The sequence below is a fragment of the Chaetodon trifascialis genome, chromosome 12 (genome assembly GCF_039877785.1).
Source record: "Chaetodon trifascialis isolate fChaTrf1 chromosome 12, fChaTrf1.hap1, whole genome shotgun sequence".
Lineage (NCBI taxonomy): Eukaryota > Metazoa > Chordata > Actinopteri > Chaetodontiformes > Chaetodontidae > Chaetodon > Chaetodon trifascialis.
This window is the reverse complement of record NC_092067.1, coordinates 12,356,928-12,426,703: the sequence shown is the minus strand read 5'-3', so window position 1 is coordinate 12,426,703 and position 69,776 is coordinate 12,356,928. Positions and strand designations below refer to the sequence as shown.

General features: G+C 42.2%; 6 protein-coding genes across 6 annotated transcripts in view; 5 read left to right on the top strand and 1 right to left on the bottom strand.

Annotated features, from left to right (window-relative positions):
- slc5a3b (solute carrier family 5 member 3b) overlaps positions 1-7,252 on the bottom strand; it is a 7,293-nt gene extending 41 nt beyond the window's left edge. The window contains exons 1-2 of the mRNA XM_070976775.1: positions 6,771-7,252; positions 1-3,994 (exon numbers count right to left, since the gene is read on the bottom strand). The exon at positions 1-3,994 is cut by the window's left edge and continues 41 nt beyond it. Coding sequence (XP_070832876.1) covers positions 1,573-3,708 — 2,136 coding nt within the window. The 5' untranslated portion in view covers positions 3,709-3,994; positions 6,771-7,252 and the 3' untranslated portion in view covers positions 1-1,572. The remainder of the gene's footprint in view (positions 3,995-6,770) is intronic.
- A 6,870-nt stretch (positions 7,253-14,122) lies between these two features.
- dop1b (DOP1 leucine zipper like protein B) lies at positions 14,123-35,638 on the top strand. Its single transcript, XM_070975365.1, has 38 exons — positions 14,123-14,570; positions 18,796-18,973; positions 19,450-19,631; positions 19,744-19,914; positions 20,563-20,752; positions 20,916-21,014; positions 21,316-21,439; positions 21,533-21,639; positions 22,266-22,377; positions 22,504-22,624; positions 22,764-22,883; positions 23,042-23,150; positions 23,477-23,713; positions 23,813-24,117; positions 24,206-24,606; positions 24,883-25,154; positions 25,247-25,399; positions 25,560-25,660; positions 26,458-26,648; positions 26,746-28,348; positions 28,563-28,662; positions 28,754-28,945; positions 29,511-29,633; positions 29,747-29,881; positions 29,979-30,034; positions 30,129-30,233; positions 30,403-30,469; positions 30,564-30,723; positions 31,009-31,091; positions 31,175-31,284; positions 31,366-31,515; positions 33,021-33,082; positions 33,249-33,377; positions 33,482-33,618; positions 33,739-33,794; positions 33,890-34,033; positions 34,152-34,284; positions 34,381-35,638. Exons 2-38 carry the CDS (start codon positions 18,836-18,838, stop codon positions 34,639-34,641), a joined length of 6,939 nt encoding a protein of 2,312 aa, XP_070831466.1. The 5' UTR covers positions 14,123-14,570; positions 18,796-18,835; the 3' UTR covers positions 34,642-35,638.
- A 1,640-nt stretch (positions 35,639-37,278) lies between these two features.
- Positions 37,279-49,083, top strand: LOC139340549 (MORC family CW-type zinc finger protein 3-like). Its single transcript, XM_070976438.1, has 19 exons — positions 37,279-37,333; positions 38,424-38,496; positions 39,969-40,101; positions 40,413-40,639; positions 40,813-40,981; positions 41,117-41,261; positions 42,239-42,367; positions 42,500-42,619; positions 42,708-42,805; positions 42,977-43,081; positions 43,178-43,306; positions 43,815-43,892; positions 44,009-44,051; positions 44,823-44,933; positions 45,102-45,213; positions 45,463-45,535; positions 45,612-46,692; positions 47,245-47,420; positions 47,557-49,083. The coding sequence occupies exons 1-19, from the start codon at positions 37,295-37,297 to the stop codon at positions 47,729-47,731; spliced, it is 3,216 nt and encodes a 1,071-aa protein (XP_070832539.1). The 5' UTR covers positions 37,279-37,294; the 3' UTR covers positions 47,732-49,083.
- A 662-nt stretch (positions 49,084-49,745) lies between these two features.
- Positions 49,746-53,267, top strand: LOC139340282 (myosin-9-like). Its single transcript, XM_070976036.1, has 5 exons — positions 49,746-50,242; positions 50,684-50,855; positions 50,975-51,047; positions 51,124-52,168; positions 52,721-53,267. Exons 1-5 carry the CDS (start codon positions 49,781-49,783, stop codon positions 52,907-52,909), a joined length of 1,941 nt encoding a protein of 646 aa, XP_070832137.1. The 5' UTR covers positions 49,746-49,780; the 3' UTR covers positions 52,910-53,267.
- A 944-nt stretch (positions 53,268-54,211) lies between these two features.
- On the top strand, positions 54,212-62,857 carry chaf1b (chromatin assembly factor 1, subunit B). Its single transcript, XM_070976017.1, has 14 exons — positions 54,212-54,250; positions 54,618-54,763; positions 55,401-55,533; positions 55,610-55,730; positions 56,412-56,515; positions 56,686-56,782; positions 56,931-57,015; positions 57,361-57,454; positions 58,232-58,301; positions 58,383-58,474; positions 58,602-58,761; positions 59,230-59,805; positions 61,351-61,439; positions 62,218-62,857. The coding sequence occupies exons 2-14, from the start codon at positions 54,638-54,640 to the stop codon at positions 62,322-62,324; spliced, it is 1,854 nt and encodes a 617-aa protein (XP_070832118.1). The 5' UTR covers positions 54,212-54,250; positions 54,618-54,637; the 3' UTR covers positions 62,325-62,857.
- Positions 62,858-64,743: 1,886 nt separating this feature from the next.
- LOC139340466 (uncharacterized) overlaps positions 64,744-69,776 on the top strand; it is a 9,035-nt gene continuing 4,002 nt past the window's right edge. The window contains exons 1-4 of the mRNA XM_070976305.1: positions 64,744-66,139; positions 66,416-66,489; positions 66,762-66,990; positions 69,766-69,776. The exon at positions 69,766-69,776 is cut by the window's right edge and continues 1,947 nt beyond it. Coding sequence (XP_070832406.1) covers positions 65,806-66,139; positions 66,416-66,489; positions 66,762-66,990; positions 69,766-69,776 — 648 coding nt within the window. The 5' untranslated portion in view covers positions 64,744-65,805. The remainder of the gene's footprint in view (positions 66,140-66,415; positions 66,490-66,761; positions 66,991-69,765) is intronic.

Sequence of the window (69,776 nt, the reverse complement as noted above, 5' to 3'; positions counted from 1 at the left end):
CAAGAAAGTAGTCTGTCACAAAATAAAGAATGGGTACACATTTGTCTTTTTGTCTCCACGGAAACTTTATTTTCAGTCTCTAAAAATAAAATCCATAAAAAACAACGTATATTCTCTCAGAAAGAAAAGGTTTTTAAAGCTCTTTGCCATAGAGCAATCACCACTTATCAACCCTCTATATGTTATGCATCATTTGTGCCTGACATTAGGATTAGCCTGTCACATTATGACCCTGACGTTTTACACTGAGGTTGTTCAAAGCTGTTGTCAAATTCCAAAATACATAAACACAAAGTTTGTCTTCATGTTTTTGTATTCTGGGAGAGAGGGTGTTGAACAAACGTCTGAAATGTCATTTCTGCTTTGCATTATCATTCCCTGCTGATATGCGGCTAAATGAAAATGTACTACATGACAAAGCTGATTTATCAAATGGCTTTAAACAGATGTGGTATTCACTGCACAACATTTTCAGGACGTGAGCTCTTATTTTTTGTTTTCTTTGACTTTTTTTCTTTTTTTTCATTTTAGCATTGCACACTAAGACACATTTGGTAAGAGGTTTATAAAAGATGCACTTCAAACGACTAAATGACATTTCAGCTCTGCAGTGCACTAAATGTACATTGACACACAAGAGATAGTCTACTATCGAAGAAATGTATATAGTGGGTGATCCAATGAGCCCTGAATTATGTTGTACATATGATGAAATAACATTAAAAAACTTGACACACTTTTGAACAAACAAAGTGAGATATGCATAAAATATAAATTGATACAGTATGATGAGCATTGGTACTTGTGGCTTTTTGTTACAACAGTAGTGCATAAAAAGCTGCATGTTGGTTTTGAGATTAAACACAGAATACAGCCACAAAAACTAACCAAACAAAAACACAGTAAACACAACATATAAAATCCCTTACCGTGACAACAAATTGAACAGTCAAAATGAATTAGTACCATACTATTTTGAGTTTGGCTATTTTCTCTTTTAGGATGTAAAACAATTTTGAATCTTGTGCTTCTTTTCTTCACTTCCGGGGCTGCAAAACACGTACATATTCTAAATACCAAATATTTGCTGGAAGCTTGACAAAATGTTTTTTTAATGCAGTACCTTCACAAGGCTAAACCAAACTTTCAACAAGAGTGTGGGGAAAAAGCTTAAATCACAGAATACATATTCACCATACAAAAAAGGACAACTGCATATATAAGGCAAATATTAAATAAACTTTGAGAACAATTCTAAAAATCCCAGTAGATATTCTAAATGCTTAGCTAACAAGGATTAGCTAACAAGCGCTGTACAAAATGGCCACACCAGTGCCAAATAAGCTTCGTAGTCATAAAAGAGTATAATTTTTCTCATATGGAGAAGCTTTAATCATTTCAAAAATGATTAGAATAAGCTTAGATCCCTGTTAGAGGGCTACAAAAGACAACTGTAAATATTACAGACAGAGCTTTTCAAATCTCTGAAGATTCCACTGTAACAGCCCGAACCCCCTTCCAACTTAATAAAAGCTGTAACTCCAGTCCCCGATAGTTCAATGCACAGTTCAGCTACAGTGAGAAATAAACAAACATGAAGATGCCCACAGCGCAGACGAATACCAGACCCAAGTTGAGAAGAAGTTTCACTCTAGGTGGCTCGTACAGCATCTCTGCAATGACTCTTTCATCCTCCTGTGCTACTTTCTGCTGTGCACTCTGCGGTCCCTCCTTACATCCACAGAACCATTCCATTAAACGCAGACATCTGCCAGTCTCCCCGTTACCATGGTAGCCGTCCTCGGCTCTGATCATCTCCATCCTTCCATTGCCGAACTGTTCTGCAGGGCTGGTGGCAGGGGTTGTCTCTGTACTAGGGGTGGCTGGGTCATGGTCAGTGGATGGGACCAGGAGTCTGACTTCCACCCCATCCAAACACCTCTCCTTTCTGACATCTGGGGGCATTTCTTTATGAAGGCTTCCATCGCCATTACTATGGCTCTTCTCAGTCAGCCTGTGCATTTCCTCTTGGTCCTTCATGGGAGTCATTTCAATGCTGCGGAGTCCCCAGACTGTGGTGGTGCGAACCTGCTCCTCGTCTGGTGGAGAGGTGCAAAGGCTGACCACTACCGCCACAAATCCTGAAATCCAGAACAGCCCAGCAGCAAAATACATGTAGTGGACGTCAGCGATGAAGCCAGGCCTATCATCTGGCTGGTCACAGCGAGGCTGGCGGTAAATGAAAGCTAGGATCAGTCGTACTGTACCGAGTGTGAAACCTGTCATGCCTCCCCAGAATGCACCTCTCTCATTACACCGTTTCCAGAACACACCTAGCAGGAAGAGGGCAGCAATTGGTGGAGTGAGGTAGCCAGCAACTTCCTGGATGTAGAGGTACGTCTGTCCACCTTGCATTTCAATTATTACAGGGACCCAGGCAATGCTGATTCCCACCATCAACACAACAAATATGCGACCCACAATCAGCAGCTCACGCTGAGATGCCTCTCTTCGAAAAGTTTGATAGATGTCTAGTGTGAAGATGGTGCTTGAACTGTTGAAGATCGAGTCTAGATCGCTCATCAGGGCAGCGATCATAACTGCCATCATCAGACCCCTGAGTCCCACAGGCATCACTGCCATGACCAGCCGTGGGTAGGCAATGTTTGAGCAGCCAGCCTGAGAACCACACACAGCCATACAGTGCTCTGGCCCAATGCAGGCAATCTCGTCTGCAAACAAGATGCGGGAGATCATTCCTGGAATGACAATTAGAAACATGGGCAGGATCTTGAGAAATCCAGCCATAAGTGTAGAGCACTTAGCGTGAGCAATGTTTTTGGCTGCTAGTACTCTTTGAACAATGACCTGGTCTGCACACCAGTACCAAATTGATGCAGGGGTCTGGCCAAGAATGAAGCCTGGCCATGGGATGTCTTCATCCAGGGGACCTCGAAGGATGCGTAGTGAGTCTGGTTTAGGCTCAATGCGGCAGGAAGGAGAATAGGTGAAGTTTCCAGAGGCAGTAATAGCAGAAACATTGGGAACTGCCTGCATGTACTTAGTTCGGACACCCTCTAGCCCACCAACTTTGACTAGGCTGATGGTGGTTAAGGTTAGGGCTCCACCAATCATCAACACCGCCTGAAGTGCATCCGTGTACATTACTGCCACCAATCCACCAGTGACAGTAAGCAGTGCAGTCATACTGATAAGCAGGACGATGGACAGATAAAGGTTCCACCCCAGGGACTCCTGAATAAAGAGAGCTCCAGCATATAAGTCCACCGACAGCTTGGTAAAAATGTAAAGTAACACAGACAAGAAAGCAAAGTACACCTTTAGCCTGTTGCCACCATAGCGTTTCGACAGATACTCAGGCATGGTGTAGACTCCCGAGTGGATATACACTGGGACAAACACCCAGCCAAGCAGCTGCAGAAGAAGAAGTGCATTAAATTCCCATGCTCCAACAGCAAAGCCACTTGCTGCTCCTGACCCAGCCAGGCCTATGAAATGTTCACTGCCAATGTTGCTGACGAAGAGTGATGCACCTATCACAATCCATGTCATGGAGCGCCCAGCCAGGAAGTAGCCACTCACAGTGCTGCGATTGGCTTTCCACATGGCAAGAAACCCAATGACTAGCACCAGGATAAAATACAGTGCTACCACAGCTATGTCCGCTGCTTCCATTCCAGGACCCATTTTAACAGAATACTTAAAAAAGAAAAAATCTCACAGCTCTGACAGTCTCACAGTCCTTGCAAAAAGGTAACACAAATAGTCAAAGATATGGATTTAATTATTCAAAAAGGAGCAATGGAAATGCTCTGCTTTGGTTTGCTGTCTGGATGGAAGCTGTAGTATCCACCGTCAGGTCAAATTCACTAGTCGTGCTTCGGAGGGGGTTATCCACCCACACTGAGGTCGTTCTAGTTTTAGAGGAGGATGCTGTAGGCCCTTGGTCTAGAAAAGCCTAGAGTTAATATTCCTGCAAGACAGCAAAGACAAAGAAAAACACCTCATTAGACCCTTAATTTGAGAGGGGAAAAACACCGAACACAAATGCTTGAAAGTTTACAACAGCCTCCCAGAAAACTGGACAGAAATGCAAAGTTTGAAAATTACTACAGTCAAACTGATTATTTTACAGTCCAGAACATAAAAATGATTAAATCACTAATGAAAGAAATCGTCAAATATGGCATAGCACTCTATAAACCACGGGAAGATTAATACATGTTAATTCAATTTTGCACCTACAGTGTTTTTCCAGCACCAGCCCTTGGGTTTAGCCCACATAGGACTTTCCTCCTTAATCTTTTTAACACAAAGAACTCAAACAACACCACTATGAACATTATGTAAGAAATCAAGAAGAGTCAAGATGGAACAAAAACATCAAGCCAGTGATTGTACCTAACATGTGACCTGACTAATGCTATTTTCACATGTCTTTATGATAACAGATATTTGTGCATATAGGGCAGTCTGCAGTCAGCATTTTTGTGAAAATGCTAAAGACACCTCTAACAAAACTGTGGCATTGCATTTTATGGTTTTGGTCATGAATAAATAAAGAATAGAAGGACACAACACAACACGACACAACAGGACATTACCTGTTCACACAAAATTAGGAAAAATTTTTAAATTTTACCTTACAGACTGTAACCCATACACACACCTAAATCTGCAACAATTTATAGTGATTCTATGCTATATACACATGCTAAGTCATTCCAATTCAACAGATGATTAGAGATTACAGTGAGATGAATCAACTCAAATTCCAGTGTCAGCAAAGAGTAATATGCTTGACGATAAGTGAGCACATCTGTTTTCTCTCTCTCTCTCTCTCTCTCTCTCTCTCTCTCTCTCTCTCTAACACATACACGTCTGGCCTCCCTTGAGGTTTCAGCCTGCCATGCATGGTAGAAAATAACCCCACGCATTCATCTTCACAACCAGGCTTTATGCATAACCACCCCTCCCAATAAAAGAAGTCTTTGTTTTCATTTTACCATCTCATCATCAAGGGCTACAATCCATGTGTTCGCCATAAACTGCCCAAGAGACTCTGGCTCTGAAATACAGCAAAGTCATTCAATAGGTTAATATATTTTTATTTGCAAAGTTATATAATGGGGAATTGAAACATAATCACTACCAACCCAGTATGCCAGGACCTACCGCTTGAGCTCTCACTTTGGCCTCTACCAAAATAATGAAAAAAGTATGGTGCTGCCAGTGCCCTTGACTTTTGGCCAAGCTGATTCATAGCAGTATTAGTTTCATCCTTACATCTTCTGAACTGAAGTTCCTCTCTTTTAAAAACAAAGACCAGCTTGATTGCCTTGTAAACACACTTCATTAAAACTCGACAGAAACAAAATAAAACTCACCAGAACCATCTTGTTTAGTCTTTCCACTATTCCAACAATAATTACCTCTGGTTTTCTTGAAATAAACCCTTAATTCACAGTGTTAGATGTGAAAATATCCTGACTCTACACGCTTTTGTTCCCCACTGCCTTGCTGCCTTTGCTGGCCTCTGTGCCACTGGGTTAGCTCACTGAACAAGTCGGTCTGTGAGTACAAAAGGAACAAGTTAACGAAGTTAACCTGGCTGTTACGTGCAACAATGTAGAAATGGGATTTTGGATTCACTTCCATGTGCAAATGGAGTTAACCTGTTCCTCTTTGGAGAGTCATTCAAAAACAACAATTCATTCACAAATCTAACATCACTCATGTAATTCCTCTATTCTTCCCATTTCCAAACTAACTTTGGTTGTTGTTTTTGTTTTTGTTTTTGTTTTTTTCAGCAAAGCTCCACCAATGGTGATGAAATTGGAATTCTGCTATAATAAAAGTTTAATACTAGAGTGTGTGCTAGGTAATCAAAAGCCAGGAGACATCAAGGCAAACCAGCCCTGACATGCATGAAGCCCATGGAGGCTTCTTAACTAATCCCTTAAGAATAGCAAACTCCATACCACAACACTTCAAATGCCCGAAACAATTAAAGCCACAACTTAAGATAATCAACTTCCTTTATACAACTGAAAGACATTTCAGATTAATGGTACACTTGTTTAGGTCCACACAGCTTAAATGGAGACGCTGAATGCTTCACCTTTGCGTTCCATCATAATAATGAACAGTCAAAAAAAAAAAAAAAAAATCCAGGCTGAACTGGGCTGCAGGTAAGGCCAGCTGTCGCCATGATGAATCAGTGGCGTATAATGGATAGTTGGTATACTGAACAATGCCGCTTTAATGAATGGCCAGATGTGGCTGTCAGCCTGAGACTCCCTTTGTGAATACAAAGACGAAGCGACAGCAGTCCACCGCCGTGCACGCGGCGCACAGATGCACCTATCAGGCGGAAGGAAATTTCTAGAACAGTCACTCATTCATTCGCCTGCAAAAACTGCGCATCTTCAAGGAGCTTGTATTTCTCGTTATTATCCGTCTTAGATACAGTACAGGATTCATATCTAGATATTCAACACCACAAACAAGTCTGACTTAAACGTAACTCAGGTGTTTAACGCATTTCTGGCTGATGTCTCAGCGGACAGTTGACTCATTGACAAAATCAGAAATGATATTACCGAAAGCACAGCTTCACAGGCTCGACACTCACATATGACCACATATTTTTAAAAGATTAAGAAAGGCACTTAAGTACTTAAGTTGGTCGTTATGCACTTGACTCACCGGCCCCATTGTTTAAATACAGATGGACACTAAGCAAGTACCTTGTTAGCTAGTGTTAGCAGACACGCTAAAGATGCTAAAAGCACACTGTGCGCCCCAGAGGAGAGATGAGGGTGAAGAAGAGGAGAAAGAAGAAGCGACTCCCTCTCGATGACCCGTACCCCTCAGGACAGCTGCTTCCTCGTACCACGCAGTGCTCCTTGTCAGTGTGTTTATTTGGTATTTGCAGCCCGTTATTTTCTCTCTTCGTCAGGTTTCAGAGGAGCTGTGACACCCGTCAGACAATTTCGCCTCCTCCTCTTATAAGCGCCTATTCGGCTCCACGCCCCGCACGCGTAAAACACTCGTGACGTTTGGGTGGAAAACGCCTTCTAGAAATTGCTTCAGCTAATTATCAATATCCCCTCTGCTGGCCTGCATGTTTTCGCAAACTGAAGAATAAAAAGAGGTGCGTTTGAAGCAATCCTCATTCAGCTCAGGGAGCCGCTGAACACACCCACATTCCACAGCGTGTTTTAACTGCGGAAGGGAGAAGTGGCCACTCCGTGTGGGAGTCTTTTTTTTTTTTTTTTTAATAACTAATGATTTACATGTATAAATAATTAGAAACTGGTCGGAACAGCTCCACTGGCGCATCATAATACTTTACTGGCAATGAAGCTGACATTTCTTGAGTTACACAACTTTTTATTAATCCGCAAACTACACTACTGCTTACAATATCAAAAAAAAAAACAAAAACAAACCCTTACTGAGCTCAGCAGATCTTCTCCACAATGTAACCACCCGTAGATATCAGTGTGGCTAATTAACCTGAAATAACCAAAGTGTGCCGTCACTGATGCAGGTAGAAACTACGAGAAATCCCTGATCACAGAGGAATTTATCCGATTTTAGAGGTGATGCTTTTAATCTGGAACAATCTAGAAGCTGCCAACTCCTCCCCCTTTGAACAGTAGTTCAGTTATTTTATTATTACTATTTTATCCTGTATGCAATTAATAATAATGCCCACAAGAGATATAAAGTTTTGCATACTTAACTTGTGCAAGCACATTTTAGGAGTGACTTGGCTCAGATGAAGCTATTCATTGGAAAGCTAGTGATCAAGAGGAAATGTTTGCCATTCTAGAGCAATAGGAGGAAACCCAGCACTCACAGCCCATGGCCACAATATACAGTAGCTATTGTACCATCATTGTTTGAGGTTTAAACATAATACTGTTTCTTACACTTAAAAAAGACATATTTATATGGAGACAATATAAATCTCCAATTCTCAGTAGGCAGTAAAATTTCCCATGCAGACTGATCTCCTGAGATGTAGCTATGTTTGGATAAATTGAGTAGCCTATGCATGTCAGAAGTAGGTGTATGACTTCACATTCAGACCCCAACCTAACATTTCATCTTACTAACGTATGCATAAGTACATAAAAAGGATTTTCTGCTATATACTTTCATTACACACTGTATTTCCTCTGAACGTGCGGCCAGTTGAGACATTTGACACATGTGCACACTGGAGACCCTCAATTAATTTCATCCTGTGTGTGTGTGTGTGTGTGTGTGTGTGTGTGTGTGTGTGTGTGTGTGTGTGTGTGTGTGTGTGTGTGTGTGTGTGTGTGTGTGTGTGTGTGTGTGTGTGTGTGTGTGAAAGAGAGAGAGAGAGAGAGAGAGAGAGAGACCCAGAGTGTCAGATAAGCTGCAACCTAATAAGCTTAAAGACACTGAAGAAACTATTACAATAACTGTTCTTCTTACTACTATTACTCCTACGAATAATAAGAAGAAATTTATTATTATTGTTATTATTATTATTATCATTATTATTATTATTAATGTAATGTAACACGACATACGAAAGCACAGCATAACATAACAATAATCAATCAGTAACAACTGTGAGCAGCCTCAGCATTCAAATGAGAAAAAGGTTAACGTGGTTGACTTCCAACAAAACACCCCGCAAGGCAGACACAGTTCTGCATGGGAGAAAACAGAGTAAATTTCCACTCACTCCTCTAGACAGATATCTTGGAAATTTCCATTTCACTACAAACTACATTTCCCAGCAAACGCATCTGTGTTACGTCGATGTGGCGCGACGCGCTCGGTGAGAAATGGTGGCGAAATGTAGGCGACAGTTATGTTTGTCCCGCGCTTACTTGTTTAGTTTGAGATAATCATGTGATACTGTTTGAACTGTCGACCGTCTCGCCTACAAACACGTTGATGAAGCAGGAGTCTCTCACGCGTCACAGTGTCACTGTTACTGTGCGGAGCTGTTTCTAACGTGAAACACAATGAATTAGACTCGTTTATGAGAGAGGAACTGATTCTGAAAATGAAAGTTAGTAAGCATAAAAGAAACATCCGCATGATGATGATGAAGATTGAACGGATTAATGCTTTTATTTGTGTCTGGTCATGGTCTGGTCTTTCCCAACACATGAAATAGGCCTATTGGCTGGTACAAAATATGTACAACAATAAAACATAAATAATAGATAAACACAGCCTCACATAAAAACAAACATATAAAGGAGTGTAACCGGAATATCAACATAAAACTGGCATATAATTCATTTTATATAAACTGCTTTAGTTGATAAACACAATTATATATTGTTTATAAAAGCCGAATTGGTTTATTTCATTGTGTCTATTTTTATTGAATATATTTTATTACATGTAGTCTGAAAAAGTCAATTGTTTGGACACACACTAGTTGTGTTAAAAGAATATAGCTTTATAGTACAAATTAAACTAATAAGATTAATATCTATACAATTAAACCGCAAATATAGCTCATGTAAAACATCTGACAGAGGATAGCCAGGTTTCCCATTTTGTATGAAGGTTTTGCAGTTAGTGGATACAAACTGCAGCAACTGGCTCTCAAATAACTTTGGTATTGTAAGATTATTGCTACCTGTGTCAGCATGCTGCAACTGAGAGTCATGCATTGTGTGGTGAGTAATTGATGGTGTGTGAACCTGGCTCATCTCCAAAGAGCCAAATGATGCTGTTTACTTTGACCAGCTCGTGCCTCATCTTCCCAGTCATAAGACCTGTGGTGCTGATCGGCTTTGGGCCGATAAATTGTCAATTTGGTTTATCCCTGCGGCCTGGCAGGCTGTTTTCATGCAGGCACAATAAAAGTTTTGGAGATGTAAGTAACCATACTACATTTTAAAATGAATATAACAAGACTATAGACTGAGAGATTTTGAATACTTACAGATGAGGGATTGTGTGTTTTTGTGTGCTTTATTTGAATCCAGCATACAAATGGTGATGCTGGAAATGACATTGTGACCCTGAACGGTATTTGGTTGCTGCTTCTTTTAAGACTTGTTTAAAACTTCTAGCTCTCTCCATCGTTCTGTAAAGTTAAAGTATAGTCTTAATTTAATTGAATTTATCTGCTCTTAATTTAAAATGCAAATTGACTTTGACTGACCACTAATTAGCTGTTTATTTAAGTCTTTTGTTGGTGCTTTTTATGCATAACGACAGTTCATATATCAGTTTTAATGTTTACAAGCTCCTTTGTTCCCTCATTAGCCCTCCATTCAGGTTTATTGTGTGGAAGGCCGCAAAGCCGCTGCCAGTAAACAGAAAAGGCAAGACCAAGTGGAACAGGTGCTGCCTCCAGTGTCATGAGTTATTTTCAGAGGTCTATAATGTATTATCTTGGCGGTGGTCAGCCCTGATATTGTCTCTGCTCAGACATTCAATCACACCATGTAAATCTATGCTCGTGATAACACTGAATGAGCTGTCATAACAGGAGTGGGCTTAACATAACCAATGCCTTTTTTATTTTTAGAAAATTGGGGTCAAATCTACCTCAATCCCTATAGTAAGTAGATACATTTTAAAAAGTTTTTCAGTTGTGTCAATACAATGCTGTCACTGAAAAAATAAAATCAATAATAAACTTGTATGCAGTTAAATTTCAATGGGAAGCAGTTTAAGTTCTGTGTAATTTCTATTGAACATCAGAGTTGAAGCTTCTCTAACTACAGTAGAAATGCTCTCATGTCACAGCACTTCAACAGTGCATTTGAAGCTATGCACAAACTTCCTCCCATTCGAAGACAAAAGGAAATGGGGGAAGGGAAACATGAGATGTAGGATAACTCTAACATCATGTTTAACATTTAACATTGCCCTCTTTTCTCTGTAGAATGATTCTCATTGTTAATCTCTATCTAGTGTAGCTGCTTCTGGCAGAGTTATGGGTGTAACTTCTGTTCAGTAAGAATGCCCTTAAAGCAATTTAGGGACAAGAGCTTCCATACAGGAAAGCACCCTGCTGCCCTGTGTGATGCTGGTGGCCCTGGTGTGTTGTTAGTGCCAACACTGCATACCTAAGAAACATGAGGCATGTGCTATCCAGTGAAAGCCTTTAATGCTCTTTAAATTCTTATTATTTGCATAGATCTTTGTCCTCAGTAACATAATTTAAAACCACTGCCCTGCATCATAGTCTTAAAGAGTTTTTCAATTAATCTATGTTGTCAACTTGGGCCAGGAATAAGAAAACCAGAAAGCACTCAGAAAGCACTCTGTAACAGCTGCACAGTGCTCTTAATGTTAACAATCATGTGGTTGTAGCGAATACCTAAATTTTGGATTTTTTGGTGGGTAAATGGTACTATGTAGCTGTAGCGCCACCTGCTGGTTAAAATGGCAATCCTTTTGCAGGATCACTTGGAGTCCTTTTTGTTCTTCCTTGGACAAAAGTCTATCTTTCTACCAAATATCATTGAAATTTGTTTAGCAGTACTGTATCTGTATCTCTTCAGCTAATAAACAGACAGACAAACAGGGAGAAACCAACCCCCTTGGCAGCGGAAACAATGAACCCATTGTTTCCCCCTCCCTCTTGTCCAACTTGGTTGTGGCTGATTGGAAACACCAGTGTACTTTTATACTGTTCTGCTCTTCATGTACAGTATACACACATAACCACAGCTCCCCCTTTGTGTCATGTTAGTCATATTGAGGCTAACTTTAAGTTAGCTGACTTCACAAAAATTGGTAAATCTGGATAAAAGGTCCCACAGGGCTTGTCATCAAGTCACTGTGTGAAACCTTGAACTTTCCAAACCAGTCATGAGCTTGTTTAAGAAGTGGTGTTTGTAACAAAGTCAGTCAGATTTGGTGTGGTGTCAACACTGTGAATGACACAGATAAAATATATAGAAAGCAGTCAGAGGGTTTACAATAAAGGCTGCACAGTCTAACAAAGATTGTTTAGATTTTTTTTAATCTGCATGCATAAATATGGTGACAGGTAATTCCTCTGAGAATGCCAAATATTCTGTCAATCTCAGAGCTTTATAACGATGAAAAGCTAGACACATAATTACGAAGGGTGCAATGGGATACAGAAGTTACGGCTCAGTTCAAAGCCCTGTTTAGGTGTTCAGATACAGTGCATAAGAATATGTTTCTTTTCAGTTATTTTGAAGAGACATTAGTGCCAGTGTCACAATGGTGGACACACACGGACATACTATCCTTGTCTTATCTAAAACTCTCTGAGGCTGCTGAGTTTTGGTCTTTCGTGACATAGATAGGATTCATGAATATGCACTTCACATGGTTTTGATGCAACAACAGGCTTTTCAGTGTCTCACTTTCAGAGCACAGCAGGCAGGTACTTTCCAATATTGGGTTCCTCATTCTGTCTATATAAAGCTTTTTCTATTATTAGACATACTTTCCAATACTGTATTATGTCACTCAGTCTATTAAAAGATTTTTTATTGTAACAGTGGGCTCATGTTCTCTGGTGCTGCATGGATGAAATAAATGCAAATAGCTGCCCATTGTTAGAAGCTCTATTCAATATCTACAGTAGTTAAAATGTTTGGAAATGTCTTTTTGATGTCGTAGATTGTCAGAAGTTTTATTAACTGGACTGTAAATTTGTCACTCAATGAGCAGGCCTTTCCTACAGTTATTAAACAGCAGCCTATTGAGTTCTGGTTAAGTACTTGTCATTTTCAATTACATGCAAACTAAGTATAAGCAGACAAACACAAACCAATATCACATACACATTGTCACTATTCAGTGTTCTGCTCATGCCATGTGTGTTATGTCAGGACATTGCAGCCTTTAAAATTACTCATTTGCATTGATATTTTAAACATAAAGTGCTGTCCCTGGCCACACTACCTGAGTTCTAACAGTTTTAACATGGGCACGTTAAACCAGTTGTACTTAATACAGGAGCTCCATCTAGAGACGTAAACTTGTACTTGCTGGTGCACATACTATCTGACTAAACAAGTTATAACCAAAACCTCAGTTGAAAATGTGACATTGGAAGGCAAAACATATCTAAATTCTACAGTATGTGACACAAAAAAGATCTGGCATTCATCATGAGCGGATAGTGCAGGACTGATGGAACGTATAATATGTAGTGTTTCACTCAATTTGAAAATGAATATTGAAATCCATTGCAATTCCGGGGTAGTTTCCCTGTTTTTGCTAATCAAGACATCCTTTCAGTAATGTGGTATTTACAATCCCACACCTTGGTTATTGTCTCAGTAATTTGGCTATGAAGAGCAACACTGACCGTGCTGTATTTACGTGAAAGGAAGGTCTGCTAGGTTGGGTCGGTTGTTCCCTACAACACAAGGACATTACTATGAAATAGTGAGTTGTTACCAATGCAGGAACGCACGTAAAATAAGCCACAGATCTGAGAGCAAGAATATAATATTTTTCACAGGAGACATTTTGATTTTTTTTTAACTATAACTTTATGCAACATAGCAACAGCTTGCCATATACTCAAAAGAACTTATAAAAACACCTGATCAGGTATTTTTGATTATTTAAATGTTCTTTATTAAGTTGATCATTAACATATATTCTGCTACTAATATTTGCGTACTTTTACATAAGTAACATTTTGAAGGAAGGACTTTTACTTGTAATGGAGTATTTTACATTGTGGTATTGCTATTTTTATTTAATAGATCTGAGTAGTTCCTCTACCACTGACTTATTTAGTTCTTAAATATCGGTGGCAGTGTAAGTACAAGCCACCAAATCCAGTTTTCGTGAGGCTCTATCATTGATTGCACATGTAATTTTCATGTTATGACATGTTAAACTTACTGCATATAGTATATTATATAATATGTATACTACATGACATTAATTACCAAAACTGGACAGTATAAAACGTTATATTTTTTTGATTTGCAGTAACAAAATAATAGAACAAATAAAATAACGGCTGAGGTTTTATTTTAAATTGCTATCATACCCTGCGTGTTAACAATTTGTTAAATATCTCGCAGTGAAGTGAGAGGTTTGTAAACGCTGTATATCCTGGACTATACCAAAACCTGAGAGCAGCGAGTTCAGTCTGAAGTCGACATTTTTATTTTAACGCTGTTCGAGGAGGAACTGGTTTCTTTATGCTCGGGGCGAGGATGCAATGTATCGTCACTGCTTTGTGTATTGACTTTACGAAGACGGTTTGAAGACAAACACACCCTTTGCTGTATAAAATATCCCCACCCCACCCCTTTTCCACCAGGAAGTGAACCGTCCCGCTGTGCTCGGCTCTGAATCAGCTGAGTTTGATGCCGCCCCGCCCCTGGTACTCTGGTCATGTTTGGAGAAAAGCTCATCCTCAGTCCAAACAGCAGGTTTGCGTACTCCCTCCCTTTTTCTTTTCTTTTTCGGGGCCATGATAGCGTAAAATATGCATCATGAGGAGCGCGATGTCACTTCTCTGTATCGGAGTGCTTTGAAACGAGTGAGCTCCGGCGCATCTTGGGCTTGTCTCGCAGTTGGTGAGTCATTGATGCACCTGATAGCTAGCTAATTTTATTTACGATGGTGCTGTTTGCGCTAACGCTTACTTCATATACTGTCGTCTTACAACAAGAGTATTACCCTCTTAAAACAAAACCCACCGTTTAACGTCCAATTTTACGCTAACGTCACGTTTGTATGATGGCTAGCTAACTATATAATCGATTTTTCCCTTGTTTAGTTTCAGTATTGACAAAATGTGCTTAAGCTAGCTGTGTACAAGCGTATTTGACTCCTGCAGAAAACCTCTTATTTAGTATTACTTGTCTCTTTTCGTGGAGGCAGTGATATTATCATCCAGTCAGTGGTCTGAGGTCTTGTACACTTACATAACTAACACACTCAGCAGTAAGCTGTAACTTAACTGATGCTACAGTCTGTTTACAGGCCAAAAGCTGCAGTAGGCAACTATCTTTTGGCATGTATGCATGTATGGAGCATATCTTCCCATCTGTCATCGCACAGCTGAACACCGTCACATTAAAGCCTGTGGTGTTGGTGGCGGTGGTGTCAGTCAGGTGACACAGTCCATAGCGGGGCTTGTGTGTGTGTGTGTGTGTGTGTGTGTGTGTGTGTGTGTGTGTGTGTGTGTGTGTGTGTGTGTGTGTGTGTGTGTGTGTGTGTGTGTGTGTTCGTGAGAGAGAGAGTGAGTGTCCACCCACAAAGCACACACGTCTCAGCCATCACCAGTCTGTTGAGACGCATGGTTTTATCACACTTGTTTTGCTAATACATACAATGAGGAAGTGAGAATGCACATTAAGTTCTGCTTGGCCGACACAATTTGATTATCATCTGTGATTCAGCTGACTTTTTAGGATCCTCATTTGCTTGAATGGTTGCACACAAATAAGTTTTTCTTTGCAGGATGAATTATGGGCCATCTAATGCGAAACATCTGAGCGTAATCTCTAAATAGCATCACCTAATCTGCGGGTGGATTGCTATGTATCATAACTTTATATTATACGCATTCTGTAACCTCTCCAAATTTTAATGTCAAATTTGTCATTGCAGAAGAAAGTGTTGGAAAGTTTAATGTAGTGACAGGGCTACTTTTAGGATTTTACAAATGCTGCAGTCACGCGTTGTGTATTATGGCTTTTATGGAGTAGAAGTGGTTTGATGTCATTTGTCTGGTTTGGTTAGAAAGGACTGACCAGTTGACAGACATGTGCCATTTGATAACAGTGATGACACAACAAGGCCACGGTACAGGCGCCGCTGCTATTCTTCTCATCTCAACCCTTTATGGGAATTGTGTTGTTGTTGTTTATATTTGTTTGCTGATACTATATTTTCTAGTGTATTTTTTATTGAAAAGAAGTGCACTGCAGACAGGATGCAGATCTGCTTAAGCAGAGACAATGCAGACAGTAACACATGTTAAACATATGTTCATTTCATAATCGATTGTGTCTCATTTGTTATAATTGTTCATTTGTAGTTTATCAGATGCAAAAAAACATTATATCAGCATTATGTATCAGCTATTGACTGTACTGCAAGAAGTAAACTCTCTTCTTCCGTCTCTCGTCTGGGTCAAGATCTGGGTTAGCCATTTTTCCATTTTTTTTCTTTTATTATCTCACTAAAGATATGCTGCAGGCAATATATGCTTATTATTTTCAGCATCTTACTTGTTTCGTCTGTTAAATGTTCATCAGTATTTTTTTTTAAACTTAAACCAGCAAATGTTGGGTAGTTGTGTTTCATAGCTGGTCAGTAACTGGAATTTCCATTGACTGTTTTTCTGTCAATAGACAACCATGAACACACAGCCGCTCTCTGCACGTGTTGTTGGGTTTGACCACGATGGTAAAGCCCCTCTCAGCTCAGGCAGGAGTCCAGATGTCAGTTCTCCTCTAATCCTGACTCCCTACTCCCCCATCCATCTCCCTGTCTAGCTTCATTCAAATACACTGCATATGCACACACACACACACACACACACACACACACACACACACACACGCACACCACTGCCTCTGCCATGTGCTTGAAAGCACAAAAGCTATAGAGTATTCAGCACTAGGGAAATTTTATTTATTTATTTATTTATGCCGAAAACAAGATTATTTTCCTATTTCAATTCTTTTTTAGGGCCTTTTTAAAGCTGCAATAATTAATAATGATTTATACCATGGTCTGGGTGAATACTCGATTCTGATTGGCTGCAGGGTGTCCGTTAAAAAGTGTTGTAGGACACCTATAAAAAAGTTCCGGTCAAACAGCCTGATTGTTCTAAATTATTGCGCTGGCTCAAACGCTAGTTGGTAACTTTCACAGTTTATTTATCACAACGGCAAGACAGAAACAATATTTCGCATCATCCTCTGGACACACACAAGCGGTAAGAAGTGCATTTGCCTTCTGAAATGATACTTTGTATCACGTAACATAACGTTAAGCAGTCATCTCACTTCCCTCCGCTGATTAGGTCTAATATAACAGCTGTGGCCGACCGAGCTGCACGTTCTGTGGCCAGAGCCGGGTTACCTTGGCAACGCTTCACAACGAGAGATATTAAATAGTCCACTCAGCCGCTTCTTGTGAAAAACGTACAATTTTAACGGTAAAAAACAACATTAACGTATTAATAATTGATTTAATATTTATTTAAGCGGTATAAGCGGGATAATGCTCTTCGAGATGTCCATTATCAGAAATGAATGGACTTCGCGGAAGCAACCGGAAGATGCCGCCTCCACGTCGTCCATTCATTTCTGATAATGGACACCTCGTCGGGCATTATCCCTTACATAAACAAAGGATCAAATTCCAACAGTTAATTCGAAAGGAGCTGATCCTAGTGACAAACCCACACAGAATTATCTCCAGATTCTGCATTTACCCTCGGCTCTACAGAGCTTTTTAGCACCTTTCAGCTCATTTGTTTTGACTTTATGGCCTGTATCTATATGGTTTGTTTCAGCAGTCTCTCTGCTCTAATTAACCTTGTTTCCAGCCACAGCAGACTGCTGTTTTCAGTGAGCTGTACCCTTTTATGGATTAGGTTATGGATGTAAGGAGTTTTTTTAGAAAGAAAAAGGATGAAGGCAAGGAGTTGCAGGTGAGGTAAGAGGAGGCAGAGGGAGAGTTACCTCTTGTTGTAGCAGCAGGTGAATCGGTAGGATGTGAGAGTGCCATTGCCTCATTTACATGCTCAGGTTGATGAAGAAGAGGGCTCCTCAGCCAGCAAGCTAGTCTAGTTATTGGTTCTCAGATGTTTTTGTCACAAGACTCCAAATACAAATACTCCTAAGACACACCTTCACACATGCTTTTAGCTATGTAAATCATTATCAGTAAGACTAATTCCCAAGCTCCCAAGGCACATCAGTGTGCGACGGTACACGGTTTGAGAACCACAGGTCTAGCTCGCCTTCAGTCACTGTGATATTAATGTGAAACAGCATAGAAAGAAAGTGTGTGTGGGGGGGTTCTTTGCCTTTGTACAATCCAATTGATAAGTCTTCAAGCCATAACTTGTTTCCCCTGAAGGCTATGTTAGTCAGTCATTGGGTGAAAATCTAGAGATGTCTGAGCTAATGTTTTAAGATCCTAACACTGCCTCTGCCTAGCACCAAGCAGCAGATATGCAAAGTTAGCATGTTGGTGAACGTCATGGAGCATGTGACTGTTAAACAGCCAGACATTTCCCTCAGGAATTGGTGGAGACCATAACGAAGGTAAAAGGGGAGTTATTAAAGGATTTATATTCATCAAGTAGCAAGAAACACGACTCCAAATGAATGATGAGGTTGCTCTGTGTGCATTCGATGTGTGCTGACAGCAGCATGAGGATATCTAAGATATAATATGTTAATGTTTCCCTAGGTTTGCAGTGTAGACAAGAGAGCAGTATCTCTCTGTGTGTTTGCACTTAGTCCATAACTTGTTTTTCTCTGGAAGTGCATTCAGGGCCACTCCCTCTCCAGACTGAGAGACAGGTCAATCAGACAAACGCTGACCAGTCATGAATGAAGACATTTGTCTTCGTAGCCTCTGAGCTTGTGTATATCAGTGAATAGAGCTAACTGGCTAATTTTGTTTGGCATGGACAAGCCTCAGAGGCTGAAGGATATCCAACAAGTTCCAGAAAGAGAGTCTGTCGTGGAACTGATTGCTCTTGTGAGTTTAATAAACTTATTGCGTCTTTCCTCTAAACCTCTCATTTGTCTCGCCTTTTTTTCCCCCCAGAAATATCGTGCTGAACATGCTGGGATCTGACTGATGTATCATGGATCCTGAGGAATTAGAATTGCAGAATGACTACCGTTACCGTAGCTATGCGGCGGTCATTGAGAAGGCGCTGCGAAACTTTGAGTCTTCGAGTGAGTGGGCGGATCTCATCTCGTCCTTGGGCAAACTCAATAAGGTACAGTATGATGCACAGAGTGGATGATGGCATGGAAGTACAGAACGGCTACTGTCTTTGTCTGGAGAGCTCAACATCTACTGATGTTCATAGTAAGCATGAACATGCTTAAGTTGGTCCATGTAATGATTACCTGTGGTCTTTTGGTTGACCTTCCCTTTTTTGCTGTCAGTACTTTGTGTGTTTCAGTTCTCTGTACTTCTGAGGAAGTTCTTGTTTCTTAGAGACTGTCTCTCACTGTTATATAACCATATTCTTCTAGCCTTTATTTTGGCTATTAAATGTGCCACTTTTATTTCCACTTGCAGGCCACATATTTGCTTTGGACTGTCTGAGTGTTTTGATGCATCAAAATTGGTTGTTAAAGCACAAAGTGAACATGAGGGGAAAGAAAATTTTCATCTGTTAAATGTGAAACTACGACTAAAATACTCACCAAATAAGTTTTTTCCCTTTTTTCTCTCTCTTTCTTTCAGGCCCTGCAGAGTAACCTTCGCTACTCCCTCCTGCCCAAGAGGCTGATCATAGGGAAGCGTCTCGCCCAGTGCCTCCACCCGGCTCTGCCAAGCGGAGTACACCTCAAGGCTCTGGAGACCTACGAGGTCATTTTCAAAATCATCGGTACAAAATGGCTGGCCAAGGATCTGGTCATTTACAGGTGAAGAAACCGCCATAAATCTCTTACCGCTTCAAGGAGAGAGCTTGCGTGATTATGTGTGCAGCTTTGTGTGATATAACTTGTGTATGGGTGTGTTTTTACCGGTTTTCAGCTCAGGACTGTTCCCGCTGTTGGGCCATGCAGCCATAGCGGTGAAGCCTGTGCTGCTGACACTTTATGAGCGTTACTATCTCCCGCTGCAGAGGGCTTTACTGCCTAGTCTGCAGGCCTTCATAACTGGACTACTGCCAGGCCTGGAGGAGGGACTGGATGTTTATGACAGGTACGGAGCACATGCTGTGTTTGTCAGGAGAAAGAAAGAAATGATGTTGAACTCTAAACTAAAGGAGAGGTCTGATAATATTCTATATGTTTCTTATTGTCAACAAATCATGAAAAGACCAAAACCAGCAAACACGTTATCCTGCTAAAAGTGTTGTTTGTGTAGCCAGATCCTGATATGGCTTGTTCGTCTGTGTGAGCAGAGGGAATGAATCCCACAGACATCATCCTGCTGCTGTTACTGACTAGATTTCTGAATGTGTATTAATCCTCAGATGAAAAAAGTCCCCAAAAGATACGACATTTACTAGAAACTACAGTGCTCAGCTTTTTTTTGGGAAACTGCTTTTTAAATGAATATATACACTGATGACTCATCACTGGAGGCACTGATGGGCTAACAATATAATAACTAACAATATAATCCTTATTCATCCAGAATCTGTCCATCTGTCACTGTTGTTTCCCTCTTATAATTATATACTGCCTAAATAGTACTTTTGCTGAAACAATAGATGTTTTGATCAGAATTGATTGGTGTGACATCACTAACCACGAGGCAGGCCTGCCACTGAGAGATATAGATTTATGAGTGGATGTATTGTTGAACACATGACAGTGAGTTGTCTCCATTTTGTCCTCTGTTCAGGACTGATGCGTTGCTGGTCAAGTTGTCGATGCTGGTGGGTCAGCAGGTCTTCTATGGCGCCCTGTGGGGCAGTATGCTGGTCAGCCCCACAGTGCGACTGCCCGCCGCCGTCTTTATAGTCACACATTTTGACCGCATGTCATCCCAGCGAGAGCAAATGCTCATGCTGGGCTATGACCACAGACTGGTGGTGAGTGTCGGTGTCTGTCTTGGTGCACACATGAAGCACATTTGATAATGAAGTGCACTTAGAGGTGTATTTTTATACTGTGAATGTCCTTCATTTTAGTTCTGTTGTCTGCTCCATCATCTTCTTTTTTCTTCTGAGCTTCTCACCTTCTGTCCTTTTTCAGGTGAAGTCGGTTTGTCTTTCCCTTCAAGATTCCAATGTCCTGGTGCAGAGACACATGCTTGAAATCTTGCTCTACTTTTTCCCCTTTGCTGAGTGCCTGGTAGGTACACACATTAACACACTCACTTTCTGTCTTTGGTCTAAGTTGTACAAGTTAAGTGTTTCTCCTTTTTCTACTTGACAACCAGAGTCCCCTAATATCATGAAATTCAAGCTATTTAGGGTAAAAAAGCCAGAATTAACCTGAAATGAATGCTGCTGCTCAAAAATATTGCGTTATTACTTTGTGAGTTGTCATCAATACGAAATCTTTACCTTCTCTTCCACTGAACATGGGGACTGTCCAGTCATTACACTCCCATTCGTTCCTGTTGTTTCTCAACCAGCTGTTTTTTGTTTAGGACCCAGCGGTGTCCAGTATTACCATGACTGCCAAAGACATGACCACAGTGGTGTCTGCAGCCTCCCTCACACTGCTCCGCAGAGACATGTCCCTCAACAGACGCCTCTACGCCTGGCTCCTAGGTGCTGATCATTAAAATACTCTTCAGTAATAAATAAACCTACTCAGTTTGCCAGTTAACTCTGTATTGTTTGCCTCTGGGTATGTGTTCTCAGGGACTGACATTAAAGGAGGAATGGCATCACACCACAACTTCTCCACTAGCACAGAGGAACATACATCCTTCTACTTCAACACCTACTCTAGAGATTACCTCGTGCAGGTGACTTACTCATGTGTTAGCACATGCTAAAATGTAAAAGATGACATGAATATATGTATGTTTTTAAATGTTTGACAAGTAAGCTTATTTACTTTCTTGATACCACTCTTGTACAGCTTGTACTGTAGATGAGAGAAAGCGTAATTCACATTTCACATTCTGGGCACTGCAGAAACTCAGGTCAAAGATCCACAGTCATCTTAAAAGCAGTGCAGACTAAAAAGAAGTTCCTTTTTCTGGAAGAAAAACTCATTCTGACTTCGGCAAAGCAGCTTTGTGCTTGTCAGTGTTAATCAAACGGTTATATCATTTTGGAAAAATCTAGTTTCAAGCATTAACTGCCTCAGAAACAGCATAGAATCTGACTAAGAAATAATTAATAATTATGAATTAATAATAAGACCAAAAGCTTGAAACTACTGAAATGGTCTAACATAAAAACAACCTGGTAAGAAGATATAGTCAGACAAAAAACAAGCATTAATTGGCTTAATTTAATATATTTCATCTTGCTTAGATCTTAGATTTTGCTTTTTGCAGTGCAGGTGTGTATATTTGAACAGTGCACGGATCTATGTTTGTCACCCATGTCTCGTGTTCTTATCTGTTCGTTTGTGTCTCTTCAGGCGCTCATTGACATCCTCAAACAGAAGGATGTGGAGAGTGACGTGGGAAATGTGATTGGATACCTCAGGCCCTTTCGCATCATCATCAGCCTGCTGGATAAACCAGAGATAGGTACAGTAAGGAGCGCTGAGCAGTACAGTACACAAACACATCAAAACCCTGAGTTACCTGATCCACCACACTGCTCATGTCTCACCTTTTCTCTAAGCATGTTTTAATGGCCGTGGTTCTGCACAGGTCCAGTGGTCATGGGCAGCGTGCTGTTGGAGGTGGTCCGAGCCTTCCACAGCTACTGTCGAGAAATGCTGGGGGAGGAAACCATCACCAGGTCAGGGCTCTCCGGCAACCAGCTGGCCAGGTTAGAGGGACAGATGATGGGACAGATCCAAGACTGTTCACTGTTACATACATATTCAACTGAGCGTGTGACAAAAAAATTGCATCTGACAAATGGGACCCATAAGCAGATTATGCTTTTCTTGTATTGTCTTAAACAGTAAAATAAAAGAGAATAAGAACGCATCAGAGATCATAAAGACGGTGAATATGCTCGTGAGCTCCATGAACAGCGAGTACCTGTGGGAGTACATGACCCGACGCTTCTGCACTTCTCTCAGGTATGGCACTACATTCTAAAACCTATCAGGTGTTGACAGCACAGTGTATGATGCCAACTCAGAATAATGCAAGATTAGTGGGAAAAAGTCATTAAAAAAATCATTAAACATCATCTGAGACGGATCGTGGTTTTTATTCCTCTGCCTTTGCTCTGCAGTGACAAAGCTGACCCACCAACGCCTCCTTGGCAGGACCGCAGCCACCCTGCTCCGTCTGTCGCAGAGATGTCCAATCTCATCATTTTCCTGCTTGATGTTCTTCCTCTGGTGAGCAGCTCACACACTTCACACCAATGGTTCCCCTATTCGTGTGAAACAGAAGTGATGCAGTGAAACTGAAACAGGCACCTTTTACAGGCGCAGACCCAGAACTATTATGTGCTTATAATTCTAAATATTTTGATTTGCCAAATCAAGAAAAATGTTACTCTTTTCTTTAGTCGAACTTTTTTGCATAGCTTTGGTACTCAGTGAGGTTAAAACAAATATTGACTATTACTCAACACCTGTTGACCCAAGTGTGACTCACGCACACACACCTCAAGAAATTCCGATGCAGCAGTGTGTTCTGCATGTTGTTTTTTTTCTCACAGGAGCTTCATGCAGACATCCAGTCCCAGTTCCTCCCTGAGATGCTGAGCACCATGTTGCGGACTCTGCACAGCAACATGGACACTGTTAGCCTGGAAGATGTCACACAGGGTCTACGTGCCTGCTTCAAGGTCCTGAGCAAGATCCAGATGCCTGTGGCTTATATGGATGTTGATGCAGGGGCACACACGGAGGACGTGGAGTTACAGTCACCAGAGGAGGAAAGCAAAAAGACTCAGGTTGGGAATGTTACAGTCTAAACCAATGTGCTGTCTTTTGAAATATAAGTTTAAATAGTATAAGTTTGACTGTGCCTCATCATAGCAATTATACTCTAGGATGTAGACACAGAGGAAAAGAAAGATGATGGTCAGGTTAATGGTCACCATGGAGATGAAGAGCTAAACAGAGATGGAGGAGATGAGGCGGAGCCTGCAGATGGTATTTACCCAACACTCAGGTCTGAAGACAGCGGACTGGGCATCAGCGCCTCACCATCAGAGCAGCATCTCCCACCAGGCATGGGGCTGGAGTCCGAGGGAAATGGAACATGCAAAGTAAACGAAGGAGTGTGGCGAAAGGGAGGCAGCGTAGACACCATGACCCAGTGTCTGCAGGAGATCCTGGCCTTCATAACCACAAGGTAAGCTGCTGAGCCAAAATTAGCTGCCACACACATGGACCTCTATGAACAGGGATTTCTAAATATTTTCCCCTCTACTGTGTTTCAGATACCTGCTAGTGCAGGTGGAGGATGTCAGTGGACCAGCAGAAGTACCCCAGCCCAACCCAACTACTGCCTCACTGGATCACAAGACTTTGGTGAACACAGGGGGACGGGAAATTAAAGAGAAACTGGTTGAACTGTTCACTCCAAACAAGCTTAAAGCCCGCACTACATCTGACGCCCAGCTCTCAGCAGCCCCCACAGAGAAGAAAAAGGAGTGCAGGCATTTAGGGTGTCTGGATTGGGCAGCTGGCTACATGCCCCGCGGCAAGGCAGAGATCTCCGAGGCTTGTCGACAGGCCTTCACCGCCACCTGCCACCTCCTGCTGGAGTGCACCACCTTCCCTGTCTACCTGAGCGAAGAGGAGACTCTGGCTCTCCACACAGACATGTTTGAGCACACAGGTCAGCACACAGTTTGATTGTAATATTCCAGCTAAGTTTATACCAACGCCTTCTCAGCTGCATGAGGTCCTGCAGCAGTGTTCAAAGAAACAAATGAAACATTGGTCAAAAGTGGTCAAGGCAGGCCAAGATGTCCTGAATTTTAGAACTAGTATGGGTCAACTTTTGGATCTCTGGATCCTTCATTTCCCTTAATTCAACACGTAGCATTTTTCTTTTAATCCTCCCTGCCTGGTAACACAATACAATATTTAAAAAAAAAAATGTTTTCCATAGGCAGTGACATGGACAGCCTGCCAGTGTGGTTGAGGTCCTTGATGACCCTGTGCTGCCTGTCCAGGGACTACAACATCCAGCACACAGCAGTGGCCTCCCTGTTGGAACTCATCAACCACTCTCAGTCTTTAGCACTGGTCATCCAGGACAAGCACAGACGCTACCAGACATCTGACACCAACCCTCTAAGTGGGCGGCTGCAGATGGTCACTGTGCCGCCCATCTTCCCTGCTCTGCTTCGTGCCATAGAGGAGCGCACAGACTTCTATCAGGTTCAGTTATAGAATAAAAACATGTTGCCGTATCCTTAAGCTTTATTATAAATGTGATATTTTAAGGTTTTTGTTTTATTGCTGTGACTCAGAGGGTGTCCCTGGTCCTGTGGAGCCAGTTGGACACAGAACGGAGAGAGCAACACATCTCCTGTGTGGAACTCTTCTACAGGCTTCACTGTTTGGCTCCATCAGCCTCCATCTGTGAGGACATCATCTGCCAGGCGCTATTACACAAAGACAAGGTGAACTATATCTGCACACACATGCTGAACCACAGTTTGCTCACACATTTTAATTTTCTCCCAGCGTCTTCTAGATGTGTCAGTTTCGCTGGGACACACAAACAGACCTATTAGGATCTGTGATGAGTTTGAAGGTTTGCCTTGTGTTTGTCTGCCCCAGGCTGTTCGGCTGGAAGCTCTACACCGTTTCACAGTTCTATGGCACTTGATCCGGGAGATCCAGGCCAGCAGGGCCATGTCTCTCAATCGCTCCTTTGACCGGTTAGTATGTAGTGAAAAAGCAGTGTGCACTCAAGACAAATGGAGGGTATTGTCTTTATTAGTGAATATCTTTGAGTCTCTGTGTAATTCTTGCATACTGTATATTCTGTCTCAGTGCATATCTGATGTGACTTAAATCCTCAAAATATGTGTCGGTGCTCCTCTGATAGTGGATTAACCTGCTACACAAGGAGGCTTTAGTGTCAGAGAGGCAAAGATGCAAAGTGGGAGCTAGCACAACAGAGCTGTGAAAAGTTAAACTTTGTACTTGTGTGAAACCTCACACAGAACAAAAGCACCTGTGTCAAATATGAAGCACATAAAAACTGTCCAAATTCACACTCTGAATATGTAAATGACTGAATCTGTTGTCAATGTATGTGACACAATGAAATCAAACCAGACTGCAAACATGTCCAAAAACTGCAGATCAAGTAAATCTATGACATACTATAGCTGGTTAGGGTTAGGGTTCAAAATAAAGTTCAATAAAGAAGTATGGTGATCTGAGTCAGACAAGCTGTTTTTCGGATATTCTAAAATGACCACTGTACAGGAGAGAAACCCTTTTAGGTCACAAAATGATGTTCTTCCACTAGAAGTAAAATATTAGCCAATAATCTAATTGCAGCCTAGTGGGGTCAGACTTTCAGTTCCTACTGCAGGTGCAGATTTGAACCGCATTCTGCTTTCTTTCTGACTCTGATTAATTGAGATCATTTACAACATTTTGTCTGAATGAACAAAACAAACACTAAATGTTGTGCAGGTTGCTGAAACGTGTGTCTCTCTCTCAGCTCTCTGTGTGTTGTGGTGGACAGTCTGAGCTGTACAGACGGCTCAATAAGTGCAGCAGCTCAGCGCTGGCTGGTCAGGGCTCTTTCCTTCAGTGACGTGATTCGCATCCTGGAGCCTATTCTGTTGTTGCTGCTTCACCCCTCCACCCAGCGCTGCTCCATTCAGAGCATCAAACAGAACGTCACTGCTGGTATGTGAAATTGTCAGCATGTGTTGCAAATATTGTGTAAATCAAGAAAATTTGAATTGGATGAACTTTGACTGTATGTGTGTTTTCTTTCTTTAAGGAACCTTGAAGGCCCTAAACAACAGAAGTCGAAGCTCCACCAGAACCTCTGGAACATCTGTGGATGCCATGGCAACAGAGGTCACCACCTTGAATGTCACAAACATTGTGGACCGGGAGTCCCTGTGGGTAGAGTTAGACGAAGGCACAGAGTCGGTCAAACCCCTGGACACTTTGGTGGTTTCTAGGAGTGAGAGTGAAGAGACAGAAGAGGATGAATATAAAGAGGAGGGGGAGGAGGAGGAAGAGGCGGCAGAGAGTGAACACACTGAGTCCGCTGACACCAGTGGAGCCCAGGTATCCACTGAGAACTCCAGCTCAGGCTCTGCCCTCTACCGCAGCATTGATGAAGGAGGTATGGTCAATGGCCTGCGGAGGGCAGAGTCCGAGCACACACAGGCGTCTGATTCACTGTCAAGTGAGGATGAGGAGGATTTAGAGCTAGAGGCCATGGCCAGGTCTCGCCTGCTGAAGCAGGAGCGTGAGAAGAGAGAGGCCATCGACTCTCTGTTCCGCCACGTGCTGCTGTATCCTGTTGCGGGTGGCTGGCGCCATCTGCTCCAAGGCTTAGCACTGCTAGACAGCCTGCTGAGGAGCAGTGCTGAGTGCCCTCTGGTGGATGCACTCTCCTCCACCTCTCTGGACACAAGTTCTGCTGCACATTTAAACCTGGTCTCCAACCTCCTGCAGCGCCACCAGCAGGCCCAGGATGGTCAGGCCTTCTATGGATGCCTGCTTTCCCCTTCCTCCTCCCCCTCCGTGGCCCCATCCCTGCTCATTGAACTGCTGGTGTCCCTGTGTCTGCGATTCCTGCGCTCTCATTACCCTTCCTATCTGAACCTGGGTCCTCTTGACCTGCAAGGGAACAGGGAGGTTCAGGTGAAGAGTGTCGAGGTACTGACCCGGATGGTGAACCAGCTTGGCTGCATGGCACGTGGACAAGAGGGCAACGGGGCCAGTGCGGAGCCCATTCGCAGACTCCTCTCAGGATGTAAAGTGCAGCAATATGCTCTGCTTACACTTTCTGCATCCATGTATGTCAGCCAGAGGGGAACAGACAAGGGACCACCTAAGGGTGTGGAGCTGCTGGATGAGCAGGGAGGCCTGTCAGAGGAGAGTCTGGTGAATTTTGGAACAGGAGGGGGCCAGGAACAGTACCCCTTACAAATGGAATTACTGAAACTCCTCCAGGCTCTCATAGTCCTGGAGTACCATGTGTGGCCTGGTGGGGCTGTCTCAGCGGCTGGGTCAGGTGGCACATCTGGCCATCCCGGGGAACCTCGTGAATCCCCAACAGCCAACACCCCCCTTGCTCGTGAGTGGCAGACTGCAGTTCTTTTTCAGCAGTCTATCAAGGCAGCCCAGTACATCCAAAGCCACCCCATCACAGCCCAAGGAATGTTTGTCTCTGCCGCGGCCAGAGCTCTGCAGCCACAGTACGGCTATTCCATGCACCCCCACTGGGTGTCACTGCTGTGCTCCTCTCTGCCATACTTGGGACGTTCGTTAAGCATCATCGTGGCTCCGCTCATTAATCAGATCTGCAAGAACTTGGACGAGCTGGTCAAGCTGTACGAGCACGATGGAGGAAAGACAAATCAGAGGTAGACCGATGCAGGCTAATTTTGTACACTGTGACGCTTTAAATTTGGCCTTTTTAATGTTTACGGCGGCCAGTCAGGTCTTTCTCAGTACATGTAAGGTTTTATGTCAGCCTCAAGTCAACCAATATTCAAACCCACAGAAGACCCATGACTGAAAAAAGTAAACAAAAAAGAGAAAACAATTGTATGATGTATGTTTCTGTCTTCTGGCCAGCCTGAGTGGAAGGAGGGAAAACATTGCCCCTGACTACCCTCTGACTCTGCTGGAAGGCCTGACCACCATTACGCACTATTGTCTACTGGACAACAAGCGGGTGAGGAATGAAACACACACACACTCTCTGATATGTACCTCTATATCTATAAAAAAGTGAATACCTATTTCCCTCTGTCTTTCCCTTTCAGTCCTTGGTTGCCTGTGATCCTGTGGATGTCCGTAATGCGCGCAGCGCTGTGATCGAGGCACTACCCCACATGCTCAGTAGCATGACATTGTTATGGGGGGTAGTCATGAGGGAGGAGTTTCAGAGGCGTGCATCTGACTCTGCCCAGAGCAGTAAACACTCCTCTACCTCTGTCTACTTTAAAAGCACCAAGGTATGTCTTACATACATGCGGATTTTCTGCATTGTCTTGGGCCAATACAAATGAATGTAAAGACAGGTCTGTGTTACTTATGCTGTATGTGTCTATTGATCCTATAATATGCTTACATATTTTCTCCTATTTATCCATGTGCATGTACTATTATGGGGGCGGCATGGTGGCGCATCAGGTAGTGTGCGTGCCTCACAGCAAGAAGTTCGCCGGTTTGATCCCCGAACGGGGCCTTTCTGTGTGAAGTTTGCATGTTCTTCCCGTGCATGGGTGGGTTCTCTCCGGGCACTCCGGCTTCCTCCCACAGACCAAAAACATGCTCATTAGGTTAATTGGTGACTCTAATTGCCCCTAGGTGTGAGTGTGAGTGTGAATGGTTGTTTGTCTTGTGTGTTGCCCTGCGATCGACTGGCGACCAGTCCAGGGTGTACCCCTCCTCTCACCCGTTGACAGGTGGGATAGGTTCCAGCCCCCCCGCAACCCCGAAAGGGATAGGCGGTATAGAAAATGGATGGATGGATGGATGGACGGATGTACTATTATGGAAAATTTCATCCATGTTTAGATCTTACGCCAGCGGATCCTGGAGTTCCTGGTCCCTCTAACTGGACAGTATGGGATTCAGCTCATGGCTTCGCTGGGAGAAGTTTGGAGCAGAAGAAAGAGTAAAAGGAGGCATAAAAACAAAGTAAGAACTGCAGCGAGTCTAGAAACAAAGAAAGGACGCAGTCACTCAGTCATCTGTCTCACTGAAAGGCCTTAGAGCACTTGTTGGCGTCATCACACTCCTGTCTTCTTTAGGTTTTACCTGTGGCCAGTGAGCCTCGTCTAACCATTGTGGATCTGGTGAAATCACTGAACACGATGCACACAGATACCATCCTACAATTGGTCAAAGAGGTGGTGAAAAAACCACATCAGATCAAAGGAGAACAGGTACACAAATGTACACACATACAGATACTCAAAACATGTGTTCTGGGCGTTTCTGAAGTCAATTTTCCCTCTCTAATGTGACATTTCTCTGCATCAGAAGTCAAGCCTGGTCGATATCCCCATGCTGCATTTCAGCTATGCCTATATCCAGAGGTAACTGGAAGATTACGGTGCAAGTCCCCACCTCAGGTTTAATAAGATCGTTCTACAAATGCTCATGTTTATAATAATCTGTGTCCATGTGCAGTCTTTCAGCTCAGGCTCTGCAGGAAAACGTCGCCCCTCTCCTCAGTCTGTTAAGGGAGTCTGTTCAACTCAACCTGGCCCCGCCCGGGCACTTCTTACTGCTGGGGTCAGTTTTTACACACTCAGTACTTATTCTGGACTCTTATTAGTAGTAGTTGTACTTCAGTATCAAACAGACCGGACAAACAACCCAGACGGTCATATTTCTTTTTACTGTGGTTGGCCAGCTGGTTGTATTTTTTTCAAATTGTTAATCACGTCGTCTTGTCTTGCAGAATTCTCAATGACTTCGTCAATAGGCTTCTCAATCTGGACAATAAGAAGGACACTAGAGACCTGCAGGTATGATGTATGGCGTATTGCTGTATGTATATATTACATAGCGAGCGAGTGCCTATGAGACACTGGTGATACTGATGGTGATACTGTCGTGCAGGAGGTGACTCAGCGGATCCTCGAGGCAGTGGGTGGGATCGCAGGTTCATCTCTGGAGCAGACCAGTTGGCTCAGCCGCAGTCTTGAAGTCAAAGTTCAGCCACAAGTGTGCCCTGAAGCAGAAGAACCAGATGATGCAGACATGGATGGTGACCATTGTGGTAACTTTAGATACATCTGACAAATCAGTGAATGACCTCATTTGCAATTCCCAGCCACAGGTTGAGAAAATGAACCCAGGGGAGCCCAGCAGCACTACTGTTGCCGCTTAAACACTGCTCTTTCTATAGTACATTTAAGATTAGTATTGCATGGATGCACTCAGCTTTTCTCAACTCATGTTTTGAAATTTGATCAGCACATGTTGCTGTCTCCCAGAATGATCACAAGCTTGTTACAGTCACAAATGAACTGCCTCCTTCTTTCTCTCCTTTTCTTCTTGTCAGAGTCAATGGCTCAATCGAGCACCATGGTTTCCTCTTCGGCTCCCTCAGTTTACAGCGTGCAAGCTCTTGTACTCCTGGCTGAGGTAGGATGTTTATTTATGGTGAGAGAATGAATGGGTGAATCTTTGTGTGTTTGTATTGTTTAACATTTTTTCTTATTGTCTAGATCTTGGCACCACTTCTGGACATGGTGTACCGCAGTGATGAGAAGGAGAAAGCTGTCCCTCTCATCTCTCGACTCATGTACTATGTTTTCCCCTACCTGAAGAACCACAGGTCAGTGCTCCTGCAGGGCTGTCTTAAAGCTATAGCTTTAGTCTTAAGAGACTTCTCTAACTTTTTCTTTCTTTCCTGTAGTGCCTACAACATGCCCAGCTTTGAGGCGGGTGCTCAGCTGCTGAGCAGTCTGAGTGGTTATGCCTATACCAAAAGGGCCTGGAGGAAAGAGGTCTTTGAGCTCTACATGGACCCCCTCTTCTTCACCATGGATGCCTCCTGTGCTCCCAGGTTAGTATTTTTGTTTATTTGATAGCATTATGTTTTCAGGTTGTCCATCCTGTTCAGGTGAAAGCCATATCTCAGAAAGGCCTTGAGGGAATTTCTTGCAATTTGGCACAAATGTTCATGTGGACTCATCAAATGTCACTGTGACCTCATTAAAGACATTTTTGACCATAACTCAAGCATTCATAATTTCAAACTCTGACAAAGGTCAGCTTCACTGTGACATCATAATGTTCTTTTCTGGCCATTATTCAACACTATAACTCGGGAACAGAAGAGGAGGTTGTGACCATATTTCACTTTTTATCAGATACTGAGATGTGTGTGAAGCATCCACGTTTTACAGTTTGTAGCTTCTTCGCAGCAACATCCATACTTGAAGCATCGTAGTCACCACAAGGTTTTGTTGATGTTGAGCTTCAGGTGATTGATGGTGCACCATGTGTTGAAGCTCTGTCAGTCCTCTGTACTCCTCTGTAAAAACAGTCTCTAAGTGAAGACAGCATGTTTCTCACTGGAAATTATTCACTGGAATCATACATGTCATCATCGTGATAACTTCCATTTAAGATGTTTAAAATAGCTGAATACCTTTTATCAAATTCATTCAAAGTCTTCACTACATATATTATGTGTCTGGAAAGATATTGATCTCAACTGCGACTTGAGTGGTTGGCGGAGGAATATAACCTTGAGGGAGTTGTCTTAAGTAGCAGTGCGTTTAGCTCTCAGATTCAGATTCAGAGTTCCTTTATTGATCCCTGAGGGGAAATTGTTTTTTGTAGCAGTGCTCCATACAAAATAGAATTATAGATTAGAATAAAATTAGAAAGAAAGAAAGAAAGAAAGAAAGAAAGAAAGAAAGAAAGAAAGAAAGAAAGAAAGAAAGAAAGAAAGAAAGAAAGGGGCCACTGTAGGGAAGGTCCATTGGTGACTGAGCTGGTTCATTTGTTAAACAAATCCAGGAGTTGACACAGCTCAGGTTCATGCTGTTCTTCCTCGTCTTTTCACATCAGGAACAATTCAATATTTAAATGTGGTTAACCCCACCAATGGGGATTTTAATAGTAGTTTGTCTGGAAATTCAGCTTTGATATCAAATATGGCACGTCAAGTCCAGGATTGTTCAACTAGTGATAACTCATTGTTGTCAAGTGTCTGATTTTAGGTTTTATGATGAGACCTTACAGAGGGATGAGTGAATGAATGCTTTTGATTGACAGCATAAATGAGTCAGGTGCTTAGCTTTTAGAAAGTGTCCTGTGTTGTTTCAGTGTTTTTGATGGTTTTTTTTCAATATTCTTTCTCAGACTTTGTTGCATGGAGGCAGTTTGTGGAGCAGGACAGCTGTGATAAATTCACAGCTGTGGCTGTAGAAGCAGGGAAAACTGTAAAATGATCTTGTTATTTATTCACAAGGTGTATTTCATGTTATTACCTGAATTAGATCAGTAGATCAGTAACCAGTGTCTTATGTCCTCTGCTTGCCTGCCTTGTCTTCCTTACAGTTGGAAATCCATTATTGACCACCTGCTGACTCATGAGAAGACCATGTTTAAAGACCTCATGAGTGAGTACAGCCTCTCGGTAATGTTTGTGGTGCTGTAAAGATACGGTTGTCGTCTACATGTGAGAGCTAATCTGTGACACAGAGGGTTAATCGAGGAGGTTAAGAGAGATTAAAGAGATCTTTTTGATTATTTGCTCTTCTAAACTTGTATTTGTTTGTGCTGCAGGCATGCAGAGTAGCTCCCTGAAACTGTTTGCTAATGTAGACCAGAAACCCATGCTGCTGAAGCGCCAGGCATTTGCCATGTTCAGCGGTGAAATCGACCAGTATCATCTCTACCTTCCCCTCATCCAAGGTATAGTGCTGGACATTTATGTTGATTTTTTTTATGTAGTAATGTTCAGTATAGTGGTGGAAACGGACATTCAAATTGACTGTGTTCACTCCCCCTCCTTTCAGAGCGTCTCACTGAAGCTTTGCGCATGAACCCCAGCGCTGCTGTTTTAGCCCAGATGTTCCTGATGTTTCGTGTTCTCCTGTTGCGGATTTCATCCCAGCACCTCACATCTCTCTGGCCAATCATGGTCACAGAGCTGGTGAGAGATGCCATCTTCTGAGCGCCATCTTCTGGCCTGATACACAGGGCCAACACTGTACAAGTCTGTATTTTAATGATTGTACTGTTATGGAAACCTCGATCTATATCTCTTTTCCAGATTCGCATATTTGCACGTCTAGAGAAAGCCCTGCAGGCGGATAAAGACGTCTCAAAGTGAGTTCAGTCTTTTATTCACGTTTCATTAACACACTGTTGAAGCTCTCACTCAAAATACTTTGTCTTTCCCTGTGTCTTTGCGTTCCACCTAGGCTTGCTAAAGTGGTGCGTGGAGCCCATGACAGAAATGGACCAGTGAATTTCTCTCAGGCAGAGTTGGACATGTACCTGTCGGCCTGCAAGTTTCTGGACACCTCCCTGGCTTTTCCTCCAGAGAAGATACCCCTCTTTCAGATGTAAGAGCCCAAAAGGACTTAAAATACATTTCATAAGTTCATGGTGTTGCATTACTTATTTTGTCCACGTGTTACTTTCTGTCTCATCTTTCCCGTGTTTCTGTCTGTTCATGCACAGGTATCGCTGGGCGTTTGTCCCTGAGGTGGATGTGAGCCGCTACAGCGGCCCAGAGACTGCGCTGATAGAGGACGAGCAGGAATGCACACCCCATGTTGTCAGAGTACTGGAAGGGATACAACAGCGATATGGGGTAAGATCATATGATGAGATACTTATTCATTGAGGTTTTGTCTTGTGAAACGACCACACCTCACTCTGTTTACTGCGTGCTGTTCTGTTATTCCAGGCACTCAATGAGCTGAGTGAGGAATCTTCCACAGAGCATTTGGAGTTCCCCCTCCTCACCCAGCACTCCCTGTCCTCCATCACCCAGCTGCTGCCTTTCCTCCGCACCCTTTGCTGTTCCTTCCAGGGCCCTCCCTCCAACAGCCACCCTATGCCCCCCCACCTCCCAGTAGCAGACTACCCACCAGCCAGCTCAGAAGCAGTCCTGAAGAAGCTGGAGCACATCACCGAAGAAGAGTTCCTAGACTCCATGGAGAGTTAGAACTCCAGCATGAAGCTCTCATGAACTAAGTTGTCCTCTCAAACTTTTTGACCTTCAGCCATACGAGTGGGATACCTAAAATAGGCACAACCGATGATAATGCTGTACTGTGATCTAGAAAAACGAAATTCTGTTTTTTAATGTCTTATCTACTCTGATCTCCGCATACATTCATGTACCTCTGAGGTGCTCTCACACTGAATCTGTACTGGAAATTGTAAGGGACTTTGTTGTAGTTACGTAGTGGATTATTTGGATGAAAAAAACATGGTATTAAGTATTAATTGCAAATTCCTGTAGAATGCCTCTTTCTGTCTCAAGGATGAGTATCATCTCAGTTGCAGTGTCTGTTCTCTTTGCTTATATGGTTTTAGACTGAAAAATGTCACCACTAAAAATAGTGATCATGTAAACCAACTTCAAATTCTTACCTGTTATTGTTATTATAAGGCATGCACCTTATAATAACAGTAGTTTCATTAAATATTTGTGTGTGACACCAAATAACAGATTCACTGTGAAGAACCTTATTAAGTATTGTTAATATGTTCTTTTGACTTTTTCATAACTTCTGGTTAACTGCTCTCTCTAGTACGTGCATACTTACATCTGTCTGACTGGGAATGTAAAGATTACAGTGTATGTCTGTTGTAGAAGTACTTTCTCTTTAATTCTTATTGGATACATCATTATGGGACCTCACAAGCTAAGATAAGATTTAGGTTAAGACTTTCATGTTACTGAATGTGATTTGTGTACATCAAGAAAACCCTTTGAAACATTCTTGGGTGTACCTCATTAAAATATATGCTTGCCATTTTTGGTGTTGAAGGGAAATCAAGTCTTTCTTTGTAGTCGGCCATGGATAGTTTTTACATCTGCTGTTGTCTTTTTGTCCACAGTACTGAATGCTTAAGTAATTTATTTTGGATGTTTAAAGGACCATGTCAAGTTTTGACTTAAGAAAGAAGACATTAAATAAAATATTAAGCTTAAATCCTGTGTTTTCACTTCACAGCTTTAGTTTCTTGTTTATATGCGTTCGCATTTGGACTCAAAAATTTCACAAAAACCACAGGGTTGCAGTTTTGATCCGGACTCCTGCTCGCATGTCGAAATGTGCTAAACACCGACCCCTCCTTCCTTGCATGATAGCTTGCTGCCGTTGTGTAGTTGTATGTGCATGTGTGAATGACAGGCAAATGGCAACATGTGAATCTAGTTAGTGTTAGGCTGAGCAGTGTGAAATGTAAATACAGAGAAGGAAACTCTTCCAAATACTTTAAAGCATATATGTTAAAGTTTATACATACATATGCATCAGTGCATCCGTATAAATACAGATGAATACTGCATTATGCAAAGTAGCAACAAGAAAAAAAGTAGCATGATCATAATATGAAGCAAGGTTGAGGGTAAAATCAAATCAGAAATTAAAAAGCAATGGCAAGAAGAAGGAAGAGTAGGATAGTGAAAATAAGGGCCAGTAGTACAGAATTCATAGAAAAGTGGGAGAAGTGAGAGGAAGCAACATAAGTAGAAAAGAAGAGATTATATCAAGAATGAGATTTGGTAACTCTGGTCTGAACAGTACATTAAACATAATGAATAAGCATGAGACAAGTAGACATGAGCATGGACTGTAGGACACAGTGGAGCTTGTATTTCTTTATGCTGTCTTAGATATCAACAGTAGAGACAGACACTTCAGACTACTCTGCAAATCAGGCTCACGACACTAAGTATTGGATAAATGTTGCAGAAGAGTTCAGGTGATGTAGGGTACAATGCTGTTTTTAGATTCTATTTTAGAAAACACACCTATTGATATCATTAAGTCTCAGTCCATTTCAGAGGTCGGCGGTAATGCGCGTAAAAGCTGTTTGCCAACCGCCATTAGCAATAAAAGAAGAAGAAGATTGGGTTGCCAGTTTAGACGGTTTTCCGCAGTTTGCATTATGTGGTTAAAATAGGCGTGGGCGCCTGGACAGGATTTGGACTGGTTTACTATGAGTTGCACTTACTTTTAAATACATGAAAAGTGACAGTATATTGAAAGTATTTTCATAAAAAGTTGCATATAGTTATGCGAACACATCCAATCAATATTGATATGCCACAGTGTTGGTTCCTTGCATTGACACCTGAGTAATTTCACCTTTGTTTCGGCCAGATTATTAGGAAAGCACTGTTTTGTTTTGTTTTGTTTTTTCTTAAAATATCTAATGTGGAGAATACCACCTGTTTCAGTTTTACGCTGTCTGACCGTTACCACTTAACACTTATTTTGTGCCCCCTTGCACAGTTGATGATGTTTAAGCTGTTCACTCTGCTAAGAGGAGATATGAGTTACCATCATCACCATCCACCCGCTGCTTGATCTGTGAACACATAAGAGCTGCAGTGTTTTTGCAAACCTGTGTTTTCACTGAACCTCTATGCTTTCAACATAACAAATTATTATTTGGGTCTTTTGATAGCGTGAGGTTGCGTGGAGGTCTTCGTCACAACGCCACTGTATTAACAGTGCACCACAGCACTGTTGCTGTTCTTCATGAGTTCATTTGTATCATTTATTATTATTTCTCAAACAATCTGGCAACCTTGGAAGGAGCCCTCACGTGCGTCTTCGGACTGTCGTATTTACAGAAAAATGGCAGCACGCACTGATCGTGGTGTTCCGTTTAGTACGGTGAGTGAAGTTACTCATTTGTTCTGACAGTTTTGACAGTTAAACCTTGACATGATGTGAACAGTTACAAACAGATGAATTCTCGTCATGTAGACTGTGAGATGACATATATTTTGCATGAATGCTGTTTGGGATATGTTGTAGGTCCGTACTCTGCGGAGCCCCTTTAACGTACTGCGCTAGCTAGCAAGTGAACGTTAACGTTAGTGGAGTTAGTGGGCGACTAGAAAACGACCACTGACTCTGTATAATCATTGATCTTTGCAGCGCTGTCGGCCAGTACATCACTTCAAAGCACGGGGTTTGTTGAGGGCAAGGTTAACTTCCGGTTTCATAGTTAACGAAACTCTCTTGTTACACCACTTAAAATAATGAAACAGATAATAAGACCCGGCTGTGGACATGTTTAACTGTGTTTTTTTGTAGTTTGTATTTAAGAAACGGACGTTTTTAAACGTTCGTGTCAAACGCCGGAAAACTGCTTTTTTAGAGACATTTGCCAAGTTCAAATGCCGTTACAGCGCAGTATCTAAGCTTTATGTTGTCTCAAATATTGTGTACTTTTTGCTGTTTGTTTCCACTGTTCATCGCACTGTGGGTTCACAGAAGTGTTAACGCCACACTGCTGTTGTTACATTTACGGGAACAAGTTTCACTTCGTGTCGGGCACGGGCTGGTCCGTGGGATGCGTTCACAGTCCATGTTTTGTGGGGCGTTCATCGCCGCCAGTCTCTTTCTCCCAACAATAAGAAGACATTATGCATAATATATTGATGTTTACATTGGTATGGTTATGAAATACAATGTTTATGATTTTGTTGTAGTTCCAAAGCGCCATATGATAAATAAGAAAACACAGAAATGTCAAATTAAGCATATTCTAGATATATAGACTTATTACAGATAGAGATGTAAGTATGAACTTTTTGTTTCATTTTTAAATCTCAACCATTTACAATGTTGATGTGCAGCATCTATTTTTGACACACTGAGGACCAAAGGAACTGAATTTGAATAGACTGAGATAAGTATGCAAATAAGGCCCCTTCCAGCTAACAATGATGTCATTCTTAATGTGCTCCATCTGCAGCTTTGTCCGAAGTACCTTCATACAAATTCTACCAGCCACACCTGGCCTTTCAGTGCCATAGCCGAGCTCATAGGTGAGTCATCATCACATTGTGGTTTATTCAAGTCGAACAAGTTGTCTTACTCAAGCTTCAGTTTTACTACATGTCCCCTGTTGATTTTCATTAATGTCTCTATTGCATGACATGATTATGATCCCGTGGTTACTGCATGTACCGTTTATTCAGCCTCTGCTCTGCCAACATCTGTGGTTTCGGGCAGTGTGCTTTCGGGTTGTCAGTACATAAGGACGCACATCTCATTCTCATGAACTATTCTTGTGAAGGGGATATCTCAGGAATGTGTTAAGGCAATTTTAATTACATGTTTTGCAATCATTCACTTGGACTAAAGGGTGAACAGATGAGAATTTGGTGGTCAAAGGTCACTGTGACCTCACAGACCACATTTCTGACCATAACTAAGGCATTCTTTCACAAATTATGACAAAATTTCACACAAATGTCTCATAAGATCAAATAATGAAGTGATGACATTTTACACTCAAAAGGTCAACGGTCAACTTCACAGTGACACTGTAATGTTGTGCAGAAACCCTTCTGATGATTGTGACCATATTTCACATTTGGTCAGATACTGAATTGTTGACACTGACTTTGGGTGTCCACCTTGACGATGGTGATGGTATAGATCTTCTATACAATGTGTATAATATTACTGTCTGTGTGGAGTAACGCTTTACTGATTACACAATGTTTGGATTACTTTCACTAAAGTAACAACAGAATTCATAGTCTTTATGAAGTCTTATGTGGCCAACGGAATTACTCAAGCCTAACGAAGGAAGTTTGCGTAGCCAGATTAGTTTTATTCGACATTCAGCCACCAATCACAAGCACTCAACAGAAGGCGTATCGTCAGCCCAACTCTGACTGCCTCTGAGGACTCCCTGTGACTCCCTAGTCAGGACCCTTGCCTGTTGGGTCTTCATCTACCCAATGAACCATTGCCTCCAGAGTCACCTGGGAGTGCAGCCAACAGCTCGGGCTCCTTCACGGCGTAGCCTTCAGTAACATGCAGACAGACCTGCACCCTCCAGCCAGAAGTAAATTGCTCCTTGCGTCTCGCCGTCATTGATAGCTAAACCACATGCCTCACATCAGTATTGCCAGCCACTAAGTTAAGGTTTATCTCAACATTTTAGATTATATATTAATTTGTTTGATCATTTTCTTCATCATATACTCTCTACTAAGCATTTTGCTCCAAAATAAATGTCTGTATTTATCGGCAAGAAATTGTCTGTGTGTGTTCTTTGAGGCGTGTGTTCTTTGAGGCAGAAGACAGAGTTTTGTTTTGTTTTGTGTATCACAAAATAATTCCAGTTCCCTCTTATGAAACCGATTAATCTGATTTATTTATTTTCCTTTGAATGAAGGTGGTGGCCCAGTCTTCAACAAGTGCAAAGTTTTCATTTTTAAGTAGTTATTGTGACACTGATTGGGCTGTTTTTTGTTTTTTTTTTAATTTTACTGTCTTTTGACAGATAATGCCTTTGATCCAGATGTCAGCGCCAGACAGTTGTGGATTGATAAGACTGTGGTCAACGGACAAGAATGCCTGAGCTTTATGGATAATGGAAATGGACTGGACCATGAAACGATGCATAAGATGCTCAGGTACAGATAGTGCTGCTTGGTATTTTGGGGGGGAAATGATCGAAAAATATGTTTCTTCACAGGCAACATGTAAGTTTATTTTTCTGAAAAAACAGTGTCATTTTGAAATTTAATATTTGTGATTCAGAATCTGTTATTTGTTGTATAGTTTAATGTTCACATTGCACTGCCAGTACTGGTATACACCATAATGACCACTGCTTTAACCCCTTAAAAAATAATGTTTTATATGATTCTGTATTTGTGAATGAACCATAACGTGATTCATATATATACTCACTGAAGTTTCTATGCATTTTTCCCCTGTTAAGCTTTGGGTACAGTGACAAGACTGCTGTAAATGGTATTGAGCCAATTGGTATGTATGGCAACGGTTTCAAGTCTGGATCCATGCGTCTGGGCAAAGATGCCATCGTCTTCTCCAAGTCAAAGAGTTCCTCATGTGTTGGGATGCTCTCTCAGACCTATCTGGAGGAGATTAGTGCTCAGCAAATAATTGTACCTATTATCTGCTTTGAACAGGGAGAAACAAACAAATATATCCTTTGCCTACTGCATGAAGTCACATTGAATCATGTAAAGCAATGAAATGTAACTTTTTGATTTATTGGCATCATTAAAGTATCGTGTTTGTCATATTTTTTTTTAAACAGTCATATTTTCCAGTTATCCTTATTTTTCATTGCAAGTTGTCCTTAACTTCAACTTTACTCAGTGTAAGAGAGGAGCACAAAGCCAGTCTGCAGGACATTCTGTGCTACTCCCCCTTCAAGACACAGGAAGAACTGCTCGTTGAGGTTGATGCCATCAGTTCCTCCTGGTCCACAGAACCACATCAGACACCGACTGGCACACGGATCATCATCTGGAATCTCCGCAGGTGTGTCTGTGGTCCACGCATACAAAGACGCTTACATGCCATCTTTGGCTGTTTTGAGATGAGACTGCAGAAAACTCAAAGACATCATTGTAATAGAGGCCCATTCCCACATACTGTTTGTTTTGTTTTTCATAGCACATCTACTGGAACGAATGAGTTTGATTTTGAGACGGACCGTTATGATATCCGAATTCCATCTGATGTCTACGAGTCAATGAGTGACCCATCCCAGCATCAAGGAATCACATCACACACTCCTGAGAGTGTTTACTCACTGCGGGTAAGGAGCAGTCATAGCACCCAAGGCTCAGTCTAGGCCTTATCCACACTCTCTCACTTATTAACAAGTATGGAGTTTGCTGATGTGTTGCCGGTGGTTTTCCAACTTGCAACAGGAAAAAGTAAAGGCCAATTTAAAGCAGAGATTCGCGACAAGATGAACCCGTTTTCAAATGCTGCAGAGGAAAGTTGCAGCAGTCTTAACTCCCCTGTCTCAGCTACAGTCAGGTTTTAGAACGTCCCAGACCACATTCTTTAGCACGTAGTTACACGTTTCAATGCGCCACATCATGATTTCTTTGGTGTAAACTCACCTTAATCAAAGGTCCCGCAAGAACACCTCAACTTCCAACGCCTCTGATGTTCTCAGAGCGCCCCCCTGGGAGGCAGTACCTCTCCTGTTGAGAAACGCTACTCTAAGAGCAGGATTTTGTGACATCTTAACTCATTTCAAGGCCAATCATTGTCCATTATGCAGCTTAAACATGTGCGATGTGTAAACCTCCCATGCTCATACACTGAGAACTGACTTTTAAGAAGTAGTAGTAGACATCTTACAGTTCAGCATTTAAATGAACAATATTTCTGTTTTCACTCATTCTCTATTTTTCAGTAAAGTAGGAGGTGTAGTTTTAAGAAATTTTAAGTAAGTAAATTTCCATATCAGGCACAACTTATTTCCAAGCAGATTATTTTTGTGTTTCATAAAACATATCTGGAGGGGGTCAGTGCGAACTAAAAATGGCCCCAAAATAGGCTAATCATAGTTTTTTTTTTTTTTTTCCTTTTGCATTATTATTTAAGCTGAGCCACTTGTTTTCAGTCATAGCCATTTGATTGTGAGTCTGCTGTAGTTGTACGTGTGTGCAAGAGAAAAAGGCAATGTAGTTTCTGCACTGTTTTTGTGATACTGACTTTGATATCACTTCCCATTTACATGAGTAACTCAATTGATGCTTGTGTTTTTAACGGTCGTAGGCGTATTGTGGCATTCTCTACCTGAAACCTCGGATGCAGGTCATAATACGTGGTCAAAAGGTGAAAACTCAGCTCATTGCTAAGAGTCTGGCCTACGTCGTAAAGGACCACTACAAGCCCACTTTCCTCGTATCCTTTCAAATGCCTTATTATTCTCGTTGGTTTCAAATATGTGTTAATGTGTTTCATTGGGGACTTCTTGTATGTGCGTGGAAAGTGTTTATATTACTGTTCTTGGGCTTTCCTTGAATATTATTTCAGACCCAACGAGTTCCTATCACTTTCGGTTATAACACCAAAAGTAAAGACCAGTATGGAATTATGATGTATCACAAGAATCGGCTCATCAAAGCCTACGAACGTGTGGGCTGTCAGCTTAAGGTGAGTTTTGTTGTTTTCTGTTTGTTTAATACACAAGGGTTTCTAAATGTTTTCATCTTCCATGCTTATGAATCTTTGCCTTCTGCAGGCCAATAACAATGGTGTTGGTGTCATTGGGGTCATAGAGTGTAACTTTCTCGATCCGACCCACAACAAACAGAGCTTTATGGAGACAGATAAGTACAGGTAATAGTACCAATGCCACTTCCAAGTTTTGATCACATTTGTCTGATTATGGTTTAAATGGGTTTATGTCAGTTTGAATCTTTTACATGAAAACTATTTTTATAATCATTTTACTGGATAATTGGTCACCATGGGGCCAGAAATGCAGAAGTTCTTCATTTCCTGTTACAGGAAAACTATGAGCAATTTGGCACTCAAACTGGACGAATACTGGAAGGAAATGTGCTACAAGAGAAAAACAGCGCATCCAAACAGCATACCAGTAGAAGATGCTATGTTCGTACCCTTTGCAGTGACTGACATCTATTCTACATACGTATTTTTCTAATCAATTGTGTACATACTCTGATACATGTCTCTGTATGTCCTCAGGAAGCGACCAGATCAGAACTGGGTGCAGTGTGATGACTGTTTGAAATGGCGTAAACTCCCTGATGGGATCGACGTCAGCAAGCTGCCAGATAAATGGTACTGCCACAAGAACCCTGACCCTCAGTTCAGGTACGCAGAGCATCAAATTAAAATGGAAGTCTGTCTGTGCATGTCTGTTCATCGATTTTCCAACAACTGTTCATCCAACCGACTTCACACTCAGCAGGTGTCTTGCCCTCTTGTTGATCAGACAAGAGTAATGCACAAATTAATATTAGGGTATGAACTTTAACCTCCCGCGACCCTGTGTCTTCATATTGTGACATTAAATGTCGTGCCATCTAGGCCTAATGTTACTCTACACTTCAGAGTTTATCAGTGAAGTATATGAGCTACACTGCAGACTGGAGTCCATTATGAGTGACAAACACACACATAGATCAGTGTTTTTCTGCTTATCTTCTAAAACTCTGTATCCTGCCACAAAAGTATACTGTGACCAGGGGAGAAGGGAAGGTAGGAGTAGTGAAGTGGTGTGACAACAGGCATTTGGTCAAAAATGGTTGTACCCAAACATAGCTGAGACTCAGTGGACGTTTGCTGATGTTTTCAGTCTTTATGTAATTTGCTCTCCCAGGAACTGCCAGGTGGAGGAGGAGCCCGTGGACTCTGATGATGACATGCGACCTTCATACCGCAAGACCTATAAATTACAGTGAGTCCCATTGCAATACAATTGCACATTGTTGTGTTAAGGTGGCAGACTTAATGTGTTAATAGAGAATTAGAAATAACATGACTTGCCTTACCTCTGTGATTTATTTTTTACAGAGAAAAGAAAGACAAACAGTATCGAGAGGCGAAGAGGCAAAAGGTACGGACAGCGTCTGCTCAAATCACCTGCCATTTTTCTCCCTGCTGTTGCTATTTTCTGCTCATGCTACATGTGACATCTCCTCACAGTTTGGAAAAAATAGATCTTTTTTCTAATAATATTGATGAGGGATGCCCAGACTGAAGGGCTGTTTCAAATGCGGCTTCATTTCCTTGGTACAAGAAAATTAATGAAATCATTCAAATCACAAACTACATGTGTTCATTTGCTTGTATTGCTTAATGGCACGCTAATTACATCCATGGTATCACCTAAAACCACATAACTAGATGTTTGACTGACTGCCACGTGATAATTCATAAGGTCAGTCTAACATTTAATTGTGTGATTAGTTATTGTTGACTAATGTATGTAAACTTGCCACCATTTTAACAGTGATTACATAACGTTTGAAATAAATGTGTGCACATCATAGATGCACTCTGGTATTTAAACAAATAGCTCTACACCTTTGAACAGGATTGACTTTTTGTAGTTCTTTACTTCACACTGTACAGTCACACAGCATTTACAGCCTAAGTTCCACTGTCAGCTGGTGGAGAGCCAGATATACTGAAAAGCAGTTAAACTGATGTACACTGTTCTACAAGCTCCTATAACAAAAGGACACTTGATATCGGCTTTGTATCAGCTGTATATTGGCCAGATGGTTCATAGTCGATCAGCAATCTGTATGGGTGTCAAAAAAATGTGATTCCTAGTATTGACTTACAGGTGGGTAACAGTTCTTTTGCCATTTTTTTTGTCAAGGATGAGGAGGATCGAAAGCGTAAGGAAGAGCAGTGTATGGCTGAGCTCGCCAGGACAAAGCGGGACCTTGAACAGCAGCAAGAAAACCTGAAACGGATGCAGCGTCAAACCGTGTGTTTTCCATTTGACACCAAGGGAGTGATGACTAAAGCTAAATATAATATTGTTAACAGCAGTTTTAATAAATGCAGTTGCAGAAGGTGGTTATGGGTTAAAAATATTAATCATTATGAATAAATATATGCATCTCTTTTTTCTTTTGGTTGTTCTTCTGAACAGCCCACCCGTTCCCCCTCCACCCCCACTACCCGAAGGAGTAGGCTGAATACTGAGTCACCAAACGGGGATGCTGCAAGACCTAAATCCACCACCATGTCACAAGCACAAGCTGGTAAGAAATATTGTTCTTTTTTTGTGTGTGTGTGTGTGTGTGTGTGTGTGTGTGTGTGTGTGTGTGTGTGTGTGTGTGTGTGTGTGTGTGTGTGTGTGTGTGTGTGTGTGTGAGAGAGAGAGAGAGAGAGAGAGAGAGAGAGAGAGAGAGAGAGAGAGAGAGAGAGAGAGAGAGAGAGAGAGAGAGAGAGAGAGAGAGAGAGAGAGAGAGAGAGAGAGATTCTAAAATTTCTGATTGCTTTCTCTCTAGCTTGCAGCCCCTCCAGTAGCAGTGACCACCCAGCAATTTCTCATGTATACTCACTGTCGACAGGGCCCCTGAGGTATGATTTTTAGCTTAAATATATCAATTTTATTTTGTTTAAGAAGCATATTAACTACACTTTGTGTCCAATGCAGGGGGAAAAGAACAAAGCCTGCTACTCCACAACGAACGCCCAAAAGACCCAAAATTAATGGCTTCCATTTGGGCACCCCAGATACATCTACATCAGTGGATGTGAGCCCACAGAGCTCCCCATCAGTGCCTGTTATTGATGGTGATGGTGATGGTGATGATGATGACACCGATGATGACATTTTCATCTTGGAGACTGTCAGTACCCCTAAGCCACAAAAGCCAGGCTTTGATTGTACTAAAGTGAAGACAGAGCAAGAGCAAAGTGACATCAGCATGCACAGCGAAGATGCTGCTGTGGATGCCACTTTGGAGACGAATATTGCTGGAACAGTCTCTCCAGGGCCGGCGGATGTGGGAACCAGTCCCTGCCCAGCACCCCCTACAACAGTGGCCACCACTCAGACAGAAGTACCCAGATTGAAGAAGGAAGAGGAGGACCAAAGTCAAAGTGAAGGGGAAGAGAGGGCAGGGCAGAGTGATAAAGAACAGAGTTCAGGTGTGGACATCAATGTCTGTTCAGAGCAAAGAGTCATTAAACAAGAGAGCAGTGGAGACACTGGTGAGAATCAAGGAAAGCTGACGATGCAGGAAAGAGTGACACGTCATCTGGATAGGGAAGACGATGCTGGACCCTCCTGTGCAGATGATAAGAGAGGCTCTCCACTTCACCCCAGTGTGACTGACATTCAGGAACAGCAAGACCAGCTCCTAGAGCTCATGCAGGCTACAGCCCAGGAGAGAGACTCCTTTAAAGAGCAGGTCCATGAACTCAACAGCCAACTGCAAGACATGCAGAGCAGACTGCAGGAGCTGTTGCAGATCAATGTAAAGAAGGAGTGTTGTCACCAGGCCAGCCAGACGGAGGAAACGCAGGAAGAGAAGGACTACAAAAGTCTGTTTGAGAAGGCCAAACAGAAAGTCGATGAATTGATTAAGGACAAAGAGGCTTTACTGGCAGCCACTGAGACCAGGCCCAGTGCTGCCCAAGGTGGGGACATGGATGAGATTGCACTTCAGGTTGACGGTCTGCTGCGGGAACTGGATCAAAGAAACAAGGAGAGGGATGAACTGCGCTCTCAGGTCAGTGTTTCAGCTGTATTTAAAGTGCAAGACTGATGTTAACAAATCCCACAAATAGACAAAGATAAGAGTTTCTTTATGAATTCCTCAGCCTGACGTTGGCTTTCACCCCAAGCCAATTTGTTCCTATTGAAGAATTTTTAAAAACATCACACAAATGTGTACTTTAAATATACTGGAAAAGGCTAAATTATTTCCTAAAACACAAAGTGGACTTCTGAGCTGAGATTATTTGTTACACCTGCCTCCGAGTCTGCTTCTTCTCGACAACTTCACACTGATTATGATAAATCAAACGTATATGGACAAGACATTTATACCCGACAAATCCAAACATCTGTCTGAGCACTTTAGGTAAAAGAAAGTAGCTATTAAAAAGAGTGATGAAAGGTTGTATGGTTATATATTTCCATTGTCTTTTGCATAATTTGCTCTCTCTGTATTTAAACTTTGTTAACTACACCATGTAGATTTTTATGAACCTTTACACTTTTTGTTTTATTAATGTTTATGTTCTCTCCTCCTGGGGTTCGCTGTGTGCTACGCCACCAGTTGGCCAGTGTGGAGGAGGAAAGGACAAACCTGGCATCCCAGTGTGAAGAGCTCAGGATGAGCCTGCAGCAGCAGAGAGAAGAGGGAAGCACAACTCCACACAGAGCTGCTGATTCTTCGGTGCAGTCAGGGACGGCGGCCTCTGGCACACATTCAAGCTCAGACACATCTGGAAGGTTGGATTGTTGAAAAAACGCTTTCCTTTCATGTTGTTTGAATTATCACTATCTGACAAATCCATGTATGAAAGCAGCAACCCTGCAGAACAATGATGCAAATATGATTTTCGCTCTGTGTCTCTCCTCCCCTCAGTTTGATTGAGCTTCGGCACAACATCGGCCGCCTTCTCGTCTCCTTCGTGCCTGCGCTGGACCTATGCCAAGTCAATTATGAGTGTAATGTAATCGATGAGATCCTAGAACAGGTTCTCTCCAATATGGAGTCTGCTGCATCAGTGGGGCCGAAGGTTAGAGCAATAAATGAATAAATTGTGGCACCCCACCTGTAAATAATGAATACAGATAACAATGAGTCATTAAGCCGTATTTGTTTGAAGGTGTGTACATGTTTACAGATTTTATATTGATATATAGTAAATACAACAAACAATGACCTACTTTCTTTATCTTAACAGGTGGTAGTTTGAGGAAAAAAAAACAATGTAAATAATACCAATAATAATAATAATAATAATAATGCCTAATAATCATGGCATACATACATTGATGTTATCAAACATTCACTTTGCTCTTAAGTTGCTGGGCAGAATCATGGAAGTAATCCATTGATCAGGCAACTCTTTGATCTGGGTTTTCCAAACAAACAGCAAACCAATGCTGTTAGTGGTACTTTGTCTTTGACTCACAATGACAGCTGAGTGTTTCCTTTCCTCCCTTTGTTTTGTATTGAAAAATATTATGTATTGAGTTTGTCAAATATATTTTTATATTTCTCAACTTTGTTCTGTGGTTAAATGCTCTGTGGAACATTATCTTTGTCATCCCTCTGATAGGAAAAGCAGTGTAGAAGGTCGGGCATGCAGCGAGCCTTACAGCATGTAGCATGAGTCATGCAAACTGAAACTTAACTGAGATTGTGATGATGAAGTTTTCGGGGTGTCTGTTGTGTTAATCTTTATTTGGGAAGGCAGATGAAGATTAAGCTCTGTTTTGCAAGAGTAAACAGAACAAAAGACATTTATTCAGTATCACAAGAAAACCAGCAGACACACAAAACAATCATCACACACAGTCACTCATACATTGGCAAATAATAGAAATATTAGCAAGCCATTTCCATTTTTCCTGGGAGAAGAGGTGGAGGTAGTGGAGAGCTACAAATACCTGAGTTCACCTTGACAACAGACCTGAGGCTGTCTACAGGAGTAGACTCATGAGGAAGCTTAGGTCCTTTAATGTGTCCAGTAAGATGTTGCAGATCTTTAACCAGTCTGTTGTTGCAAGTGCAGTTTCCTTTGCAGCCATCTGTTTGGCCAGCAGCACCAGAGCCAGTGACTCTACGAAACTGAATAAGATGATGAAGAAGGCCAGCTCTGTGCTGGGAATTCCTCTGGAGCCCCTACAGATAGTTGTTTAGAGACGGATGCTGTACAAACTGCTCAACATAATGGACAACTCTTCACATCCCCTGCATGTTCTACTAATCATCACCAGAGAGCAGAGTGTTATCAGTTGGAGGCTTCTTTAATGCCACTGTAGTAAGGACTGCTGTAGAAAGTCATTCCTACTCATTGCAGTAATTCTGTACAATGACTCCCATGTGCAAGGAGAGACTTACCTTCTGAGGGGATTTGTACATTAAACCTTAATTTGCACTGTGAGCTCTCTTATCGTATTTTTTCTTTTCTTTTTTTTTTTAACTAAGTACAGCACTTTGTATGTAGTGTATATATTTTTAAAATAGAGTTTTTTTCCTTGCCTACCTCAAGTCAGCTTACTCTAAGATAAGAGTGTGAATTGCTGCTGCGATAGTGCAGTTTCCCTTTGTTGAATTAATTATCATTTATTGCATGTACCCTGCATGACTGAGAACTTAAATTCCTTGCGAATCATGCGCAGAACACAATTAATGTTCCGTTCGATGGGTATATTCCGGCGTATACATGACCAAAAATTCGGGTAAGAAAGGGAGTAACCCAGGGGTCATATTCCGGTTTTTCAAAAGGGTTATTGGTGTTACATGGCCGCGCAACCGGGTTATTGCTGATATTCCGGTTATGAAAGGGTTACTTGACTGCATGTAAACGTAGTGACAGGTGGAGAGCCAAATATACTGAAAAGCAGTTACCGTATTTTCCGGACTATAAGTGGCACTTTTTTCATAGTTTTGTTGGTCCTGCGACTTATAGTCAGGTGCGACTTGTATATCAAAATATATATAATTTAACATGTTTTTAAACGTTAATTCAGACTGACTGACATAAACAAGCAGTAAACATTACCGTCTACAGGCGCGAGGGGGCGCTCTAGGCTTGTGACAACTATGCTGCTGCTGTGAACCACGGAACACAAACAAAATGCCCCCAAAAAGAAAATCCTATTCTGCAGAATACAAACTGCAGGTAATAAAATATGCAGCCGAAAACGGCAATCGAGCTTCAGAAAGAAAGTTTGGAGTGAATGAGAAACTTGTGAGGGACTGGCGAAAAGCAGAGGTTGCTCTTTCTGCAATGAAGAAAACAAAGAAAGCTAATCGCGGACTGAAAGCAAGATGGCCAGAGCTGGAGAAACGAGTCCACAGATGGGTGCTTGAACAGCGTGCTGCCGGGAGAGGCTTGTCAACGGTGCAGTTACGCCTCCACGCTCTGGTAGTTGCCAAAGAGATGAATATAAATGACTTTACATGCGGGCCTTCTTGGTGTTACCGCTTCATGCAACGCAACCGCGTCTCTATCAGAGCACGGACACCGGTGTGTCAGGAACTGCCGGCAGAGTTTCAATCCGAGGTCGACACTTTCCGTGGGTTCGTTGAAAAGCAGGTAACCGAACGTAACGGGCCGCCGGATCGTATTATCAACATGGACCAGGTCCCCTCCATGTTTGACTATTGTATAGTTGAATGTGTTACGTTAACATACCGGACACCTATTCAGCCTGTTGCTCTGAGTGCTATTGTGTAGTTTAATAACTTAATAACTTTCCACATTAAATGTCTGTTCTTGGCCTTGGATTTTGTGAAATAAATTTCTAAATAAGTGCGATTTATAGTCCACTTCGACTTATATATGTTTTTTCCCTCTTAATGACGCATTTTTTGACTGATGACTGACCAAAACGACTCTTGATACCGGCCAGAATGGTTCATAATCGATCAGCAATCTGTATGGGTGGCAAGAAAACTATGATCCCTAGTATTGATTTCTGATTCCATAAGAGTCAACACGTGGGTAACAGTTCTTGTGGGATTTTTTTTTTTTTAGGTCAAAGATGAGGAGGATCGAAAGCGTAAAGAAGAGCAGTTTACGGCTGAGCTCGCCAGGACAAAGCAGGACCTTGAACAGCAGCAAGAAAACCTGAAACAGATGCAGCGTCAAACCGTATGTTTTCCATTTGACACCAAGGGACCCCTATCCACCATCATTTCACAAGCTGGTAAGAAATATTGCTCTTTCTGTGTGTGTGTGTGTGTGTGTGTGTGTGTGTAAGAGAGAGAGAGACTGAGAAAAAGAAAGTTTGAGAGATTCTAAAATTTTGGTTTGCTTTCTCTCTAGCTTGCAGCCCCTCCAGTAGCAGTGACCGTCCAGTTATTTCTCATGTATACTCACTGTCAACAGGCCTCCAGAGGTATGATTTTTAGCTTAAATATATCAATTTTACTTTGTTTAAGAAGCATATTAACTACACTTTGTGTCCAATGCAGGGGGAAAAGAACAAAGCCTGCTACTCCACAACGAACGCCCAAAAGACCCAAAATTAATGGCTTCCATTTGGGCACCCCAGATACATCTACATCAGTGGATGTGAGCCCACGGAGCTCCCCATCAGTGCCTGTTATTGATGATGGTGATGATGATGATGGTAAGCCAGGCTTTGATTGTACTAAAGTGAAGATAGAGCAAGAGCAAAGTGACATCAGCATGCTGTTGGAGCGCAGCGAAGATGCTGCTCTGGATGCTGCTCTGGATGCCACTGTTGCAGGAACAGTCTCTCCAGGGTTAGGGTTGTGGGATGTGGGAACCAGTCCCTGCCCAGCACCCCCTGCAACAGTGGCCACCACCACTGCTCAGACAAAAGTACCCAGATTGAAGAAGGAAGAGGAGGACCAAAGTCAAAGTGAAGGGGAAGAGAGGGCAGGGCAGAGTGATAAAGAACAGAGTTCAGGTGTGGACATCAATGTCTGTTCAGAGCAAAGAGTCATTAAACAAGAGAGCAGTGGAGACACTGGTGAGAATCAAGAAAAGCAGACGATGCAGGAAAGAGTGACACGTCATCTGGATAGGGAAGACGATGCTGGACCCTCCTGTGCAGATGATAAGAGAGGCTCTCCACTTCACCCCAGTGTGACTGACATTCAGGAACAGCAAGACCAGCTCCTAGAGCTCATGCAGGCTACAGCCCAGGAGAGAGACTCCTTTAAAGAGCAGGTCCATGAACTCAACAGCCAACTGCAAGACATGCAGAGCAGACTGCAGGAGCTGCTGCAGATCAATGTGAAGAAGGAGTGTTGTCACCAGGCCAGCCAGACGGAGGAAATGCAGGAAGAGAAGGACTACAAAAGTCTGTTTGAGAAGGCCAAACAGAAAGTCGATGAATTGATTAAGGACAAAGAGGCTTTACTGGCAGCCACTGAGACCAGGCCCAGTGCTGCCCAAGGTGGGGACACTGATGAGATTGCACTTCAGGTTGACGGTCTGCTGCGGGAACTGGATCAAAGAAACAAGGAGAGGGATGAACTGCGCTCTCAGGTCAGTGTTTCAGCTGTATTTAAAGTGCAAGACTGATGTCAACAAATCCCACAAATAGACAAAGATAAGAGTTTCTTTCTGAATTCCTCAGCCTGACGTTGGCTTTCACCCCAAGCCAATTTGTTCCTATTGAAGAATTTTTAAAAACATCACACAAATGTGTACTTTGAATATACTGGAAAAGGCTAAATTATTTCCTAAAACACAAAGTGGACTTCTGAGTTGAGATTATTTGTTACACCTGCCTCCGAGTCTGCTTCTTCTCGACAACTTCACACTGATTATGATAAATCAAACGTATATGGACAAGACATTTATACCCGACAAATCCAAACATCTGTCTGAGCACTTTAGGTAAAAGAAAGTAGCTCTTAAAAAGAGTGATGAAAGGTTGTATAGTTATATATTTCCATTGTCTTTTGCATAATTTGCTCTCTCTGTATGTAAACTTTGTTAACTACACCATGTAGATTTTTATGAACCTTTACACTTTTTGTTTTATTGATGTTTATGTTCTCTCCTCCTGGAATTCGCTGTGTGCTACGCCACCAGTTGGCCAGTGTGGAGGAGGAAAGGGCAAACCTGGCATCCCAGTGTGAAGAGCTCAGGATGAGCCTGCAGCAGCAGAGAGAAGAGGGAAGCACAACTCCACACAGAGCTGCTGATTCTTCTGTGCAGTCAGGGACGGCGGCCTCTGGCACACATTCAAGCTCAGACACATCTGGAAGGTTGGATTGTTGAAAAAACGCTTTCCTTTCATGTTGTTTGAATTATCACTGTAGGAGCTGCATTTTTTTTGTACAGTATCTACTTCATTTGTCCTACTTTGTGGAATTGCCTGAGTGTGCATCTTCTACAGGTGGTGACGGTGCCACCCTTTAAATGGTAGAGCATGTTGGGGAGAAGGAAGGCCAGCAGATACCGTCATTGACCACCCGGTCTGTGAATGGAGTGAACGTGCTATGCATGGCGCTTTGCCTTGAAACCTGCTGTGGCCTGTTCCCTGTGTCTTGCCATTGAAATAATATATGGTCTTTAAAACATTTGTATCTTTATTTTGTATTTTCTGTAATTTACAATAAATGACTGGCAACAGTCCAACTCTCTCGTTGGATTCCTTTTGGACACAAACTGCAGGAACAGGTTCTCTCCGATATGGAGTCTGCTGCATCAGTAGGACCGAGGGTTGGAGCAATGATTAAATAAATTGTGGCACCCACCTGTAAATAATGAATACAGATAGCAATGAGTCATTAAGCCATATTTGTTTGAAGGTATGTACATGTTTACAGATTTTATATTGATATATAGTAAATACAACACACAATGACCTACTTTCTTTATCTTAACAGATGGCAGTTTGGGAAAAAATAACGTAAATAACACCTATAATAATAATGTCTGAAATGTTTGAGAACAAATGACATTTATTTGGTATCACAAGAAAACCAGCAGACACACAAAACAATCATCACACACATTCACTCATACCTTGGCAAATAGAAATATTAGCAAGCCATTTCCGTTTTTCCTGGGAGAAGAGGTGGAGGTAGTGGAGAGCTACAAATACCTGAGTTCACCTTGACAACAGACCTGAGGCTGTCTACAGGAGTAGACTCATGAGGAAGCTTAGGTCCTTTAATGTGTCCAGTAAGACGTTGCACATTAACCCTAATTTGCACTGTGTGAGCTCTATTATCGTATTTTTTCTTGTCTTTTTTTAAACCAAGTACTTTGTATGTAGTGAGTTTTTTCGTACCTTCCTCAAGTCAGCTTACTGTAAGATAAGCGTGTTTGCGAATTGCTGCTGCAATAGTGCAGTTTCCCTTCGGTGAATTAATTATTAATTGTTACATGTACCCTGCATGACTGAGTCGTGTCATTATGAGAACTTAAATAGCTAATACTTTTTAGCACTGTACAGTAACGTCATTATTTCGAGTCGGTTGAAAAAAATAGCACGTCCCCATAGTGACCGCCTCTTCCGCGTTTTCGTCCAATCACTGTAGCCTACTCGACCGGAAGTTTTGAACAAATGGTACGCGGGAACTTACTGATCGCTTCATCTGGATAGCAGAGGAGGTAAGACGCTATAAATGAACCCCTTAAGAGAATAAACAGAAAAGACGTCTCTCTGTTCATAACGAACACACTCGTAAATCAACAGTAGTGTGTGTGCACATGTTTTGCCGTTTCTCCACAACGTTAGCCACAAATTACCCTAACAAACCCGCGAAGTTTATTGCTAACAGTGTTAGCTAGCTGTAGCAGTCGGTTTCAGAGACTACATGGGCAAAATTTGCTCACAATATTTTCTCCTGTATTCCGTAATATGTGTTCTTTATTGTCCACCGCGTAGAGATAATCGGTCTGTGTTAGCTGACGAGATATTATCAGCCCATTTCAATCTGTCTGAAGTACCAAATGTCCATGTTTTGTCCCCGTTGAGGTCGGTGTTGGATATTCAGGATGAAGGTGGTAACGTGTGAAATCGCATGGCACAACAAGGAGCCTGTTTACAGTCTGGACTTCCAGCACAGCTCTGATGGACGCATTCATCGGCTGGCCACAGCTGGGGTGGACACCACAGTCAGAGTGAGTGGAGATGGAGCAATGTATGTACCTGGTTTATGAAGGAAAGGATCAACATTTTAATGACGCGTGTGTGTGTGTGTGTGTGTGTGTGTGTGTGTGTGTGTGTGTGTGTGTGTGTGTGTGTGTGTGTGTGTGTGTGTGTATAAACCTGCGTTCATGCATTTGTCTAGGACAGGAACAGTACAACACAAGGCAAAGCAAATGTTTCTTTACCTGTGTGCATGAATTTGACCATAAAAAGAAACTTCCTGGTTGCAGTTTTAAGGGTAAATGTGCAGGCCCACAGAAGAAAACGTCTGACATCAATAGTAGCTTCTTACACAGTTGAATAATGTTGAATTTCCATACTGACGTACTCGATAGGACATTAATTGGGGCCTTTGCCAGGACCTTAAATGGATTCATGTGTCACAAACAGGATATACCAAACAGCACTTATTTCTGTAATCAGATTTGTACACATTTAACCTGTTGGTTCTGCAAACTTAACAATGTAAAAGCTGTCTATGTTAAAGCTGTGTAAATGGATATGAGTTGTTGCACAGTGTTTTGGTGAAAGATAAGAATGATTTCCTAAAATGTTCTGTATGAACTTTTTACATTTCTCCAATGACCCTTTGCCCTGATGTTGATGCAGCTATGGAGAGTGGAGACGGGCCCAGACGGGAAGGCGGTGGTGGAGTTTTTGTCTAATCTGGCGAGGCATACCAAGGCTGTCAACGTGGTGCGTTTTAGCCCTAACGGAGAGCTGCTTGCCTCAGGAGGAGATGGTATGTCACATGTGATACACAGGTCTGTTGAGATACACTCGCCTCTTACTAATTGTGTCACCTTTATTTGGTACAGATGCAGCGATTCTGCTGTGGAAGCTCAATGACTCGAAGGAGCCTGAGCAGACCGCCATGTTCCAGGAAGATGAAGATGCTCAGCTCAACATAGAGAGCTGGTCTGTGGTGAAGACACTAAGGTACACAGGTTCAGTCCCATCAAGACAATTTCTACCTCATTACCATTGAGTCTAAATGCTCTTAGGCTGTCTCCTGACTGACAATGGCACAGTCAAAAATCACAGCCTCCATATTAATTTCTGATGTCATCACTGGGCACAGTTGGTACAGTGTGGGGACCTGTCAAAACAGGCAGATCTTGCTCAACTTTTGCCGTAATGCTATTCACTGTCATTAGGCAGTGCTCAGTGTTGGCCAATCAATAATGCAAGTGCACTTTCCTGGTAGATGACTTTCCACTTTTTAAACACTGCTGCAGTTTACTGCTCACCTTGCAGTCATCAAGAAAGGATAAAATGATTCCCACCTCAATGAAATTGAGAAAGTTGTGAAATCTGGCCTGTAGAATTATGAGCCACGGTGCAGTGATTTTTTTTTTTTTATCTGCTGTCTGGATCATATTTTATATTCTCACTGGTGTCTGCCTCACCCAGTTTGGCTTACTTTGCAAAACTGACAATCGTATATCTCAGACATTTCTGAAGTGTTTCAGTCAGTGCTTAAATGGCCAGGGTCAGACAAATGAGAGAGTTAACATTTCAGAGTCACAATATGAATAATTAACCTGACTGTATGGATCTGCTTGTTTTGTCTATTTTGCAATAGTGTGGGGAATTTCTTACCATTTGATTTGTCTTCAGGGGACACATAGAGGACGTGTATGACATCTGCTGGACGCGGGATGGAAACTTCATGGTGTCTGGGTCTGTGGACAACACTGCTGTTATGTGGGACATCAATAAAGGTTTGCTTAGTCTCATAAGTATCTGTGTCTATCCCATTACGCTTCAGTTCAATCTGTTGTATTAAACTGTTTTAACAGCGCGAATCCATGGAATACTGTAAAATATGTGAGCGTATGTCTGATTTTAGCCGTGCAGTTATTATGTTGCTTGCAACTGTTTCTGTGTTTAGGACAGAAGTTGTGTATCTTGAATGACCATAAGAGCTACGTGCAGGGGGTGACCTGGGATCCTCTGGGCCAGTACATAGCCACTCTCAGCTGTGACAGGTAGAGAAACAGAGATTCACACTCCCCATTTCAGACCACTCATGGCCGGTCCGTGTGTCTAACCTTCATTCAATGGCTGTGTTTGATGTTTGTTAGCTGTTTCAGCAGCTTGATGCTTAACTTGGTTTTTGTTTTTCTCCCTGTTCAGAGTGATGCGTGTTTACAGTACTCACACCAAGAAGAAGGCCTTCTGTATCAGTAAAATGAGCTCTGGGCCACTTCCAGATGGAGAGGTCAGGAGAAACGTTGCTTTTTATGACACTCACTTGAATTGCTCCATTGTTTTTTTTTTCCCCCAAATCAATTTAAATACTTGCATGCACACTGAACCTAATGTCTAATATTTACTTTCTGCCTGTTTCTTTTTGACACTATTCTACTCATACTCCTGTTTTGGGCATCTGTGGCCTAAAACATGTTTACGAAGCTTAATATTTGTCTTATAACTCCCCGTATTTGGTCTTAAAATAAATGAAATCCACTCTGTAATATCTGAAGAGATCTTTTAACTATGCTGTCAAGTGAGAGCGACGTGTAACCTGCACGCTCTGCTGCTGCATTTCTCTTTACGCTTGCAGGTCAAGCAGTACAGAATGTTCCATGACGACAGTATGAGGTCGTTTTTTCGACGTCTTTCTTTTACGCCAGATGGGTCTTTTCTGCTCGCTCCAGGTACCAAAATCAAAATGTGGCTTTTACCTGGATTCCAAAGAAATCAGGACACTGTGTAGAACATAAATAAAAAAGAAAAATGCAATCCCAATTCGTTTGAAACATGTTGCTGCAGCAAATACAGAATAAGCAGATATTTACAAAATGAAGCCGATGAAGTATAGTTTATGTCAAAAATTCAATTCAATTCAATATTCCTTTATTAGTCCCACGAGGGGAAATTCCAATATACAGCAGCATCAATAAAGTGTATAAAGTATTAGAACAAGTGCAATGCAAATTCAAAACAAGTATATATACAAGAGTGGGATAAAAGAATAACGTCATCCTAAGAAATTGTAAATAGTATTTACAGATTGTTATGCACTGATTATTGCACATTATTGCATTATTGTGCAGGTTATTGCACAGATTGTATACATATTATTGTACTGATTACTTGGAGCAGTTTCTGTTGTACAGTCTGACGGCTGCAGGAAGGAATGACCTGCGATACCGCTCCTTCACACACTTTGGATGTAGCATCCTGTCACTGATGGAGCTCCTCAGTGCAGTGAGTGTGTGTTGGAGGGGGTGGAAGTCATCGTCTGTCATGGAGGACAGCTTGGTTGTCATCCTCCTCTCCCCAAATGATTAGCAAGTTATCACATTCAGTTCTGTTTGTTTCATATAGCGTCCTGACTTTTTTGGATTCAGATTGGTTGTGTATATTATCCTAGTAAAGATCATTTCTAACAGTGAAGTTACATCTGTTGTAAACTCTTTTTTGTACCTCAGCTGGATGCGTGGAGATCGGAGAAAACATCATAAATACCACTTACATCTTCTCCAGGACGGGCCTTAAAAGGTAACTTTGGTGGCATGCTGTGCTCTTGTCAGTGCTGGATAAATTAGCTGGTAACTGCACAAATCTGTCTGTGTGTTTCAGGCCTATCGCTCACTTACCGTGTCCAACCAAAGCTACACTGGCAGTGCGCTGCTGCCCCGTATACTTTGAACTAAGGACCAAGAAGGGAGAAGGTGAGGACACGCGCTGCATTAATTCACAGACAAGAAATGATAATGAAGACCTTCCTTTTTACTATATGGGCCCTTTTATGTTTTACTTGTATGTGCTCTTTATTCTTCCTCCCTTTCTCCTCTGCAGATGGCTCTGTTCAGGCTCTTCCTGATGTATTCCAGTTGCCGTATCGTATGGTGTTTGCTGTGGCGTCTGAGGACTCCATCTTCTTGTACGACACCCAGCAGGCTCTTCCGTTCGGCCTGGTGTCCAATATCCACTACCACACACTCAGCGACCTTTCATGGTAGGCTGGGCCCATTCAGTAGATTTGATACGTATTTATTTTTTGGACTTTTGTCCACGTTTCTCACAGTCATCGTGTGGGTTAACCAGTTAACTTACCACTTTGCAGGGCTAATTTCCAAACGGACTAACATTAATCATTGAAATTAGTCTTTGCTGACATTACAGTGATACAATAAACATACTTTTATGTTGGCCCAAGAATGCCCTTTTTTAAAAGCTTGTAGGTGTACCTGATTGGTGCCTTTGTCATTTGGTACCATGTTGATTTCAGTCCTTTCAAAGGGCTCCATCATTAACGACAACCACCTCACACCCTGCTATGAAAATGGATGACGGATGAAAATGTCCAAAGAGTTGTTTTTTTGGGCGACTTTTCAAGTTCTGTGGGAAACACTGGATGAATGTACCTGCCTGTGTTTCAGTCAGCCTTCCACCCACAGACGTGTTTATATTCTATCCTCTTTAGGTCTGGTGATGGTTCCTTCCTGGCTGTGTCCTCCACAGATGGTTACTGCTCTTTTCTGTCCTTCTCTCCTGGGGAGCTGGGCACTCCACTGAAGGAGCCCCCCACCCTGGAGGTCTTTGCCCCAAACAGTGGTGTTGAGAAAAAGGGCAAGAAATCGGCCAGGACCTCATCTCCTGTGACCCAGCCACCAAACTCAGTCCTGACCCCCACATCCCAAACCAGCCTAGGCAAAGATGCTCCCTCTGTCACCCCCCCAGAGGAGAAGAAGAGTACCCCCAGTGCCAAGTCTAAACCTCAGCCCCGTAGGATTACCCTCAACACCCTGGAGGGCTGGGGAAAGCCCTCCACCCCTAAAGCTACAGCTCCTTCAGCACCTCAGACCCCAACATCTGCAAGCACAAGCGCACCCTCTACTCCCCAGTCCCGTGTCTGCTCTGTCACCCCCACCAACTCCACCAAAACCCAGCCACGCATCACTCCCCTCACTCCCTCCACCCCTAAATCCCTCAACAGTGCTAATGGTGCTGGGTCCACCACCCCTAAGGATGCAACCACCCCAAAGGGGCCAACTCCAAGGTAATGAATGGAAACAGAGTTATCGTGTATTATTCTGTCAGAGTGAGTGACAGCTGAAAGAGGAGTTTGTTTTAGGGCTATAACCCATGATTATTCAATGCTGATTAATAATTTTGACTAATATTTCAGGATATATTGACAAATACCACAATTTCCTAGACCCCCAGGTGGCATCTTCAAACTGATTGTTTTATTCAAAATCCTTAATTTACAGTGACATGGAATTGAATAAAGCTACAAATCCTCATTTTTGACAAACTGGAAACAGAATACTTGACACTTTTGCTTGATAACTGACTCAAAACATTACCTGTGACTCACTGACCGTCTGTCAGGTAAGCACTAGTGTGTATCACATTTTCTTTGTGAGTACTGTCCAGGAATGTCCCCAGAGTGTGAGTGATACACACACGCTCTGCTAGCAGCTTTGCTAAGCCTGGAGCTAACATCTCCCTAAGTCCTGGGCTAAGTGCAGTGTGAAAAGCCCATGTGGTGAAAAATGAAGCGCACTAATTGAAGCTCTTTGTGGGAGCATATCCTCCAGAACAAGCAACAGACTGAAATGTAGATTGTGTGATGCCAGTCTTCAGTTTGGGAGTAGTACTGTGCTGCACCACACTAAGAACGACACCCGGCTGCCATGTCCGAGACACAAAGTCAAAGATCATGCCGCTGCTCAAAGGGAGGAGAAAGTGTGACGCATGTCATCGGAGGCCATCACACAGCTCGTGTGCCAGACTGATCTGCTGCCTGTCAGTGTGGTCGACATCAAAGAGCTAGTTTGGTCCATTAAGCTGAGTATTTTTCATTGATTAGGGGTATTTGAAATGGTTTAGATGAACTGTAGGTGGTGTGAAGGACACAGGTGCTGCCTCTCACAAGAGTGCAAATGGTAATTTATGGAAATAATTGAGTTATTCAAATGTGTTGTGAGTCAGCCTGAGGAAGTAACTCCAGAGTGTACTGCATCCACCTCCCCTCCCCCCAATGATTAAAGTAACTAAGCTGATTATCTCTAAAGATGCAGTTTACAGAGGTTAATTTTAAGAGTAAGAAGTCTGCTTTAAAATGTGTAACATGCCTTTTAAAAAAAAAAAAATACACATGTATTCTTCTAAAAATGCAGGAAAAATCTGAATAGCTGCAATGGACTTGTGATGTTTTTGTTGGTTTACTTGTGCTCTGTGCCGGCAGTGAGAACAAAGCCCTGTCTGGTATGAAGGATTCGTTGGACCCCCCACTGACTATAAAATAATAATCACTCTGACAGACTGCATGTAGACAATGGCGGGTCTGAACATGCTTTTGTATTTGCCTTGCATCTGTAACTTGGAACGTTTGCTTTGGCTAGTCTTGACTAGTTATACTAGTGGGCAACAGCTGAATCAGAAGACCAAAAAAAAGAGGACAAGTGAAATGGAACAGTGATTAACTTTGTTCTTCGTGGAGGAGTACAGTTTATTTTCAGATTCCGTGCTTGTGTGTTTTCTGTCCATCTAATGCTTGAAGAGTCTTACTGTTTGTGCCTTTTCTGTTTGCTTACAGGAGGGTATCTTTGACTCCCATCGCAACCCGATCTCCAGCTGTTAGTTCACTCTTCTGCACTCCCTCCTCCACTGAGAAGGCCAAACATGGTTAGTGAGGGCGACTGTACGTTATGATCAGGGACCAATCAGCACATCTCTAATTGTGATCAGTCTATATTCACAAAAACTGATTTTGTTGCGGCTCGACATGCAGTACTGCCTGCTATTTGTGTATTTCTTAAGTTTAAACATAAACTTCAGAACTTGATCAGTATTACAGTTTACATTTTGGGGCTTATTTTTGTAGTTTCCAAATTAATTCCTGAGATCTGAGAACACGGTGACATCATCATACTGAAGTCCAGTTAAGCGAGAAACGAGCAGTGAGCTGATCACACAAGCTGTGAACACACCAACAGCTCAGCCTGATTACCCAAACCACTTTGTTTAGAGCTAAAACTGAAAGTTGGTGCACTCAAAACTTTGGTGATAATCTTTCACTGCAGAGGAAAAATGTGTGTGTATGCTTTGGCAAGCGTGGGAGGCCGAAGTTGAAGCAGGGAATGGGTTTGTAAACTGATGGGTGTTTCAGAGCAGGCAGTTTGGATTAAAAAACGCACCACTGACTTGAGTTTTCTCTGGAACAAGCTTGGCTAACCTGTGGGGGGTTTGTTTAAAGCCTGTCCGATCGTCATAACTGATCACGTTTCATGTGCAGCCTGACTTCTTAAGGATACAGGATATATGTTCTCAAATCTAAGAATAAGACCCAGTCAATGACTAACACTGTGCCCTGAGTTCAGCGTCTCCATTACCAGCATAATAACCAGGATTTCACTGTACACATTGATCCGTTGCTCTGATCCCTTCATTTGTATTTGTCCAGAACGTCCTTCTCCTCCCACTGATCCAGTGTGCCAGCCTCCAGAGTCCAAACGGCCCAAGACCAGTGAGCCCCCAGCAAAGACCAGTGGCACCCAGGCTCAAAGTTAACTGGGAACAGCATGGTGCAACGGCAGCAGGAGAGAGTACATACAGCGGAGGGTGACGGTTCAAGAAGCCTCAATACAAAACCACTGAGGCACAGCCTGTAGATGTAACACCACAGTGCAATAGCCTTGCGTTTTGGATTGACTAGATGAAGCTTTAACCTCACATAATGTACTCATAATGTACGTTATAAAACAAACTGCATTGCAGTAAGTGTCCTTGAATTAACCTCTTTTAGTCATGTGTGTGTTCTGTATTGTACTGTAAAAAAGTATCAAGGTGCTGTTGTAAAAAAGGAATGTTCTGTCTCATTTCTTTTCCTAAACATGTGATTATGAAACTTAAATTGCCCCTGAAAACCAGGAGAAGGGAAAAAAAAAACAAGCATCTCAAGGTGTCGTGCCTTGTGAGAGCTTTGTATACAACCTGAGTCCTGATTTGTTGAAGACTGTTTAGCAGCATCTTGAATGAAAACCTTCACGTTGTCGAGCATTTAAGAGTTGTTTTTTCATTTTCTAATAAAGGATGTTGAAGATAATCATGTATTAATCCCACAGTGGAGAAATTAGTGGTGTCACAGCAGCAAAGGCTTTGATATAGAGGGCATGTTTAAGTGGTTTGCATGGCTGTGGGGTGATTCATGCTTAACTACAAGCAGCTGGTGGTTGTGTACAACCTTGTTTTCTATTAGAAAAAAATGATCATTCATCAGCTGTATTGAGCCTAAACTGATTTGAAGGCTGACATCTCTTGACACATCGCTACAGTTGTGTTTAGTCTAATGGAGAATTAATGCTGCAAAGTTTACTGAGTAGACGTGCATGGCTGTTTGTCTCCATGTATTTAGGACTGCAGCCAGGATTTTAAAAATGCTGAGGTCAGAAAATATTGACTTTTTTTTACATTTCTTTTTACAATGATCTCTATATTTTGCATAGATTTAAATTCACAACACGATGGTCTAAACGTTCTCTATACTGCCAAGAAAAAACTGATTGCATTATATTGAATCCTTTCCAAAAAATACAGAAGTCATTCAGCACATGTAAGTTTTACCACTCAGGTTGATGTAACCACAAAATTCCCCCCAAAAGAAGAAGACGACCTGTGCGTCATTGATAGTGACTCTTTTAATGCAAAGAGCCAAGTAGACTTGATAAACTTCACACAAATTGCTGTCCCAACATGCAAAACTAAAGCTGATGCTCACACAGCACGTTTCAATGCTGATGATTAAATGAATTACAAAGAAAACACCAAACGTACACATCATCAACGCAGCGTGTGTTTGCCAGCATTTCTCCTGTAATGTTGCTCTGACAGTGATTAATGACCTCACTAGCTGCAGTGGAAAGAAGAAAAAAAAGGAAATTGATTGCTCAGTAGTATTGTGTTTTATTGTTACGTGCTTTGCTTTAAGCTTTCTGTTTTTAAGATGATAAATGTAAATTTACAAGTGATTGAAATATATGGTTTGGTGTCATGAATTAATATCAAAATTGGTGTTCAATACAAAACAGAAACAGACACAGTGAAGGACCATCAGTCATCAATAAGTCTACAATGACTAGGATTTACAGAGGTGTAAAGACTCTACAGCTCATGATCTATATTTACAAAAGCTTTCAAAAGTTATTCTTGCTCTGGGTCATTTCAAACACTATAATTTCCACTTTTTTTTTTTCTCTCATTCCTCTTTGTAGAATCTTGAGGAAATTACCATTACTTTGTTTTTATGACTATAAATGACTGGCAGCAGTATTGAAAAATAATCATTTTTGAAAAAGCAACAAGGATTGAAATGCAGTAATTAGCAATGCTGTGATGTTAACAGGCTAATGAATGTTGTAATAGTTTAATGATTTGGAGTCTCAGGTATACCTGGATGTTTTCAGGTACCTACAACCAAGTCCCGCTGGCCAAGGTTCAACCCTCCTTGGATAACCATGGCCTGGGTGACAATCTTCACAGACATTTCATACAGATATTTTCATTTTATGTTCAATGTGAGATTTTAAAGCTAAATTTCAGGATGATGCATTTTCCATTTTTGAAACTGAAACTCTTGTGAAAACCGAGCCAAAGCAATTGTAAAATTAATACTGCATTACAATATTTGTAACTGACATTCAGCTGATAGTGATAGCTAACATTTTAAAATATGAAGTCATTTGATGGAATTTGTTGTGGTTAGATAATGAAAGGTCATTCTCAGAAGATAAAAACAACCTCCACCTGATAGTATCTTTAAGATAGGTGCATCACGTTAAACTTGACTGTGAAGCAAATACTAGTATACTGGCATCGTGTGCGAACAACCTACCTTGCTGCGAAGAGACGAAAATTAACTTGAGTGGCAGCTCCAATAGCCAATCATATTTCGTCTACCAGAGGCTCTTTAAAGGTTCTGCTAATGGCCTTTGTCTGAAGGCGGGGAAGACTTGGCTCAGTTAGGCTCCTGATTAGCAACAAACAGAAGGTTACGAGTTTAAAAAATTGGACTATTTGACCAGCAGACTGGCTTTGCGGCGACGAGAGGGGTTTGAACTATGTCGGGTGTCTAACCGGAGCTTGTTGGGTTGCTTTTGAGGGGACCCGGCCGTGCTTTGCAACATTTCGGGCTGATAGCGGAGGCAACCTCGCTTTTAGGTCGTTGAAGTGGCGATGCTGAGCTGATAGCTGCGTCATCATGTTGCTTCCGACTCGAGTTGGCGAAAAGAAATCTCAAGTTAACGCCAGCGGCGAGGCTGCCCACCGTCATCCAGCCCCGGAGGCCACTCCCGACCCCTGAAATAGATGGAAGACGGACTGCTTGTGAGCGGTTAACGGCGAAGCCTGTCTCCGTGGTCGCCGTGAAAGTGGTGACTTTACATCACTTGACTTGGCGCTGTTGGCGCGATACTCTCTTGGCTGCATTTATTATCCACACTTGGATGGACGGTCAAACATTGGTGTTGATGCTGCGTAGCGTTACAAACTGCAAAATTGAACAGGAATATGACCAAATGTTTTCCGAACAGGAAGTGCAACTGTATTGATATTTTACGGATTTTAGCCACAACTGTTTGGATAGTGGGAAGTGATGCCCTCACTGACAGCTAGGGTACAAAGCAGGACCTCCCAGTGAAATGCGCCTGACTCCTGTCTGATGGTGACTTTCTTCATTGGCCCCAGTTGAGAAAAACAAGCTTTTATACACCATAATGAGAGACGTGACGGCTCATTTGAGCTCAGTGGCTTTGTAGCCGTCCGCTGGGATATGTCCGTCTATTAACGTGGTGTCAGTGTGTTTGCTGGGACTTATTGTTCGGTCGGTGGTCTGTTGTCTGCTGTCACCGTATCCACGTGGACTTGGTCGGTGGGTTAAGTTTGGCTCGCGGCTCTGGGCCGAGCAGGAGAGGGCTGAGTGTTTGCTAACACCCAGAGAGGAAGAAACTGTGCTGGACAAAGTTACATTTCACGTCACAACATAAAACCGGTTAAAATGGCTGGCGACTGCACCCACACCAACGCTTATTACGCGAACGCGGAGACGTTTTGTCCATCCAAACCCTGGTCGGATGGAGACGGAGAAATGGAGTCAGCTGGCATCTCGAAAGGGCGTGGAAACCCCGCGCAGTGTGCGCCTAACTTTGAGGTGATAGACGGGCAGCTGTACCGCAAAAAGCTGGAAAGGGGCTTCATCAATTACCGGGAGGTTTTGGATGAGGACCGGAGACATGAGGCCCTGTCCACCTTTCACCGGCGCCGGCCTGGTCAGCGCCACCTGTCCCTGGAGGAGACCTACAAATGCGTGGCTGAAAACTACTGGTGGGAAGGTATGAACATCATTGCTTGCCTGACCTCTGCTCTCATAGGACAGCATGTAGTTTCTGAGTCTGTAAACCAACTGTTTATCTCATCTAGATCCAACTAGAAGGTTTCTTCAAATCTTATTGTCAGGAAACGCAGACATATGTAACGCAGCCAGACACTAATGATTGAATCAATCAAAGGTCAAGACGCTAGTGAAGGCTGTCAATCATGGCTTTGGATTTGTACTTGTCTTTTTTGCCTTTCATAGTCTGATGTTTGCGTGACTGCATTCTTCACAGGGATGTATTTCCAGATCAGAGATTTTGTCCTGGGATGTCCACAGTGTCAGAGCCAGCGCATCAAGAAAACAGAGGTAAAGGCAGGCCAGAGTCACAGCTGGCGTGTAAACCCGAGGTCCCGAGGTCGTTTTCCTTCACGCTCCCATTAAACTCTCAGCCCCTCTTTGATTCCATCAGTGCCTCACTTTTCTGTTCCTTGCACATTTTAAATTGACACTTTCTCGCTCTCGTTCTCACTTAATCCTGCTCTCACACTTTGATGTCTCCTACAAGTGCTTTCTCACACATGACATTCCCGTAATGAAGCCGCTTTATCTGCTTCTGTCTTGCTGTCTTTGCCTCTCAGGAGCTGGGTGGCAGAAGATGCGTCACGAAGACGATGGCGTCACACAGCGCTGACATGCTGAACAAGCTGAGGAGTCAGCGGGAGGCGGGGCTCTTCTGTGACATTACCCTGCGCACAAACGGGCGACCCTACTTGGCCCACAGAGCTGTTCTGGCGGCCGTCAGCGATCACTTCCAGGAAATCTTCACAGAAATGGACTCCAACATGAAAGCAGACATAGATCTCACTGGTAAGAATATCCAAGCTGACACTTGAAAAACATCTCTGCTTGTGCTCTGTCAGTTTAGGGGCTCAATCTGGATGTAAAGATCTGAATGAGCCTGCACCTTGTCCCGCGATGAGTCAGTCAAGTCCCAGAGACAACAGAACGATGCATTTGGAACTTTCTGAAATCAACACTACATAATTGACACCCATTTCACACAGCAATGGGCCAGATGTGCAGAGGTGAAAAAGTAATTAGTGTTTGAACTTCTCTCTCGGTCTCTCTTTTTCATCAGTTACACAACAATTTCTGTCACTTATCATTTGTACAAACCTTCGTAAAACTATGAATTCCTTCCAGGAGAGACTGTAACTGTGCACCATTATCCCCACATTTAAACAAATATTCGATCTCCACTCTCTATGACTGTCAAATTTTCAGCCTCGTTTTGAGTGTAGCCATTTATAACAGCTACAATGCCTTCTGCCTTCTGACACAGTTGGTAAACATGTTGTATAAACTCATTTTTCTATAATCTCAATTCCAAAAAAGTTGTGACGCTGTGTAAAACATAAGCGCAACAGAACGTCATGACTTGCTGATGGTTTTTGACATAAACGCAGTTGAAAACAGCACAAAGACAGTATATTTAATGTTTGACCTCACTGGCTTCATTGATTTTTGTAAATATCTGCTGATTCTGAATTTGATGCAGCAACATGCTTTCAAAAAAGTTGGGACAGGAGCAACTAAAGACTGGAAATGTAATGATAGTATCATGATTGGGTATGAAAGGGGCATCCTGGAAAGGATCAGTCGTTCACGAGCGAGGATGGAATGAGGTTCACCACTTTGTGAACACGTGAGTGGATAAAGGATGTCACTACATGGACTTAGGAACACTTTGTAAAACAGTTGGCAGTAAACACAATGATTACATTCTGTTTTTTATTGACATTATAGACTGCATCCAGCTATTTTTGGAATCAGGGTTATAGCATAACTTGACCTTTATTTTCATTATCTCCAGAATAATCCATGAATTGTTTTCTCTGTAAAATGTCACAAAACCTTGAAAAATGCCCATTATAATTCTCCAGAGCCAAAAATACTCATTTAAATCATTCATTTTATCTGACCAGCGAAGGTTGATTAGTGTGACACTATATACTGTCCACTGGTAGAAATGTGGTATAACTGTTTCCATGGTGGGAGGTATCCATTAAGCAGCATTTACACACTGTCATTCAGTGTCTGCACTGCTGCCCTGCTACACAGTGAGCGAGTGGCCATGTTGACAACATTGTGTAGCTGCTTTATACTCTTTTCTGCTCGTCTGTACATTGTTTTCCACTCTTTCATTGGCGTTGCAGATATGTCCAATTCCAAGTAGTATTGATATCAACACAAAACAAATCAAGTTTGCTACATGTGTGAAAGGGAAACTCTGGACCTGATTCTGTGGACGCTGTCCAGAGTTCAAATCAGGAAAAGGCTTTAGTGTCTGTACTATATATTTGGAGTGTGCAGCACGATGTAGTCATCCAGCTGCCTCTCAGTGTCATTTGATTTGGGCAGCAGCACTGCTTACCATGTACTCATGTGACCTGAGAGCAGGAGTTGATTGCCATAATACACCTCTGTGACGTCTCTGTTGTTCTCATTTGGAACCTTAAGACTTCCATTTTGAAAGAATGTTAGTTTTGTAGTTTTGAGCTTTTGTTTTTAAATGTGTTGCCTCATGTGAGGCAGTTTTTGTTTGTAAAGAAGCTCCAAATGAAAGAAGAAAACAATCAAATGTGATGTCACAGCAGGCTTATTTTAAACCATTTCTCAACTGAAGTTACATAACAGGCACTATACTGGGACATATACTGTTACCGTGATATAAAATTACATGTACTGTGATAAAAACTTTTGGCCATATCGCCCACCCCCATGACCAACTGTTCAGAATGCAGATGCTTAGTTTACTATGACAAAGTATAACATGCTTACATTTGATAAGATGGTCCCAGCGAATTTTATTTAGCATTCACACTTGAAAAATGATAGCAAGTGTTATTCGATCGTAAAAGTAGTTGTTTTTTGTTTGTTTTGTCTATTGACTAATCATGTAATTGAGTAACTCTAGTTAATGATGAATTGTATTCTAATTATCATTGTCTCTGTCAAGTTCTTTGATCAGTATGTCCAGGCAAGAACACACAGTGGAGTTAATGGCTGGTTTCTATTATTTAGCTTACAGTGGCTTTCCCTTTGCTTGAGGAGTTCATGTGATACATTTATCTGTCACTGATGACCGCCTGAATGCAGTCACATGACAATTCCTGACTTGAGTTGACATGGTTCATCTCTCATTATCATTCAACCAAAGGTTTGGAGGAAAGTTGAGCTGCAGATCATGCACTGGTCATTCAGGCAAAAGGAGGCTGCGTTTCTCCGCTGCATTTCAAAGTCCTTTTGAAACAGGACTGGCTTGTCAGTTTGTCATGATGTGTTTGGTCTAGAAATCCAGAGTTGGAGGATTCAGACCCTGAATTGGGACACAGCCATTGTCTGTCTTCTCATTTACTTGTGTCTTTGATGTGTGTTGTCAGACAGGAGCAGAAGTGGCCCTGATTAAAGCACTTGTTATATTGTCTCCTGTCTCCACCGTCATGTTTACACTTTGCTCCCACTCTGCCTGCTGTCTCTCTGATCCTCTGTTTACACCGAGTCACTTTCATGTCACACATCTCACTCACTGATCATCCAGGTTCAACATATCTAATTAAAGGCCCTTTTTTTCTCTCTCAGGTTTTAGTGAG

Excerpts from the sequence above, each read along its gene's own strand:
- LOC139340549 (XM_070976438.1), top strand. The coding sequence starts at position 37,295 with ATGGCAGCACGCACTGATCGTGGTGTTCCGTTTAGTACG. Across the intron at positions 43,893-44,008 it reads CGCAAGACCTATAAATTACA|AGAAAAGAAAGACAAACAGT; the intron begins GTGAGTCCCATT and ends TATTTTTTACAG. Across the intron at positions 44,052-44,822 it reads GAGAGGCGAAGAGGCAAAAG|GATGAGGAGGATCGAAAGCG; the intron begins GTACGGACAGCG and ends TTTTTTGTCAAG.
- LOC139340282 (XM_070976036.1), top strand. The coding sequence starts at position 49,781 with ATGCCCCCAAAAAGAAAATCCTATTCTGCAGAATACAAACTGCAGGTA. Across the intron at positions 51,048-51,123 it reads CTGTCAACAGGCCTCCAGAG|GGGGAAAAGAACAAAGCCTG; the intron begins GTATGATTTTTA and ends TGTCCAATGCAG. Across the intron at positions 52,169-52,720 it reads GGGATGAACTGCGCTCTCAG|TTGGCCAGTGTGGAGGAGGA; the intron begins GTCAGTGTTTCA and ends CTACGCCACCAG.
- chaf1b (XM_070976017.1), top strand. The coding sequence starts at position 54,638 with ATGAAGGTGGTAACGTGTGAAATCGCATGGCACAACAAGGAGCCTGTT. Across the intron at positions 55,534-55,609 it reads GCTTGCCTCAGGAGGAGATG|ATGCAGCGATTCTGCTGTGG; the intron begins GTATGTCACATG and ends TATTTGGTACAG. Across the intron at positions 56,516-56,685 it reads TATGTGGGACATCAATAAAG|GACAGAAGTTGTGTATCTTG; the intron begins GTTTGCTTAGTC and ends TTCTGTGTTTAG.
- dop1b (XM_070975365.1), top strand. The coding sequence starts at position 18,836 with ATGGATCCTGAGGAATTAGAATTGCAGAATGACTACCGTTACCGTAGC. Across the intron at positions 21,015-21,315 it reads TCCCCTTTGCTGAGTGCCTG|GACCCAGCGGTGTCCAGTAT; the intron begins GTAGGTACACAC and ends TTTTTTGTTTAG. Across the intron at positions 30,724-31,008 it reads CATGGATGGTGACCATTGTG|AGTCAATGGCTCAATCGAGC; the intron begins GTAACTTTAGAT and ends TCTTCTTGTCAG.